Source organism: Musca domestica, unplaced genomic scaffold (genome assembly GCF_030504385.1).
Source record: "Musca domestica strain aabys unplaced genomic scaffold, Musca_domestica.polishedcontigs.V.1.1 2, whole genome shotgun sequence".
NCBI lineage: Eukaryota > Metazoa > Arthropoda > Insecta > Diptera > Muscidae > Musca > Musca domestica.
The window spans coordinates 21,165,037-21,237,125 of record NW_026712249.1 but is presented as its reverse complement, the minus strand read 5'-3'; positions in this window follow the sequence as shown (position 1 = coordinate 21,237,125).

The window sequence follows — 72,089 nt, the reverse complement described above, 5'->3', positions numbered from 1 at the left end:
AACTTGGTACATCCTAACATTATTATCAAACTTAGATCGAATTCGAAGATGGACCGACAAAATGTCAACATTTTCCATGAAAATAATTTACTGCACAGAAATAGAAAGGATAATCTGAATTTTCTACAACTTTGCATATCCTTATATTTGCATCAATGCTAGGTCAGGTGTGAAAATGGACAATATCGGTTCACTCGAAATTTTGAATAAAAATGTGAAGTAAGAATCCGATTGTCTTCAAATTTTAAACATCTCAATATGTTAAGTTAAGATGCGGCCAAAATGTTTGCGTGCCCAAGGCTTTAATACACCCTTCAGAATATTTCCGCAATAATATTCGGCATTTATTCTGATGCCACGGTCGATTGCTAGCGACCATCGGCTGTTATGGCGGCCCACACCATCACCATGGCTGGCGCTTGAGTTCTGGTGGCTAACCGAAGGTGCACATTTTCAGCAGTCCTCTTTGGCAAGTAAACACGATCATATTGTTTGTTTACAAACTGCTGGACAACGAATGTTTTCTTATCGGAGAAAATTAAATTCGGCCAAGCGAAGCAACCTTTAGATCTGTTGAGTCTATTTAATTTCTGTTGCTGTGTAGGTTCTTGCACTCAACTCAATATTTGCCGAATGGAATATTGCAATATGTTCAGCTCACGAGCCATTTTTCGGCCACTGCGACGCGGGTTTCTATCAAGTCGCTTTTTTACTTTTCAAACCATTTCTGCTGATGTTGGTGTTTTCTTCCGTCCACTTCCTTGATGTCGGGCAACACTACCACTAACTCAGTAACGAGCGATGGTACGAGACACAAAAGATTTATTCAGATTTAAATGCTGGAGTGCTCTAACGATAGCCACTTGTTGTTTTCCAGACAAATATAAAGAAATCACACTAGCTTGAAATCCATCGCGAATAACTTTTTTTCTCGAAAATTCTCACCAGAATGCTTTTGTACGCTTGTAAACAATATAATGAGCTGTCACTGGAATAATTTTAACAGCTGTCGGACGAGCCGCTTAGATATGACAACAGTCTGAAGTTGGTTGCAGTTTTTCCATCTCACCCTGTATCTCATATAAAGCACAGGAAGTTGTCGATGTAGTCCAAATCTGTATTGGCCAACAGCTTCGGAACCTCGAACCTAAAGAGTCAACATTTTGAATAATCATAAGGCAAGGCTGGGGGTATACATCTGTCGGAAAAACCGACTGATACTATTTTATTTGCTTTTTAATGAAGTTTGACACAAGACACAAAAACAGAAAAGTGGGTTTAAATGCACTTGGGAACTTCCCATGCTTGATTTTGCGCTTAAATTTAGCATTGATATCTGGTGACCTCTAGGCAAATAATTGTCTATGAAGTTTCATTTCTTTTTATGTAACAATTTTTTTTTTTTAAATTGGAATTCATGGTTTTAAATTCGTTTTTCTTGAAACCGCATTTTTTGAATTGAGTTTTGGAGCACATCAGTGATATTTTTATTCTGAAAGTACTCCTGGTCGGATATCATTGCGAATGTTTATTATATATTTTCTGCATTTCAGCTTTTTTCGAGAAGTTTTTTTACTGGCAAAATTCGGAAAAATAAAATTCGAAATAGTTTTGAGGCAGGTCTCAACAGTCTATCTATTTATGTTTTCTGTCAGTAGACCTTGAGTTAGAAAAGTTTCTGAAGATATTATTATTATTTTTTTTTTGTTAAAATTCTTATCAGAAGTAAAAAAAATCTGTTATCAAATTAACTCTTTGTGAACCTGCGAAAAGTGCAAATGGTTATAATTTACAATTTAACACCACCGACATAAAATTCGGTGTAGCTGGTTGTTTTTGATCGCTTACGAGCAAAAATACAATTTTTCATAACTTGCAATTAACAAAAACATCCAGATCTTTCTTATTGTGCCCTTTTCTAGAAATCTATAAAAAATTGTTTTTAAACTGCATTATGTTTATTTAAATAATGAATGCTTTTGAAATTTGAAACTCTCTAAAACAGTGTTTTGTTTTTGTTCCCAGCACCCCTGACCTGTCTTACAGTTTCGAACAAATCTTCTTTACTCATTTTCTTAGCAAAATGTTGACTTTAGAAATGTTCTCTCCTTTGTCTAACATCCTCCCTCGCATAATAGTACATTATGAATTTCATTAAGTCATGTTAAAATCTGGGCTTCGTAAAAGGAAAAAAAAAAAAACAGAAAAAACTACCACCACTTAACACATTTTATTATGCCGCCAATTTTCAAAGGTTCATAGCTAACTGGCAGCCGACAGCTATTACGCTGCTGTGACACAACGGAGAAGTGGATATTTTTCTTTCGTTTTCTCTGACTTGCGTGCGTGTGCGGGACTTTAATGAAATACTGCTTTTTATGTCTTAAGTTAAATTAAATTTCTGATTTTTTTATATTTTTATTGCAATGAATTTGCAATGGAAACACACGAGCTCCCACATAAATACAAAAAAAAAAAAAAAAAAACGAAACAAAGCTGAGAGTTGAGTGCGTAAGTGATTTTAAGTGTTCGCTTTCTTCAACCGGTAGCGGTTGGCGGGTGAGCTTTGTGGCTGTTTGAAAAGTTTTGTTGTTGATGTTCCACATTTTCATTTAAACATTTTGCGGTTTCAGTAGAAGAATAATAACAATAACAAAAAATGGTTTCAAACATTATTCCAATTCGATTCGATACACTTGGTAATTTTTGCCTTAATCCTCCTCCAACTCTTATGCTTGCTGAAACATACTTAAAAAAAGTTTAATTTAATTGTTTTAATTCCACTCGATTGGTTTTTCAGCTATTGATATTTTTTCTTAAGAGCGATAATGAGTAAAACAAAAGAAATCTCATTAAGTGGCAAAATAATCTGTAAAATAAATGATTTGGATTTAAAATGCGATACTGCGGTGCGTATGATAAACAGAGTTTAGGCAGTGATACTGTGGGGCGTATGATTGACAGAGTTTAGACAGTGGAACTCTGTGGCGTATGATTGAACGACGTTTATCATACGCAACATAGGTGCATTTTGATTATTTAAAGAATTACAGGTTGAGATGAAAAAACTGTAACCAACTTTGGACTGCTGTCATTTCTAAGCCACTCGTCCGACAGCTGTTGAAATTATTCCAGTGACAGCTCATTATATTGTTTACAAGCGTACAAAAGCATTTTGGTGAGAATTTTCCAGAAAAAAGTTATTCGTAGCAGAATTCAAGCGTGATAGTGTGATTTCTTTATATTTGGCTTGAAAACCACAAGTGGCTATCGTTACACACTCCAGCATTTAAATGTGAATAAATCTTTCGTGTCTCGTACCATCGCTCGTTACCGTGATACTGGTAGCGTAGCCCGACGTCAAGCACGAGGACGGAAAAAAACAGCAACACATCAATCAGCAGAAATGGTACGAAAAGTAAAGAAGCGACTTGATCGAAACCCGCGTTGCAGTGGCCGGAAAATGGCTCGTGAGCTGAACATATCGCAATATTCCATCCGCAAATATTGAAAAATAAGCTCGGGGTAAAGCCTTTGAAATTCCAAAAAATGCAAGAAAATAGACTCAAAAAAGCTAAAGAGTTACTTCGCTTGGCCGAAAGTGGTGAACTGCCGAATTTGGTTTCCAGCGATGAGAAAAAATTCGTTGTCTAGCAATTTGTAAACAAAGAAAATGATCGTGTTTCCTTTCCAGGACGTTTTCCTTTCCTTGGACGTTCAAACAGGACTCCAAGAATGGTTACAAAATGAGGGTCCTCGCTTCATTTCCAGCGTACAATGGCCACCAAAATCTCCGGATACAAATCCGTTGGGCTATTATGTCTGGAGTATTTTAGAAAGCAAGGTTGACACTAAAAAATACCAAAGTGTCGGTCACCTCAAGCAAGCGTAACGCCTAGATGGGCCAAAATATCGCAGAGCAACATTCGGGCAGCGGGTGACGGTTTGATTGGCCTTTTGAAGGCATAATTCGTTTTGAAGGTGACAAATTCGAACAAATCTAAACTTATTCTAAAATTTGATGCATTTTTTGCTTTCCTTCAAAACAAAAAAAAAAAAAAAAAAAAAAAAAAAAAGAAAAAAAAATTAAAAAAATGTAAAAATTATGGGGTTTGACTGTGTTGCAGTTTTTTTATCTCCACGGACGGACATCGCTAGGTCGACTCCAAATATTCTGAATCGGATTTGGTCTAAAGATGGGTCTAGGGTCTAAAACAGTTATTTCGTTATTTCCGTCTCTAGCTATTAGCAGAGGGTATAAAAATCCACGCCTGTAGGTCTGATGGCCCTTAAAAAAATATTTAAAAAAGGTCCACGCTTATGGTCTGATGGTCCTTAAAAATATTTAAAAAAAGTCCACGCTTATGGTCTGATGGTCCTTAAAAAAATATTTAAAAAAAAATCCACGTTTTTGGGTCACATGCTTATTTTTAAAAAATTCACGCTTATAGGTCTTATGGTCCTTAAAAAATATTTTGAAAAAAATCCACGTTTTATGGTCAGATAGTTGTTGAAAAAATATTTTTAAAAAATTCACGTTTTTTGGTCAGTTGTTGAAAAAATATTTTTAAAAAATACACGCTCATTGGTCAGTTGGTCCTTGAAAAAATATTTTTAAAAAATCCACGCTCATAGATGATCCTTGAAAAAATATTTTTAAAAAATCCACGCTCATAGATGATCCTTGAAAAAATATTTTTAAAAAATCCACGTTTTTTGGCCAGATAGTTGTTGCAAAAATATTTTTAAAAAATTCACGCTTATAGGTCTTATGGTCCTTAAAAAATATTTTTAAAAAATCCACGTTTTTTGGTTAGATAGTTGTTGAAAAAATATTTTTAAAAAATTCACGCTTATTGGTCTTATGGTCCTTAAAAATATTTTTAAAAAATCCACGTTTTTTGGTCAGATAGTTGTTGAAAAAATATTTTAAAAAAACACGCTTATAGGTCTAAGGTCCTTAAAAAATATTTTTAAAAAAATCACGTTTTTTGGTCAGATTGTTGTTGAAAAAATATTTTTTAAAAATCCACGCTCATTGGTCAGTTGGTCCTTGAAAAAATATTTGTAAAAAATCCACTCTCATTGGTCAGTTGGTCCTTGAAAAAATATTTGTAAAAAATCCACTCTCATTGGTCAGTTTGTCCTTGAAAAAATATTTTAAAAAAATCCACGCTCATAGATGATCCTTGAAAAAATATTTTTAAAAAATCCACGTTTTTTGGTCAGATAGTTGTTGAAAAAATATTTTTAAAAAATTCACGCTTATAGGTCTTATGGTCCTTAAAAAATATTTTTGAAAAATCCACGTTTTTTGGTCAGATAGTTGTTGAAAAAATATTTTAAAAAAATTCACGCTTATAGGTCTAAGGTCCTTAAAAAATATTTTTAGATAGTTGTTGCAAAAATATTTTTAAAAAATTCACGCTTATAGGTCTTATGGTCCTTAAAAAATATTTTTAAAAAATCCACGTTTTTTGGTCAGATAGTTGTTGAAAAAATATTTTTAAAAAATTCAAGCTTATTGGTCTTATGGTCCTTAAAAATATTTTTAAAAAATCCACGTTTTTTGGTCAGATAGTTGTTGAAAAAATATTTTAAAAAAACACGCTTATAGGTCTAAGGTCCTTAAAAAATATTTTTAAAAAAATCACGTTTTTTGGTCAGATAGTTGTTGAAAAAATATTTTTTAAAAATCCACGCTCATTGGTCAGTTGGTCCTTGAAAAAATATTTGTAAAAAATCCACTCTCATTGGTCAGTTGGTCCTTGAAAAAATATTTGTAAAAAATCCACTCTCATTGGTCAGTTTGTCCTTGAAAAAATATTTTTTAAAAATCCACGCTCATTGGTCAGTTGGTCCTTGAAAAAATATTTGTAAAAAATCCACTCTCATTGGTCAGTTGGTCCTTGAAAAAATATTTGTAAAAAATCCACTCTCATTGGTCAGTTTGTCCTTGAAAAAATATTTTAAAAAAATCCACGCTCATAGATGATCCTTGAAAAAATATTTTTAAAAAATCCACGTTTTTTGGTCAGATAGTTGTTGAAAAAATATTTTTAAAAAATTCACGCTTATAGGTCTTATGGTCCTTAAAAAATATTTTTGAAAAATCCAAGTTTTTTGGTCAGATAGTTGTTGAAAAAATATTTTAAAAAAATTCACGCTTATAGGTCTAAGGTCCTTAAAAAATATTTTTAAAATATCCACGTTTTTTGGTCAGATAGTTGTTGAAAAAATATTTTAAAAAAATTCACGCTTATAGGTCTAAGGTCCTTAAAAAATATTTTAAAAATATCCACGTTTTTTGGTCAGATAGTTGTTGAAAAAATATTTAAAAAAAAATCACGCTTATAGGTCTAAGGTCCTTAAAAAATATTTTTATAAAAAATCACGTTTTTTGGTCAGATAGTTGCTGAAAAAATATTTTTAAAAAATCCACGCTCATTGGTCAGTTGGTCCTTGAAAAAATATTTGTAAAAAAATCCACTCTCATTGGTCAGTTGGTCCTTGAAAAAATATTTGTAAAAAATCCACTCTCATTGGTCAGTTTGTCCTTGAAAAAATATTTTTAAAAAATCCACGCTCATAGATGATCCTTGAAAAAATATTTTTAAAAAATCCACGTTTTTTGGTCAGATAGTTGTTGAAAAAATATTTTTAAAAATCCACACTTTTAGGTCTGATGGTCCTTGAAAAAATATGTTTAAAAAATCCACGCTTATAGGTCCGGTTGCCCTTGAAAAAATATTTTTAAAAAATCCACGCTTTTAGGTCTGATGTTCCTTGAAAAAATATTTTTAAAAAATTCACGCTTTTAGGTCCGGTTGCCCTTGAAAAATATTTTTAAAAAATCCGCGCTTTTAGGTCTAGTGGTCCTTGAAAAAATATTTTTAAAAAATCCACGATCGTAGACAGTCCTTAAGGAAATTTTTTTAAATATTTAAAAAAAAATCACACTTAGGCACTCTGTGAAACATACTTACTTTGCGATCCGCCACCTCATATTGGTACTTACTTATCCTCTACTTTTCCAAGATATTCATGACAGTGAAAACAAAAGCAAACACTAGAGGATACCAAGAGGGGTGGATACATTTAAATCCATTACGCTTGACACATGATTCAGAGCAGATGTTATTAAAAGCATACAACTGATTACAAAAGGGGTGGGTTTGATGGAGGGGTGGGACGGCGGGATGGATGAACGCTTATGCCCAAGGGACAATAATTAATGTTTATGAAAATGAAATGGGAATTAAGTTTGTTGCCTTCAGGAAAAATTGTAATATTTAATATTCAATAGAATATGTACATACTTTGCCATATTCTTTAAGAAATTCATGGAATTCTTGTTTGAAAAAAAAAAAAAAAAAAAAAAATATATATATATATATATATATATATATATATATATATATATATATATATCTCTTTAATTCGAAGTGAAAATGAAGATCCCAACCCTTTTGCAATTTTTGCAGGTCTATTAAACTGCCCAATTTCTGTTGATAATTACTTGGCTGTGGATTATGACATCGCCCTATTTGAAATGTGAATGATGTCCCAGTTAATATACAAAACTATCATCAAAGAAATTGCAAAAGATAATTCCTCTGCATAAAGCACCCTGCCTAATTTTATATCCTTGAGTGAACCAAATGCCTTTTATTGCTCCTGTTTTTTGCTTAATTAATGATGCTTCTTGAACTTAGATTCCTAAGGAGGTAATGTATATATTCATAAGGGTTAATGCAGATATTCAGCAAAAAAATAAAATCAATTTGTTGCCTTCACCCATTATGAGATACAGTGGTGAACATCGCATATGGTGTGAGGACATTAAGAATATACAGGTTCGAACTATGATTCTGTACTCAATATTTCAGGAGAACATGTCTAATTAATATGTTTACAAGGTTGTTTGGCGATTACAATAGCCATGTAAACAAGTTAAAAATATCTGTCGGTTGTTCCGACAAGTGTATTCCCTCAGTCAATGTTTATTATTAAAAGATATTTGTATATATGATTATTTGAAGATGTTTGACTTCTGTTATGATTATTCAAATTGTTGTCCCTCTATGGGGTAGGTTCCGAAGGAATGGGCCAATATTATGCATTTCGTGCAGGATCTAAATCAATATGATATAAGGATTGCTACGTGGCAGGTTTGTACTATTGCTTACATCCTTCACTTTATATAAGACTAGCTATAAGACCCGGTGCCAACGTATGAACATGCCAGGGAGAGCTGACCATGAGAAAAGCCGGAACATGCCAAATTTTGTCAAGCGTAATGGATTTAAATCTTAGTATACTCTCGTGTTTGCTTTTGTTTTCGCTATCATGAATATATTGGTAAAGTAGAGGACAAGTATGTACCCATATGAGGTGGCGGATCACAAAGTAAGTATGCTAGACAGAGTGCCTTAAGAGCTAATCGATTTGTTTGGTTCAGTGACATTATCTAAAAATGAGTATTCAGAGGTGTTAGTCAAAGAATGCTAATATAATTTCGGAAAAATACAAGATTAAGAGCGATTCTGAGACGAACCGAAGGGGGTTTCTCCAAAAATATGTTTTCAAGAACAATCTTGCCTGTAAGTGTGATTTTTTTTTTTTAATATTTAAACATTTTTCCTTAAGTACCGTCTACGATCGTGGATTTTTTAAAAATATTTTTTCAAGGGCAACCGGACCTATAAGCTCGGATTTTTTAAAAATATTTTTTTCAAGGACCAATTGACCTATGAGCGTGGATTTTTTAAAAATATTTTTTCAAGGACAATGAGAATGAATTTTTTTTAATTTTTTTTTTAAGGACTGTCTAGGAGAGTGGTTTTTTTAAAAATATTTTTTCAACAACCATCTGAACTATGAGTGTGGATTTTTTAAAAACATTTTTTCAACGACCATCTGATCTATGAGTGGTTTTTTTTGAAGGACCAACTGACCAATGAGCGTGGATTTTTTAAAAATAATTTTTCGGGGACTATCCATCAGCGTGAATTTTTTAAAAATATTTTTTCAAGGACCAACTGACCAATGAGAGTGGATTTTTTAAAAATATTTTTTCGGGGACTATCCATCAGCGTGGATTTTTAAAAATATTTGTTCAAGGATATATATATATATATATATATATATATATATATATATATATATATATATATATATATATATATATATATATATATATATATATATATATATATATATATTTTTTTTTTTTTTTTTTTTTTTTTTTTTTTTTTTTTTTGTCTCTCTGTCCGAATTTCATGGAAATAGGACATAGATGACGCATTGGGTGCATCAAATATCTAACATCGAATCGAAAATATATATGGGAGCTATTTCCAAATCAGAAACGATAATTTCACAAATTTATATTCTGATCAAATCCCGTCACACATTCCAAATTTCATTGGAATCGAACACACATATCGTGTTTGGTGCATCAAATAAACGAAATCGGTCGAAAATATATATGGGAGCTATATCCAAATCTTTGCCGATTTCAATATAATTTGGCATTTCATTTATTCCAAATTCCGTTAAGCATTTCAAATTTGGAGACTGTATCGGTAATCGATCGATAGATAAGTGCATATAAGATCTAAATTTTTGGGAGGTATCTCCGATTCTGATGCTATATCACCAGTTCCAAGTGGAATTTCAAAAATGTATATAGCCTATGTTACTTTTATGTGATGTTGTAGTATATTTGGAAATTTTCAGGAAAATCTATGCAGCGGTATTTGATTCCATGAATTACAAACAAACATATCATTTTCCTCCTTTTCTCTTTATATAAGACATGTTATAATTCGTAGAAAATGTTAACTGTGGGGCAGGTACCAGTAGGAATGGTTCGATCTCTTCCATCTTTATAACTGATCTTGTGTTGCTAGAAATATTGAAATGTGCCAGGTCTGAATGGAATCGGATGTTGATTTCGCGTTTCATGAGCTTCATGGATATTCAAAACTTTGACCCTTTGTGGGGGAGGTACCAAAGGAGTGGACCGATAAATCCCATCTTCACAGCAGATCTTGTGTTAGTATATATAATGGGATGTGTGAAATTGGAAGAGAACCGAATGTTTTGTTTTTTGCATTTTATGATCTGTTTGGCTATTCAAAATTTTAAACCCCATGTGGGGGAGGTACTAGAAGAAATTTTCCGATCACTACCATATTTATTACAGCTCTTGTGTTGATAGAAATATTGAGATGTGTCAAGTCTGAGTGGAATCGGATGCTCATTTCGCGCTTTATGAGCTTCTCAGTTATTCAAAGTTTTGTCCCCATAGTGGGGGAGTAAGTCAATTTTCCCACCCGACCACCGATTACTGCATTACTTTAAACAAGATCGAATGACCTTTTCTCTTTCTATGAGGTAAATATTTTTTTTTGTTTTTGAAAAATTCGACCTTTTGGTGGGAGAGGTTTTAGAAGGAGTGGACCGATATTGCCCATCTGCGAACTCGATCTAAGTTTTAAAATAAAATTACGATGCACCAAGTTTGGATCAAATAGTATACTGCCTTCGAGAGTTATCGTGCGCACCAGCCAGACAGATGGACGGAAATCGCTAGATCGACTCCAATTGTCCTGAAACTAATTTGGTTCAAAGAGACTGGGAAAACACTTATTTCGATGAGGCAAGTTTTGGCCGTATCAAATCATACCCTCTCTATCCATATGGCTGAGGGTAGAAAAGTATTCCTTAAGTACAACTTGTGGTAATGTCCGCTGCCTCTTTCCAATTCGTATGTTATGCCGAGCATTTGTTTCATCAAGCCACGGTCTTTCTTAACATCTTCCAACTACAGCCTCGCTGTTGCATTCGGCTGACATTCTCTGATAGCAGCAGCTAGTCTAGACTTTTTTAGAACCATATCTAAAAACCGCTTATGAACACCAGGATCTGTGTCAAACAATAGATAAACTTCCTTACCTTGAGGAGGCCGTAGGAAGCATTAACTCTGTTTTTTTTAAGGCCGACAACCTCCTCCTACCCGTAAGGATAATTTTCAACGTCAGGCGGCATATGATATTACTCCACAAATGTTTCTTCTGGCCGACAGAATATCGTCCTCATCGAATCAATTTCTAATGACTCGAAGGTCTGCTCCCCACATTTTCTTATCCAAAAGATCTTTAATAAAAAGATTCGTGTTTTTACAAAACATTTTCTCTTCTATTCTAGGTAACCTCGCTATTCTCTTTTATTATAAAAACATGTTCACTTATCTTTGACTACCGACCATATATTCTCTTGGAAATTCTGCACAAATGTATATTTTTTGAGAAAATTATTTGAAAACTTATTTATTCAAAGCCATTACTTTCTTTCCAATTAAAATCCACCCCTGAACGCTTTTCCCTCGATGTGGCACAATGTTGTTATTGTTTTACTTGTTGCTTGCCACAAAGTGGGTTTCTTCTTCAATTATTTCTCTTCGACTTCACTCTTTAAAACTAAGATTTTTCTCAGAAAAAACACTGTGCATTCATTATATTATTTGGCTTGTTGCTTTTATGACAGCGCTGCTATATTCTCTTCTTCTTCACAAAAGGCGAGGGGTTAAATATAAAACTTGCCTTATTTGTTGTTGTTGGCAGCAGCGAGATAAAGGCCAAGTTAAGGATGGATATATAGCATCTAAGGGTAAACAAAAGATAAGTGGCAATACAATTCACCACACAGCTATCCGATGGTACACACACATACACACACACTCATACACAAACGGTATCTCACGCCCTTACACACTCACACGCATCTAAAGCAACACACACAGCAATTATTCATTCTCTCTCTCGCTCTCTTTGACTCTTAATTTCAGGGTCAATAAGCAACAATTTGCCAACATCGTTTGGTCGTCCAAGTGAGTGTCTGTCCCAATGCCTTAGCCGTCTGTCCTTTTGTCTGTCGGTCTGCTATGCTATACGCCCTTGTGCAAGTAAACGTGTTGATGTCTTCTCTTCCTTGGCGTGTAACATGTGTTTAAAAAAATACTCTAAAACGGAAATGAAAAGGAAACTGCGTAGCGTGTGCATGTGTCTGTGTGTTTATATCTAATACGCACCAATACAAGAAGGAAACATCACACGACGATTTTTTACTTTGGTTAATATTTAATTTCTATTGCAAACTTTTCTTGGCCCAAGTTTTCGTCTTGGTAGCTTCGTTGTTGTTTTTTATTTTGCAATCACAAAATATATCCCTCAATTTTAAAATGTATCTGCTGGGACTGCTCAAGCTATTTGTCATAAGTTTCAGTTTGTCATAAACAATTTTCTTTATTAGCCACTGTTCCGCTGTTGTATAATTTATAAACATAGTGTAAAAGATTATGTTCAAGCTTAAGGGGTTTGTTTTACCTGCTCTTATCCTTAAATAAAATGAAATTTTAATAACCAAGAAAAAGTGACTTGAAGGAGATAAGGATAACGACATTGTCGGCGAAAGAAACAAAAGGTGAAGCGATGTCTTACATATTTTATGCAATTAATTCGTTTTTATTTTATGGAACATTTTGGATATATTTAAAGACTAAAAATAACTTTAAAAATATAAAAGTCCTTGAATAAATATTTTTAAAAAATCCACGCTCATAGGTGGTCCTAGAAAAAATATTTTTAAAAAATCCACGCTCATAGGTGGTCCTTGAAAAAATATTTTTAAAAAATCCACGCTCATAGGTGGTCCTAGAAAAAATATTTTTAAAAAATCCACGCTCATAGGTGGTCCTTGAAAAAATATTTTTAAAAAATCCACGCTCATAGGTGGTCCTTGAAAAAATATTTTTAAAAAATCCGCGCTCATAGGTGGTCCTTGAAAAAATATTTTTAAAAAATCCACGCTCATAGGTGGTCCTTGAAAAGATATTTTTAAAAAATCCACGCTAACAGGTGGTCCTTGAAAAAATATTTTTAAAAAATTCACGCTCATAGGCGGCCCTTGAAAAAATATTTTTTAAAAATCCACGCTCACTGGTCTGTTGGTCCTTGAAAAAATATTTTTAAAAAATCCACGCTCATTGGTCAGTTGGTCCTTGAAAAATATTTTTAAAAATCCATGCTCATAGGTGGTCCTTGAAAAAATATTTTTAAAAAATCCACGCTCATAGACAGTCTTTGACAAAATATTTTTTAAAAATCTAAGCTCATAGACAGTCCTTGAAAAATATTTTTAAAAAATCTAAGCTCATAGACAGTCCTTGAAAAATATTTTTAAAAAAATCCAGCTCATAGATAGTCCTTGAAAAATATTTTTAAAAATAGGTGGTCCTTAAATAAATATTTTTAAAAAATCAAGGTGGTCCTTGAAAAAATATTTTTAAAAAATCCGCGCTCATAGACAGTCCTAGAAAAAATAATTCACGCTCTTAGGCAATCCTTGAAAAAATATTTTTAAAAAAATCCAGGCACATAGACCGTCCTTGAAAAAATATTTTTAAAAAAATCCAGGCACATAGACCGTCCTTGAAAAAATATTTTTAAAAAATCCAGGCTCATATACCGTCCTGGAAAAAAATATAAAATCCACGCTCATAGGTCAGTTGGTCCTTGAAAAAATATTTTTAAAAAATCCAGGCTCATATACCGTCCTGGAAAAAAATATAAAATCAACGCTCATAGGTCAGTTGGTCCTTGAAAAAATATTTTTAAAAAATCCACGCTCATAGGTGGTCCTTGAAAAAATATTTGTTAAAAAATCCACGCTTATAGATCTGGTGGTCCTTGAAAAAATATTTGTTAAAAATCCACGCTTATAGATCTGATGGTCCTTGAAAAAATATTTTTAAAAATTCAGGCTCATATACCGTCCTGGAAAAAATATTTTTAAGAAATGCACGCTCATAGGAGGTCCTTGAAAAAATATTTTTAAAAAATGCACGCTCATAGGAGGTCTTTGAAAAAATATTTTTAAAAAATGCACGCTCATAGGTGGTCCTGGAAAAAATATTTTTAAAAAATGCACGCTCATAGGAGGTCCTTGAAAACATATTTTTAAAAAATACACGCTCATAGGAGGTCTTTGAAAAAATATTTGTTAAAAATCCACGCTTATAGATCTGGTGGTCCTTGAAAAAATATTTGTTAAAAATCCACGCTTATAGATCTGGTGGTCCTTGAAAAAATATTTGTTAAAAATCCACGCTTATAGATCTGGTGGTCCTTGAAAAAATATTTGTTAAAAATCCACGCTTATAGATCTGGTGGTCCTTGAAAAAATATTTGTTAAAAATCCACGCTTATAGATCTGGTGGTCCTTGAAAAAATATTTGTTAAAAATCCACGCTTATAGATCTGGTGGTCCTTGAAAAAATATTTGTTAAAAATCCACGCTTATAGATCTGGTGGTCCTTGAAAAAATATTTTTAAAAATCCACGCTTATAGATCTGATGGTCCTTGAAAAAATATTTTTAAAAATTCAGGCTCATATACCGTCCTGGAAAAAATATTTTTAAGAAATGCACGCTCATAGGAGGTCCTTGAAAAAATATGTTTAAAAAATGCACGCTCATAGGAGGTCTTTAAAAAAATATTTTTAAAAAATCTACTCTCATAGGTGGTCCTTGAAAAGATATTTTTAAAAAATGCACGCTCATAGGAGGTCCTTGAAAAGATATTTTTAAAAAAATGCACGCTCATAGGAGGTCTTTGAAAAAATATTTTTAAAAAATCCCCGCTCATAGGTGGTCCTTGAAAAAATATTTTTAAAAAATGCACGCTCATAGGAGATCCTTGAAAAAAAATTTTTTAAAAATGCAAGCTCATAGGTGATCCTTGAAAAAAAATTAAAAAAATCCTCGCTCATAGGTGATTCTTGAAAAAATATTTTTAAAAAATCCACGCTCATAGGTCAATTGGTCCTTGAAAAAATATTTTTAAAAAATCCACGCTCATTGGTGGTCCTTGAAAAAATATTTTTAAAAAATCCACGCACATTGGTGGTCCTTGAAATAATATTTTTAAAAAATCCACGCTCATTGGTGGTCCTTGAAAAAATATTTTTAAAAAATCCAGGCTCAAAGACAGTCCTTAAAAAATATTTTTAAAAAATCCACAGTCTTAGGCAGTTCTAGAAATTTTTTTTTAAATCCACGCTCATAGGTCGGAATGATATATTCTAAGTTACATTTATTAATCTATAGATCTTATGATTCCAACATTCCATTAAACGAAATATCTCTTTAACTCAATGACAGAGAATAAAGTCAATGGCATTACCATTTAGCCAACAATTGACATACCATAAATTTATATTTGTGACGATTGGAATACTGCTGACTTTGCGTAAGCTCTCTTTTGTCTAGCCTCACCCCTCCCTCCACAAAAAAAAAGGAATTTCTATTCAAATTGGATCTTGAAATTACAACCCTCATTGTGTGGATAAGTATAAGAATGTCATTTAATTCAATATCCAATCTGTTTTGAAAAGGGCGAAAGACCGAGAAACCCCCAACATTCTATTCAAAGATATTTGAATGGAAGAGAAAGAAGAAAAAAAAAGTGGTTTAAGTTTTTTTTTGATGCGTATCCTCGACAAAGGATGGGAAGCATAGTTGTTGTCCATGCGGAGAAGGGAGACTTGAAGTTTTAAAAACTGAGGGGAAATCACTCCAACTTTATGGAAGGTTAGAAGGACTCAGAAGGGTCTTACATGGAGGAGAGGGAGAGAGTGAGAGAGGGAGACCTCAAAGACGTCTTTCATAGATGAAAGTCCTCTAACCTTTTATAGACGGAAGCCCTTTAAAAAGTCTTCTGACGTCATCTAAAAAGTGTTCTACATTTAAGAGGTCTTCTATCTGAAGAAGTCTTTTTATATGACTTCAGTCTATAGGAGGTCTTTATGAGCTATGTAACATACATAGACCATCGTTTAGAGGACTTTCATAGATGAAAGATACCTTAGAGGTATCTCTCTTTCTCTTCCATATCGCAACCTTATGGTCTTATACGAGGTCTTCCACCATAGAAAACATTAAAGAGGTCTTCTTTCCTTTTTCAATGACTTCAGTCTATAGGAGGCCTTTATAAGCTTGTATATATATGGAAGATCTATTATTTCATGTATGAAAAACAGCTTTGAGGTCTCTTTCATCCATGAAAGGCACTTTAGAGATATTCCATATCTTCTCGCAATGGCATCCTTTTAAGAGGTCCTGTTATATTTCTCCTTCAAAATTGAAATATTTCATTGGCCAAATATTTCATATACCCCCAAAGGTTCTTGTTGTGAAAAAAGAACGTCATAAATTCCATTATAGAAAATATTTTACCATATTTTCCGTCTTTCCCCCAATTCGTTTAAAGTGTCTACCATACAATACAAAGAGGCCAGAACCATGTATGAAGACAAGTCCCACAAAGCCATCATAAAACCACTTTAAATTCACCAGGGTAGTATTATCAAAGGGACCGACAAAAGCTACTGCTGCAGCATTTCGAATTGATTGAGTTTTGCTTTGCTAGCCCGTGACCCTCCCAAGTACCTTTTCGTGAGAGTGGGAGAGAGATAGAGACTCAGAAATGACTTCGCATTGCATTTATATTTCAATTGCATTTTATTTTTTTTTTTTTTTCAATACAAAATGTTATCGAAAACAAATTGAATTTAAAATCATTTCCATGATAAAGCTATTTTATGAAATCGTTAGCTAATAGAGAATTTTGATGTTGTAAAAGGACAAAGGAAGGGGTTTAAGGTGGTGTGTTTGTGTTTTGGAATATTCTAAGGTTTCAAACAAAATATAGTGCAATGTAAAGGGTAAATATCTATTTTATTAAAAGAGTAAAGGGATTGATTCACTGACTGACCCATTGTCTTTCAGGTGAAACGTCTAAATCTGAAATAATAACATTGGGCATGAGGGTTATTGGCATTTGGATTTTTTGAAATTCGTTAATACTCACCGCAAGGGACTAATTCCCACACCTATCGACTCCCAGGCGGGAGGCTAAAGCTAGGATAATAAAATAGGGCGTGAGGGTCGTTGACAGGGTCAACGGCTGACATAGGTTAGAATTTTTGGAAATTCGTACTTAAAAGGGTACAAAAAGTACAAAACGACACTAAATGATACGGCATTTTTAATAGGGACCGCAAAATGATTAATTCCTATTCCGACACCTATCAACTCCCAGGAGAAATGGCTGAACCTAAAATGTTGAAATTTTACATGAGTATCGTTAATGGCGTGAAGTATTGAGATATGGCGGGATTTTCGGAAATTCGTACTTCAAGTGTACGAAAAGTTCAACAAGGTCTGAAGTGGTACGACATTGCCAATAGCCACCAGTAAAGAGCCAACACATTAAGATTTTGTTCTTTTTATAGAAGGAGGAAAAGCGGTGGGATTTTAAGAATTTAATACCATAAGGTTACAAAAAGTACTGGAGAATACAAAATGGTACAAAATTGTTATTGATCGATCGATAAGAGCTGTTTTGCACGGGGCTCATTGTTTTCGGAATTTTCGGAAGTTCATTGTGTAAGGTCTTGAGAAGTCTAAAAGGTACGAAATAGTACGACACTACTATAGATCGACCGGTAAGAGCTAGAACTTTGAAAGTTTGAATGGGAACACTCTTTGTGTAGACCTTGTTACATGAATGGTCGATTTTATCTGCTTTTATTTTTGTATTTACCTAAGTAAAAGTTGAGTTATAAAAATAATTTTCTATTTCTTTTTTTTCAGGTAAGCCATTTCCATAGCAGCATGACAAAATTCCTCTTAATAGGTAGGTGTGAAAAAAATCCATCATTGAATCAACAAAGACACGATCCACAACATTTTGAAATGATAAGAAAATCGTTAAATTTCGCGGTATATATTTTGTCATTTCTGACGGCATCCTTCGAGAAAATCCTTTTACATAGTATAAGAAGTCTGACCAGATATTTAGATAAATATTTTGGCATTTTCTCTAGAAAATTCGTTATTCGCTTACATATCTATACTTTAGAGGACAATTTTGCGAATCGAAGTACATTGACCACGACATGACAAAATCCTCAAAAAAGGATTGGGTCGTTTTTACGTTTTTTTCATTTTTATAGCAAAGTCCAAAGTCTGGACCATGATTCATGATTTTTAAAATTTTTGACAGATTTTTGAAGTGGTATCATGGAGAAGAAAGAAGGAGAGGGAATTGTAAGAGAATTGTTCAGAAATAAGAAGTTTAAAGAAAGTCGTTGATAAATTTCATATATCACATAGAGTTTTGACTATTCAAAATATTAATCCATTGCAGACACCGCGGCATGATATAAGACAAATACAATATACTTTGCTGTTAAAAGTATGGGGTCGTGACGGCCAATGGAAATAATAAAATCCGAAATACGCATCCAGTCCTCTAAATAGTTCACACATCCCATTATTTATACAAGATCTGCTGTGAATATAGGATATATCGGAGTGGTATCTCCCCCACAAAGGGACAGAATTTGGAATAGCCAAGAAGCTCGTAAACTGCGAAATAAGTATCTGATTCTCAAATTCATATTTCAAATTCAAATTTCACACATCTCAATATTTCCACTCACATAAGATTTTCTGTAAAGATGGGATATATCGGTCCACTCCTTCTGGTACCTCCCCTCAAAGAGTCAAAATTTTAAATAACCAAAACGATTTTAAAATCCGAAATAAGCAACCGGTTCTCTTCATATTTCACACATCCCATTATTTCTACTGACACAAGATCTGCTATGAAGATGGAATGTATCGGTCCACTCTTTCTGGTACCTCCACCACAATGAGTCAAAATTTTTAATATCCATAAAGATTATAAAACGCAAAATTAACATCCGATTTCATTCAGACTTGGCACATCTCAATATTTCCATCAACACAATATCTGTTATAAAGATGGTAGAGATCGAACCATTTCTTCGGGTACCTCCCCCACAAAGAATCAACTTTTTGAATAACCAAAACGATTATAAAATCCGAAATAAGCATCAAGTTCTCTTTATATTTCACACATTCCATTATTTCTACTAACACAAGATCTCTTTTGAAGACGGGATATATCGGTCCACTCCTTCTGGCACCTTCTCCACAAAGGTTCAACATTTTGAATATCCATGAAGATCATAAAACGCGAAATTAACATCCGATTCTATTTAGACTTGGTACATCTCTATATTTCCATCCACATAAGATCTATTATAAACATGATAGAGATCGGACCATTTCTTTCGAACCCAATTTTAAATACTTGTATCTGTCATAACTTGCGAAACAAGTCAGCGATTCATTACAACTTGCTATATCTAAATATTTCTCTCAACCAGAAACCTGAGATCAATATGGAATTTATCGGAATTAATAATTTTACATAAAATTCGATAAAAAAATGTTCGATTTTCTTGCAATTTTGCCCATATCAATATATTTATCTGTATTAGATGAGATATAAAAATGGAATACTTCGGTCGACTATACCTAGTACTTCACACACATTTTAACATTAATCACATATTTAATACAAAGCGAAGGAAGTAACCAATATAGTCCGATCCTGGCACGTTGCAATATTTATATTATATTTCTTTTGGTCCGATACGAAATGGACAATATTGTCCCATTTTTTGGGAACCTACTTCATATAGGGTGCATAATTTTAATAATCATAAAAGAAGTCAAAATATATTTAAAGAATCGAATATTGACTGAGGGTATACATCTGTCGACAAAACCGACTGATATTTCTTAACTTGTTTTAAGTTTTTTTTTTTTGAAAAGATAATTTACTTCTTTACTTCCAAAAAATACCGCCTCGCACTTCCCCGCTGCGCTTTGGCATGGCGTCATAATTATGCAAAAATCTACATTTCCACGCCCACAAAAAATATCAAAAGCTAAACATTTGCCACGGGACATTAATTCTGAATGTCTTGTACGAATGTCTGAAAATTATTTCTCTATAATTTCTCGCTGGTCATGGGGCGCTGCACACCAAAGTGATTCCAAAAATGAAAATATCAAAAAAAAAAAAAAAAATCACATTCAATCCAAATGGGTGTTTGAGTGTGACATATTGTCGCAACATATTATGATCTCATATTTATGTCCGAACACACACACGCACTCGCACACATAGTCTGGCTGGTGAGACAAAACGCTTACGTCTCGTTGTCTACTCAAATTTTGATATTAAAAGTCATAAATTTTCGAGGTGAATAACGTAAATTTTAGAACGGTGCTGCTCTTGACGCACTCCGAGGCACTTTAGCGAAACACAAAAAGCGAAATGATAATATCAAATTGAAATTTATTCGATCGAGTCACAAGGAAGGAAAAATAGGTGAAAGTTAGATAGACGATTTGGTTTGGAAAATGCTTATTTTAGAATCTATATGATTTAGATATAAATTCGGGGAAGTCATGTGTTAAGATGTTAAATTAGACTTTTTTATTTTATTTCGTATATACCGATTTGTTGGGTCATCACCCCTATTAATATTTCGATTAATTATTTTTAATAATTTAAATAAATTAAAAATTTTAACAAAATCTTGAGACGTGGAAATAGTTCATATTCATATGTTGAAAGACTTAAGAAGGCCGGAAGAGTTTTTGTAAACCTTTTAACAACAAACGAGCTGCTAATCAGCCGGTTTACCCGTGAGAGTCTTCTGTTTGCAATGGACGAATTTTGAAGAATTATTATTATTTTATATTTGAAAATGTAAAAATCAGCGGAACTTCCTCAACCTATTTTGGCTTCTTCATATTTTTTTTAGGCTTCACTTCTTGCGTTTTCTGGTAGTTTTAAAAAATATATTTTTCGCACAGTGTTATATTACCCGCGACTTTGCCAGCGAAAAGTCCACCTTAAAATTTTCCAACAGTTCGTGTTAGGCCTTTATATACCCTCCACCATACAAAGTATGGAGAGTTCGTTAAGTTCGTCATTCCGTTTATAACTCATCGAAATAATCATTTTAGACGTAACAAAGTATATACAGGGTGAGATGAAAAAACTGCAACCAACTTCAGACTGCAACCATTTCTAAGCCACTCGTCCGACAGCTGTTAAAATTATTCCAGTGACAGCTCATTATATTGTTTACAAGCGTACAAAAGCATTTTGGTGAGAATTTTCCAGAAAAAAGTAATCCGCGATGGAATTCAAGCGTGATGTTGTGATTTCTTTATATTTGGCTAGAAAACCACAAGTGGCTATCGTTAGAACACTCCAGCATTTAAATGTGAATAAAACTTTTGTGTCTCGTACCATCGCTCGTTACCGTGATACCGGTAGCATAGCCCGACGTCCAGAAAGTGGACGGAAGAAAACAGCAACATCAGCAGAAATGGTTGGAAAAGTAAAGAAGCTACTTGAACGAAACTCGCGTCGCAGTGGCCGCAAAATGGCTCGTGAGCTGAACATATCGCAATATTCCATTCGGCAAATATTGAAAAATGAGCTCGGGGTAAAGCAGCCATTGAAATTCCAAAAAGTGCAAGAACTTACACCGCAACAGAAAGAAACTAGACTCAACAGAGCTATAGAGTTGCTTCGCTTGACCGAGGCCAAAGTGGTGAACTGCCGAATTTGGTTTTTTCCGCTCCGATGAGAAAACATTCGATGTCCAGCAGTTTGTAAAACAAACAAAATGTTCGTGTTTACTTGGCAAAGAGGTCAGCTGAAAATGTGCACCTTCGGTTGGCCACCAGAACTCAAGCGCCGGCCATGGTGATGATGTGAGCCCCCATAACAGCCGATGGTCGCTCTCTGCTCATATTAATCGACAGTGGCATCAGAATAAATGTCGAATGTTATCACGAAGATATTCTGGAGGGTGTATAAAAGCCTTGGTCGCGCAAACATTTTGGCCGCAGACATTGGACATTCCAACAGGACTCGGCACCATCGCACTCAGCACGCGCCACCCAAGAATGGTTACAAAATTATGTTCCTCGCTTCATTTCCGGGGCAAAATGGCCACCGAAATCTCGGGATACCAATCCATAGGACTATTGTGTCTGGAGTATTTTGGAAAGCAAGGTTGGCACTAAAAAATACCCAAGTGTAGAGCACCTCAAGCAAGAGCTTCGCCGGGAATGGGCCAAAATACCGCAGAGCAACATTGGAGCAGCGTGTGACGGTTTGATTGGCCATTTGAAGGCCATAATTCGTGCCAAAGATGACCAATTCGAAGAAATCTAAACTTATTCTAAAATTTGATGCCATTTCCGACATTTTTTGCTTTCATTCCAAAAAAAAATTAAAAGCAACTAAAAAAGCTTTAAGTTCGTCCAGGCCGAACCTTGAATACCCTCCACCATTTGGAACGAATTTGGCAATTTTCAAAAAATAAAAACCGTAAAAAATACGAAGACGTGGACCTGCATAGGCAGGTAATGTAGTTAAAATCATCAAAATACCGGATATACGGAGGTATCATTATATGGAGCCCATACCAAAACGTGGACCTGCACAATTTTCTGTCATAGGCTGTAGTATTCATGACGAACTTCAAATGCCAAATTTGAATGCTGATCATGAATATATTCGTCGGACCTATGTTTTTTTCGGTCATTTCGATGACTCTTTGGGCCCATTCCAATCGACGAGGCTTGTCCGCAGGGAACAAATGCAGATCAATGCGAATAATCCGTTGTAAAGTGGACCGAGCCATGCCCAACTGCTGAGAACGGCGTTTTTGGGATGTTCTTGGGAACCTCTCAACACTGCAGCGATATTCTCGGCCGATCACCTTGGTCGACTTTTATATGGCCTCTTCGGGTTAGAAAGAGCCTTGCCAGTCGAAAATTTTTCGTATAAACGCTTAATGGTGTTCTTAAAAGGCGCACTTCTCACATTTGTTTTCACAATTGACTTCTTCTGTTGAATGTAAATTTCAACTATTTCAGAGCGCTGGCGTGGCGTGTATTGGTTCATGGTAAAAATCTGCTTGGACTGACGCTTCAAACGCGGTATGTCATTAAGCGATGTGACATCTCTGTCAAAAGTTATGGTGTTGCCAGATGGGTCCGTCGAATATGGGCAACCCTGTATATACTTTATGGGGTCAACGACGGATATTTATGGATGTTTCAAACGGAATGACAAAGTCAATATATCCACCTTTTTAAGGTGGAGGGTATAAAAAATGTAAAAATTATGACGTTTGACTTTGTTGCAGTTTTTTTTTATCTCATCCAGTGTAGTACCATTTAGTACTTTTTGTACAAATGTGTACTATCATTTCCGAAACCAGCTCCATATGTCTAGGCTACACATGAATAGCGACCCTAATACCAAATTTTAGATTTCAAACACTTTCTGCTTACCCAGCACCAAATTGTACCAAATTTAGTACTGTATAGAACTTATCGTGCATTTGTAGTACACATTTCCAAAAATACCTCTACCGCAAATCTACCACCAACAGGGACCCCAATGCAAAATTTTAAAATACCATCTTCATCTGTTCACCCTAAACCAAACTGTTCCAATTTTCAAAAACACCTTCCTTTATATATCAAAGCCAACCTTTGATTTTCATACCAAATTTCAGTTTTTAGCTCTATCCGTTAACCTAATACCAAATGGTACTATGTAAAATTTAGTTTTATTTTGGAACTTTTCGTAACCTTAAATTTCGAATTTCCAAAAACCCTTTGGTACATATATCCTGCACTGCATCTGCGACTATCATTTCATATTCCGTTTGTCAAATACAAAGTATTCATTTTTTGTACATTTTAGTACTTTTCGTGCCATTTCGTACAAATTTCACAAAAAAAAAAAAAAAAAAAAAAATCATAGAAAAAAATCCTGGAAAGGGACAAATTTGAAGGTATCTTTTCTATTCATTTTTTGTTAACAACTTTCCCTATGCAATTTCCAGTAATTCGAATGGACGCTGTGCATGACATATCTATCTATTATTTTTCAAAATTTGTTTGCCATGAACAGCTTGTAATTTCCAAATAATAAGGCCTGCGTTTAATTGTGCGGTATAAACAAAAGCATGTTCACATTTTCGTATGCCATTTTATGTTTTTTTTCTAAAACTCATTTGTGAGAATTTGTTTTGCCATAAACAGAAATTGGTACACACGCTACGCACATACAGAGAGACTGAGAAACTCACGCTCACACACACACACACACGAACGCACGCTGTGAAAAGCGTGTTGGCTGTCATTATAATCACCACATGTTTGCTGATAGGTTAATGTGTTTGTAGCCCGGCTGCTGCTGCATGCAACAGTTTTATTAGCAGCAAGGGGGAGGGAGGTAGATGGTGGTGGTGGTGGACCGACCAAAAGCACCTCCAACACCATCACAACCACCCACTGTTGTATTATTTGTTGTCTGTTTTTATAAAAATGTTTTTTTTTTCTTTGGTCTGTTCCGTGTTTTGCGGTTAAAGTTTTTCCATGTTTTGTCGGTTTTCTGTTTCGTTTGTGGTACAGCTTGCATCTGAATGATTGTTTGTAGTTGCGGTTAATTACGGATGTCCTTACACACACATGCATGCATATCTCTGTGTATATTGTTTGTATTTGCTAAGTGAATGATGTGCCGTGGTATCCTGGAACAAATTGGTCTCATCACTTTATTGAATTGGACCTGCTGAAGATATATTTAAACAATAGGACCTATAGTATTCTGAGATAAACTAGAAGACCTTGTGGTCTCTTACTTCTAAGAAATGCAAACCGTTTTTCAATTTTTTGGAGACCCCTTGCGAGTTTTTCTTTTTAGAGGAGACCAATACAAGGGTCTTCTATTTATAGAGGATGTATTGAAGTTAAGAAACTTCGATAGACCCCTTGAGGTCTGTCTGCCATTGTAAATAGCCTCTTTGAGAGGTGCTTAACTCAGGGGAATAGAGGAAGAGATTGTGAGGAAAAGTAAGCGATGGTGAGAAAGGAGATAGGCATATGTGGTGATGATGGCGAAATTAACTTTGGAATTTGGGACAGAGTCATTGGCCTGGTTAGTATCAAAGCTATACAAATGATTAATACGCGAGAAGTCTAGACTTCGAGTACTGAACGACAATTGAGGGCAGAGGTTCCTGCAATCGCAGAGGATCACGGTGTCGATTACTACTTCAAGTAAATTATTCCAATGAGAGAAACGATAAATCAAGGAGAGCATACTCGACGACCTACGTCCGTTGGCATCTGCATTCTACAGTCTCCGCCGCTCGAAGTTGCCGAGGAGATGCCCGTGGTGTCAAACACCATTCGACACCTCAACTTCCCGAGTCCAGTTGATTACGGATCAAACTTATACAAGGGGTCTACTATAAAATAACCTTTGAAGGGTCGATCTTTAAAGAAGCCTCTTAGAAGGTTTTTATTGTTCATTGAAGGGTATAGGAGATCCGTTTTAGTGTATTATGCAAAACACCCATTTGAAAGGGTTTTCGTTTATAGACCAGTTAAAGCGTCTAAAAAGACCAGTTAAAGCGTCTCCTATTTTTTAGAAGTTCTATGTATGGTTCTTCTAACTGCTGAACTGCTATATATAGAGGATCCGCTGAAGGATCTCTTACCAACAGAGGGACACCTTGAAGGTTTTATCAACATATACAAGTCCTTCTAATGTCATATATGTGTATATGAGTGGTTAAATAAATTAACTAACTGACAATTAATACACAGACGGAACGGCTGAAGCTAGAATCTTCTAAAGCTAGAAAAGTACTAAAATGAACTAAAAATTAAATACTTTGTATTGGACAAACAAAATGCGCTATAAATCTGCAATTTGTAATGAGACTTGCTAATGGAGCGCAGGATGGATGTACCAAACGGTTTTTGGAAATTCGCACTTCTAAGCTACAAAAAATTCTAAAATGGTAGCATTTGGTATTATCACGAATGGATAGAGCTAAAAACTAGAAATTTGGTATAAAAATCAAGGTTGGAAAATAGGTTTGATACTTGAAGGTTGTTTTTGGAAATGTGCGCACTGTTGAAAATGGTACTAAATTTGGACCAGTTTAGTTTTAAGGGTGAATGGATGAAGCTGAAGTTTTGAAATGTTGTATTGGGGTCCATCTAGGTGGCAGGTTTGTGTTATAGAACTGGTTTTGGAAATGTGAAAGTTCTATATTTGGTGTGGAGGCGGTTCCGATATTTGGTATTGAGATAGGACTGAAATCCTCAAATTTGATATTGAGGCCTCTGTAAGTATATGGAATTGAGATATGGTGGCGGCTATAGGAATGTGTGCTATAATTGGACGAAAAGTACTAAATAGTACTTATTTGGCATTGAATGAATGTACAGAGCTAGGGTCCCGAAATTTGATATTGAGGTCTCTGATGTTGAGGCCTGGTGTTGAGATTAGGAGATGGTTTTCTTTTGAATCATTCTTGTTGTCTAGAATGTGGAGATGTAGATTGTTTTGAATATGCGTAAACTATTACATTGTCATAATTCTACGAGCGGAGTTGAAAATTGAATTTCGATCTCGATTTTCCTGACCATAATCCCCATTTGGTTTTAAGATATATTTCAAAGATATTGATGGAAATCGAAAGTAACCATTTTAAAACTGAGGCAGGTAAAATATATGTAAAATGAGATGTAGTTCCATGTGAAAACTTGACATTTTGCCAAATCGGGTATCTGAAAAATCCCTAAAATTTCGTCCAAAATAAATTTTGAAAATGTATACCCTCAGTTATATGGATAGAGAGGGTATATATCATTTAATACGGCCAAATGGTGCCTCATCGAAATAACGGTTTTAAACCTAGTTTTCTTTGGACCATGTCCGTTTCAGGACATTTAGAGTCGCCCTAGGGTTGCCCGTCCGTCTGGCTGGCTGGCTTGAGCGCACGATAACTCTCGAAGGGAGTATCCGATTATGTCATAACTTGGTTCAAAGTAATATTATCAAACTTAGATCGAGTACGGAGAGGTGCAATATCGATCCACTCCTTCTGGTACCTCCCCCACTAAAGGTTGAAATTAAAAAAAAAATACTGCACAAAAAGAGAAAGAATAATCCGATTTTGCTTCATCCTTGGAAATCCTACTGTTTGTATCAGTGCTAGGTCAGGTGCGAAAATGGACAATATCGGTCTACTCCTTCAAGTACCTCCATCCCCCACAAAGGGTCAAAACCTTTGAATAATTATACTACTTACAAAATGCGCTGTAACAGCTCAATAGTCCTCATATTACACATATTACAATACCTGAGTTAACTCAAGGTCTGGTGTGAAGATGGAATATATCGGTCCACGTCTTCCGGTACCTCCTCCACAAAACGGTCAAAGTTTTGAATAACCAAAACTATTATAAAATCAGAAATAAGCATCCGAATGTTTTCATATGAAGATGGAATATATCGGTCCACACCTTCTGGTACCTCTCTCACAGAGGGTCAAAATTTTGAATATCCATGAAACTCTTAAAAAAATATCTCATATTCTCCCAATATTTCTACCAACACAAGATATGTTATAAAGATGGTAGAGATCAGATCTTTCCTTTTGGTACCTCTCAAAGGGTCAAAGGTTTGAATAACAAAAACAAACATAAAATCCGAAATAAGTATCCGGATCTCTTTAATTTACAAAAATCACAATATTATTATTTTCCAAAGGTCTGGTGCGAAGATGAAATATATCGGTCCACTCCTTCTGGTACCTCAAACTCATCAAGAGCGAAGTTAACAGCCGATTCCATTCAGATTTGGCAGTATTTCTCAGTATTTCCATCAACACAAGATATTTTATAAAGATGGTAGAGATTGGATCATTACTTCTGGTACCTCCCCAACATAGGGTTCAAAATTTTGAACCACAAAACGCTCAAAGAAAGCGAAATGAGCATCCAACTCTCTTCAAATTTCACGCATCCAAATATTTTTGCTTACGCAGGATCTGTTGTGAAGATGATTATATCAGCGAACTCCTTTTGGTACTTAACCCACAAAAGGTCCAAATTTTTTTTTATTTGTTTATGTCATGCCTAGCGAAACAATTTGCTGTACCGGAATTTCTTAACCGGAAACTTTAGATGAATATGGAATTTATGAATTCCCATAAATTGGATATAAATGTTTGATTTTCTTCTAATTTTGCCCATACTGATATTTTTATCTTTATTAGATCAAGTATGAAAATGGAATACTTCGGTCGACTATATCTGGTGCCTTACGCATATTTTAACATTTGCGAAATATTATCACATATCTCAAATAACGTGAAGGAAGATCCAATATTTATATCATATTTATTTTGGTCTGACACGAAATGGACAATATTGGCCCATTCCTTCGGAACCTTAGTAGAAGATCTTTAGCCGAATGCAAAACACTAAGAAAGTGGAAATAATACCAGGCTGTCATGGAAGAATATAAGCGACAGTCAGTGACGACTGATTAAGGAGCTTCTGCTTGGCTTCTCATAAAAAGGAAATTTCATTTAAGATGCGGTGCGACAGTGGCTATGTGAACTCAATTTCTACTTCTATGAAAATGAGAAAAACAAGAACTTCTTATACCAAACAACCGGTTACTTGCAAAGCCTTTGGTTAACAAGTGGTCGATCTGTCAGATGAACCTATTGTACTTCAAATTTTCAGCTGACGTCGGAATCTCTTCAGTGGATCCGACACGCATACTAGCAATTTGTGGTTGCTACTCGAGATTTAAAATATGACTTAAACGCTTAAAATTCGCTGCAGCGACCCTCTTGAGTGACCTGGACCCTCATAAATACTCTCCCGTACCATTTGAATATTGTCAAACGTGTGGGCAGTTCGTAGTCTGCTGGAATCAGGAAGGTTCCATACCACTTGTAGAAAATTTGGAATCAGACGGATTATCGTTGGCTTGGAGGGTGCAACCCGCACATTGTTTCAACACAATGGATCGTTGATTCCAACGATTCGGGTACATTGTTCAGTTGTGTTTTTGTCCATTATAAATTGTCCGAGTCTTCATTACAAAATACTGAAAATAAAAGAAAAAAAAAAACTAATTATAATGAAAAAGTTATAATTTAATAATGCACACCACTTCGGCGTGCTCCTAAACCACCCTTTATGGTTTTTTAGGAAGAACATAATGTAGTTATTGTGGAAATTAACTGAACTGAAAATAGCTGATGTAGCATTTGAACATTTCTTCAGATATTGCTTTTTTCGGAAATTGAGTGGACTAGAAATTCTAAAAAGTCTGAGGAGATATTTTACATGTCCATATCTGGATATATGTTTTAATCTGAAATAGTCTGTTTCCTTTTATAACTCAGCCTTAAAACTTTTGCATTAGCCCCTCGTATTTATTTTTTCAAAAAAGTTAGTCACCTTCTTCAGAAAAAAAAAAACACTTTATCAGTTCACATCTCATCCATTCAATAAATGAAGGGCCACATTCTGTGGCTTTATTACCATCACGCAGCGTCAAGTAATTAAGAATGTAGAGGTGAGAGGAGAATTTTTCTTCAACTGTTCCCCACGAGGGAAATTGTGTTTTTAATGATTTTTATTAGCAATTTCGAAATTTTATGGGCTGTTGGATGTTTTTTAAAATAAATATATTTAAACGAGTACTTTTAGTGAGTTTTTTCAAACAAATGATGTCTTCTATAGTTTTCCGCAAGACCTTACAAATAAAAACACATTAAATGTCTTCCCAACAAATTTAAATTCAATTTAATTTTCGAAAAAAAAAAAATAAAAACAAATCCACGTGATATCACAATAGATTTGGAAAGAGGTGTTATTGGCACACAATGATGACCGTCCGATACTGCTTTGCTTCATATTGTAGTTGTTGTTGTTTTTGTGTGCTGCATAATTTATGGCAGCTTTGTGGTCTTGTGGCGGTGCTATTTTCCACTTTTTTTTTGCCATTTGTTGGTGTTTTTGTCAAATTTGGCATCCATACAACCCCCCAGCCAGCTAGGCGCAGACTATAATCAATTTTTAAGGTGATAAAATACGTCAATTAGAACGCAAACATAAACGACATGACATGGTCACACACACACACACTCATACATAGGTAGAGGTACATATTTATAATCACATTGATTCAGATTTTCATTGACCGTGTTTTTGGGTATTAGGATTCGATGGCGGTTCCATTAAATAATGTATTTAAATTGTGAAACAACAAGACGTGGATAAATATTTGAAATTTGGGAAATCATTTGAAATCATTTTTGGATTTTAGTTTGGTCACATCGTGTTTTTGCAGGTTTATAGAGATCGAATATAAATTTTTGGAGAAATATTTAAAATTAAATTACTTAGTGTTAAAATAGGTCATTTACTGTACGGAGAATATTTTAAGATTATTAGAGGCGACACAAAACCCGAAATTTGACAGCCTTTAAATTAGACCTGATGAAATTTGCCTTTGCCCAAGATTCCAGGATAGATAACCCATGACTTTTACAACTTTGCTCGTAGTTATGTAAAATGCAACATAGGTCCGAACCTGTGTCGTCTGCTAATAGACTTCTGTAATAGACTTCAAAAAGGTAATATTGTTGTCTTGCCTTTGAGAACCTCACATGTCATGAGTGAAAATTTTGTAGAAAATTTAAAGGTCACTCTCATCTTATAGAAAATTGAAAATTGTGACCCTTTGTGGGTGAGGTATCAGTAAGGGTTCGCAGATATATATCAGCTCCACAACCGATTTTTTGCATGTCTGAAATTCGAAGGGAGTTCGATGTTTATTTCGCTTTCTTTGATAGTTTTGTTTTTCAAAATCTTGAACCCTATATGGGGGAGGCACCAGAAGATACGGTCCGATCTCTACCATCTATATAGCAGATCTTGTGTTAGTAGAAATATTGAGATGTGCCAAGTCTGAATGGAATCGGATGTGTATTTCGTGTTTAATGAACTTCATGGATATTCAAAATTTTAACTCTTTGTGGGGGAGGTACCAGAGTGGTTGGCAGATATCTATCATTTTCACAACAGATTTTGCGTTAGAAAAAATGTTGGGATGTTTGAAATTTAAAGAGAACTGGATAGTTATTTGGGATTTTATGATAGTTTTGGTTATTCAAAACTTTGACCTTTTGTGGGGTACCTAATAGAAGGAATGGTCTGATCTTTACCGTTTTTATATCCTCATATGGTTACAGAGGGTATATACAATTTGATACGGTCAAAACGTGCCAAGTCGAAATAACGGTTTTAGACCCTAGGCGTTTTTGGACCAAATCCGTTTCAGAACATTTGGAGTCGATCTAGCGATGTCCGTCCGCGCGCGATAACTCTCGAAGGGCGTATCCAATTTGGTCCAAACTACATCGTAATATTTTTGTCAAACATAGATCGAGTTCGGAGATGGGCAATATCGGTCCACTCCTTCTAGTACCTCCCCCACAAAAGGTCGAAATTTTCCGATTTTGCTCCAACTTTTCAAATCCCAATATTTGCGTCAGTTCTAGGTCAGGTGCGAAAATCAATAACATCGCTCTACTCCATCAGAGGGTCAAAATTTTGAATAATAACAACTCTTATAATATGTTATGTAAGATTCCGATTGGCTTCAAATTTCACACATCCCAATAATTTTATTAACCCAAGGTCTGGTGTTACTCCTTCTGGTACCTCCCCCATAGAAAGTGGAAATTTTCAAAAAATTTATTTTCTGCACAGATAAAGACGATTATACGATTTTGCTCCAACTTTGCAAATCCTAATATTTACGTTAGTGTTAGGTCAGGTGAGAAAATGGACAATATCGGTGCACTCCATGGACCTCTCCCACCAAGAGTCGAAATTTTGAATAATTAAAATTCTTATAAAATGTGATGTAAGAGTCCGATTGTCTTCAAATTTCACACATCCCAATAATTTTATTAACCCAAGGTCTGGTGTTAAGATGGAATACATCGGTCCACCCCTCAGGGTACCTCCCCAAAAAAAGGTCGACATTTTCAAAGAAAAAAAAAAAAATATTTTCTGCACAGACAGAAAAGGAATAATCCGATTTGGCTCCAACTTTGCAAATCCTAGTATTTCCAGCAGTGCTAGATTATGTGCAAAATGGGACAATATCGGTCCACTCCATCAAGTACCATCCCCCCAAAGAGTCAAAATTTTGAATAATTATAAAATGTGATGTAAGAGTCCGATTGTCTTCAAATTAAATACATTACAATTTTTTTTTAACCCAAGGTCTGGTGTGAGGATGGAATATATCGGTCCACTCCTTTTGGTACCTCCCCCACAAAGGTTCCAAATTATGAATATTCATGAAGCTCATAAGACGCGAAATTAACATCCGATTCCATTAAGACTTGACAAATGTCAATATTTCGATCAACACAAGATCTATTATAAAGATGGTAGAGATCGGAAAATGTCTTCTGGTACCTCCCCCACAAAGGGTCAAAGTTTTGAATAACTAAAACGATTATAAAATCGGAAACAGACATCCTGTTCTCTTCATTTAACACACAATCCATTATTTTTACTAAAACAAGAACTGCTGTGAAGATGGGATATATCGGCCCACTCCTTCTGGAGGTACCAGTGGGCCAACATTTTCAATATCCATGAGCTTATAAGCGTGAAATTAATATCAGATTCCACTCAGACTTGGCACACCTCAATATTTCCATCAACGTAAGATCTGTTATGAAGATAGGATATCGGACCATTTCTTCTGGTAATTTGAGAAAAATAGTTTTGTCCTTCACGACATCCTTCTAAAATAATGCTTTGAGGGAGAATTTTGCAAAATTTTATATGAGGTACGGCTTTGACACTAAAATATGTTTCTTACATTTATGAATTCCTGGCGTTTAGGTATAATGAAGAGCCTTGACGTCTTCCAGGACCTATTGTAGAATTCTATGACAAATAAATTTGTAGAATTTTTATTTTGACTTGCAACGATTTCGTTTAAGGGGAGTTTTTAACCAAATTACAAAAAGCAACCTAAAAGCATTCCGTTTGTAACACTTTGATATATATACATTTTAGACCCCACAAAGTATATATATTTTTGATCAGCATAAAATTCTATGTCGATTTAGAGATGTCCGGCGGTCTATGCGTCTGTGGAAATCACTCTAGCTTCCGAACGAATTAAAGTGGATTGATAAAATTTTACTCAAATGTATATTATGTCTGCAGGAATTTTGGTATTGAAAATGGGCCATCTAGGTCCACGTTTTGGTATATCCTCCATATAACGGTACCTCCCGATATTCGGTATTTTGATGATTTTAGGGTCATTATTCACCGGAATTGTTTCAAATTTGGTATTTCAAATTCGAAATGGATACTACAGCCTAAGACAGAAAATTTTCTGTACAGGTCCACGTCTTCGTATAGCCCCCATATAACGGTACCTCCCAATATTGGGAATTTTGATGATTTTAGCGACATTATTCTCCGGAATTGTTTCAAATTTAGTATTTGATGTTCGTAGTGGATACTACAGCCTATCACAGAAAATTGTCTCTGCAGGTCCACGTCTTCGTATAGGCCCTAAATACTTCTCTATATTCTCTATATTATGTATTTTCGCAAATGGATTGAAGTTCGCAATGGATGCTACAGCCTATGACAGAGAATTGTCTATGCTGGTCCAGGTCTTCGCACAGCTCCGGAATAACGGTACCTCCCTATACACGATATTTTGATGATTTTAGATACATTATTCACCGTTTATTTTAAGTTTCGAATTTGAATACGGTAATGACTTATGACAATGTCTATGTGGTTCCACTTCGTATAGACACCAATATAACGGCTATATTCGGTATTTTTAAAATTTTAACAGATTTTGTTAAGGATTTTATTTTCAAATTCGTTCCAAATGGTGAAGGGTATTCAAAGTTCGGTCCGGCCGAACTTACGGCTTTTTAACTTGTTTTATTTTACTTTGCGATGTAAACTTTCGAAACGCCGATACACGTGTCTTCAATTTTTGTCGCTATTTTCATAATTTGCTCGATTTTCCCCGTATATTTTTTTGTCTTGCACAGCATACTGCGAATGGTGTGAATTTCAACATTTATTTCCGAATAACTAAATATAAACACCATGACATATCAAATAAAATAGACCAACATCTAAACCATGTAAGCAAAGAAAAAAATCGCATGGCACCTTAAAACCGATAACCACCATGAACTTTATTTCCGTACAGCCGTATTATCGCACGTTCGGTCCGAACGAATATTGTCATTGCGTTCTCGTTCGCTTTTAGACTTTTTCCCCCCAAAAAACACGTTACACGACCAATATTCCAACATTAGCATCGATGTTGTTGTTTCAGTTTGTATTAATCCACATTGTTGCCCCCGAACTTTTGTGTTCGATTCGCTTTCTCTTGCCCTCTCTCTCTCTCTGCCCTGCCCTTATCATTTTTTTGCGGTCATTGCATTCATGGTTGGCTGACCAATTTATTTTTGCGGTTTTAATTGCAATTGGACCCTGATGTGATGCGGTGCGGTGCTTTGAGAGACAGAAAGCGTGAGAGACTGTTTGGCCAATATTTGTATTCAATTTTATGTGTTAATTGGATCGATTGTTTTACAAAAAAAGGGACTAATTAAACAAAATAATATCGGAATATATAACAAGTAAAAAAGCTGTATGTTCGGCCGGGCCGAACTTTTAATACCCTCTACCTTTTGGTACAAATTCGGCAATTTAAAAAAAAAAAAAAAAATAAATAAATAAATAAAATAAAATAAAATCCGTTAAAAATTCTGTTAAAATCTTAAATATACGGAATGCCTATACGACGACGTGGACCTGCATAGGTAACTTTTGTCATAAGTTATTACAATATTTAAATGCGAAACTTGAAGAAAAATCTGTTTATAATGTAGCTAAAATCATCAAAATACCGAATATAGGGGGTACCGTTATATGGGGCCTATACGCAGACGTGGACCTGCACAGACAATTTTCTGGCATGGGCTGAAGTATCCATTACGAACTTCACATGGGAAATTTGAAACAATCCCGGTAAATAATGTCGCTAAAATCATCAAAATACCGAATATCGGGGGGTACGGTATATGGGGGCTATAGGAAGACGAGGACCTACGTGGCCCATTTTCTGTTTTATGCTGCAGTATCTATTACGAACTTCAAATACCAAATTTGGAACGATTCCGTTAAATAATGTCGCTAAAATCATCAAAATACCGAATATCGGGAGATACCGATATATGTGGGCTATATGAAGACGTGGACCTACATGGCTCATTTTTTGACTTAGGATGTAGTATCCATTACGAATTTCAAATACCAAATTTGAAACGATTCCGGTAAATAATGTCGCTAAAATCATCAAAATACTGAATATCGGAGGGTACGGTATGTGGGGGCTATATGAAGACGTGGGCCTACATGGCTCATTTTCCGTCTTAGGATGTAGTATCCATTACGAACTTCAAATACCAAATTTGAAACGATTCCGGGAAATAATGTCGCTAAAATCATCAAAATACCGAATATCGGTAGGTACCGTTACATGGGGACTATATGATATCTTGGACCTACATGGCCCATTTACGAACTTAACCTGCCTACTGGCAAAATATACATGTGTGCAAAATTTTAGCCTTCTATCTCAATTTCTTCGTAAGATAGCGTGATTACAACAGACAGACAGACGGACAGACGGGCATGGCTAAATCGTCTTAGAATTTTACGCTGATCAAGAATATATATACTTTGTTGGGTCTGACATTAGTATTTCGAGGAGTTACAAACGGAATGACAAAATTAATATACCCTCCATAGTATGGTGGAGGGTATAAAAACTACAGGAATAACCAACTGTGGGGAGTCAATTAAGAGTGAACAACATTAAATGTTGATTTGGATAAATTTCAATTACTTACTTTGCCATTTTGTTTTTGTTTTTTTTTTTTACTCGACCACACTAACTAATGACCATCTTTAATATTCCGAATTACGTTTTTCAGCAAAATTGTTGGCTTGAAAATGTTTAAATTTAGTTTCACAACACATCATCATCATCATCATCATCGAACCATTAATGCATTTGCTTCTCTAATCCACTTAGCATTGCATACATTTAGGGGCCATAACATCCAGTTTTAAAGTTGCCAAATGCCATGGCATAGTTTTGCCGTCTGCCTTGAAGGCACATTTGCTGTGGCATACTTTCTTCAGGCATCACCTAACTTCTCATCTGGGTTAATTTGCTAAATTGAAATTTGATTGTCATTATCTCAATCGAATTAGTTGAGAAGCTCATCGTTTTGCATAATCAATGTGTGCGCAAAATGGATGAACCTAGTCATGTGTGTGTGTGTACAAATGTTGGGTGAGAGTGTTTGTGGGAAGTTTCTAGAGCATAGATGCCCAATGTAATAGTATTGGTGAGAGCGACGAAATAACACTGGAAGAAAATATTTTTCTATTCATTTTATTTAGTCGTCAACGGGATAGCGACGAAAGCACATGTGTGGCGGGTGTCGTAATTTTTTGCTTTTTCTGGGAAATGTAAAATTAATGAATGTACAGGGATCGCCGGGTTATACTATTGCGGGACAAAGGTAATTTTTTAATAAAATTAGTGTTAAAATTAAGTTTTTCAAAAACTTGACACAACATATTTTTGACAAACGGCCCATCTGAAAATGGCCTTCCCTTTTTTATAATATATAAACTTATTAAGTTAGATAAACCCATTTTTAAATTCTCCTCCACCATATCTTCATCATTATCTCTATATTGATTTACCCATTCCTTCAACTTTTTTATAAAAAGTTTCTTATACATTTTAAATCGCTTTTCTTTTTCTTCCCCCTGCAAACAATTCATGTCTTTATGAACAGTTTCAAAATGTTTTTTTTTATTATATTTCTTATTTTTTTAAATGTCTTATAACATATAACACATTGCATATCATCAAAAGCATTTTGTAGCATAAAATGCTTTTGAAATGACATCATTGACATATCGCAATAATTTTCAGTTTATGTGTTCACTAACAGCAGTCTCGATTACGATTAAATGTAAATATTACACAGAATTTCTGCCTGTGTAGCTTGTCTCTCCCACTCATATTTCTGCTTTCCTATTGGTTGATTGGCGATCAAACAAAAGAGCGTAAGAATACGTGTGAGTTGAAATTGCTGAAATCAGCCACTACTGGGCATCTATGTTCTAGAGGTCACGTTTGTTAAATGCCAGGTAAATAGAACTTTGTAGAATAAAGAGTAGGCTAACATGTATGGCATTTAAGTTTATGCAAAGAAAGGAATTTAAGAATTGCAGCTTTGGGGGGGGGGGGGTGTATAGGGGCTATATTGTCAAAAATTTAAAATAGCTGAAGCTAAGGCATACCATCACGGAACACGTGAATGGTGATAACATTTAAGGAATATTTAATATTATTTTGATAAAATTGAAATACAAAATGGCTTCAAATCATACTAACCTCTCAATGGCTCGAAATTGGGCATAACATAGGTAGAGTCAATTTAAAAACGAATTTTTGTTCCGCAGCCCCTTTATATATTTAGCAAAATAATATTTCTTATTTCAGAACACCATTAAATATATTTTAAAACCACGATATTTCTTTTATACCCTCAGTCATACGGAGGGTATACCACTTGCCTTATTGAAATAACGGTTTTAGACCCAAGGTGACTTTAAAAAAAAATCCGTTTCAGGACATTTGAAATCGATCTAGGGATGTCCGTACGATAAATCTCGAAGAAGGGAGTATTCGATTGGTTTTAAACTTCATACATCGTCATATTTTTCTCAAACCTGGATCGAGTTCGGATATGGGCAATATTGGCCCACTCCTTTTTGTACCTCTCCCACAAATGATCAAAATTTCCAATGAAAATAATTTGACTGATAGAACATGGAAGGATCATTCAATTTTGTGCTTACTTTGCAAATCCCAATATTATTTTTTCGGACAGTGCCCTGTGGGGCCAATGACAAGTTTTTGAGGCAAAATAAAATTAAACACAGGGACTAGGTAGATCTTCCAAATTTCGTTTTTAGGTGCTGGTCGGGAAGAGAACAACATATACCAAATTGCTTTCGATTCGATAAGAATATAGATATAGCTCCCACACATAACTTTCATCCGATTTGAGAGCTATCTTATAAGCTCTATAAAACAATGACATTCGACACGTGTATCAGATACTGTGTAGAAATACTGTTGACAAGTATGGTCGAAATCGGTTAAGATTTACATATAGCTCATATATACAGGGTGAGATATACAAAAAATTGCAACAAAGTCAAACGCCATAACTTTTACATTTTTTTTTTTCAATTTTTTTTAGCAAAAATGTCGGAAATAGCATAAAATTTTAGAATAAGTTTAGATTTTTTTTCGAATTGGTCATCTTTGGCACGAATTATGGCCTTTAAACGGCCAATGAAACCGTCACATGCTGCCCGAATGTTGCTCTGCGGTATTTTGGCCCATTCCTGGCGAAGCGCTTGATTGAGGTGATCGACACTTTGGTATTTTTTGGTGTCAACCTTGCTTTCTAAAATACTCCAGACACAATGGTCGGGATTGGTATCCGGAGATTTTGGGGGAGATTGTGCGCTGAAAACGACGCGAGGAACCTCATTTTGTAACAATTCTTGGGTGGCGGGTGCTGAGAGCGATGGTGCTGAGTCCTGTTGAAATGTCCAAGGTCTGCGGGCAAAATGTTTGTGTCCCCAAGGCTTTAATACACCCTTCAGAGAATTTTCGCGATAATATTCGGCATTTATTCTGATGCCGCGGTAATACGAGCGGAGAGCGACCATCGGCTGTTATGCCGGCCCACACCATGGCCGTCGCTCATTTTGACGATCATTTTGTTTGTTTACAAACTGCTGGACAACGAATGTTTTCTCATCGGAGAAAACCAAATTAGGCAGTTCACCACTTTCGGCCAGGAACAAGCGAAGCAATTCTTTAGCTCTTTTGATTCTATTTTTTTTCTGATGCGGTGTAAGTTCTTGCACTTTTTGAAATGTCAATGGCTTTACCCCGAGCTCATTTTTCAATATTTTCCGAATGGAATATTGCGATATGTTCAGCTCACGATCCATTTTTCGGCCACTTCAACGCGGGTTTCGATCAAGTCGCTTCTTTACTTTTCGAACCATTTCTGATAATGTTGCTGATTTCTTCCGTCCACTTTCTTGACGTCGGAGTACGCTACCAGTATCACGGTAACGAGCGATGGTACGAAACACAAAAGATTTATTCACATTTAAATGCTGGAGTCCTCTAACGATAGCCACTTGTTGTTTTTCCAGCCAAATATAAAGAAATTACACTATCACGCTTGAATTCCATCACGAATAACTTATGGAAACCCCTCACCAAAATGCTTTTGTACGCTTGTAAACAATTTAATGAGCTGTCGCTTGAATAATTTTAACAGCTGTCGGACGAGTGGCTTAGAAATGACAGCAGTCTGAATTTGGTTGCAGATTTTTCTCTCACTGTAGGCTGTAGTACCCATTCGGAATTTTCAAAACGAAATTCAAACCGATTTCGTCGAATAACGTCGCTAGCATTAGGAAAATGCCGAAAAAGGGAGATATCATTATATGTAGGATATACGAAGTCGAGGATCTGCATAGACAATTTTCTGTCATAGGTTGAAGTATCAATTACGAATTTCAAATACGAAATTTGGAACAATTCCGGTGAATAAAGTTGCTAAAATGATTACAGGACGGACGACCGATATTGCCCATTTTCACGCCTGACCTAGCACTGACGGAAATGCTAGAATTTGCAAAGTTGGAGCAAAATTGGATTATCGTTTCTCTTTCTGTGCAAAAAATATTTTTTTGAAAATTTCAAAATTTTGTGGGGGAGGTACCAGAAGGAGTGGACCGGTACTGCCCATCTCCGAACTCGATCTGAGTTTGACAAAAATATTACGATGTACCAAGTTTGGATCAAATCTGATACTCCCTTCGAGAGTTATGGTGCGCACCAGCCAGCCAGACAGACGGACGGACGGACATCGCTAGATCTACTCCAAGGAGACCTAGGGTCTAAAAGCGTTATTTTGACTAGGCAAGTTTATATCAAATTGTATATACTACAGAGGGTAGCCAAATGACTGATGGTATAATAATAATCATAGATTTGAATGTGCATTTGAAGCAGAGTTTTTTTCAAATGGAGTACGGCTTTAACCCTAACACACGTTTTTAGTATTTATGAATTCCTGACACTTAGATTTAGATTTGGACTTTTGATGTAATCTGGAACCTATAGTAAAATTTTAGGACCAACAATTTTGTAGAAAATTGTGAATTGATAGGTTCACTTTCACTTTTATAGGTTCACTTTACATATGACCTGAATATGTGGTGTAAACTGACCTTTAGAATCTGCTCTGTAATTGCATTTCTTTTACAGATATTACCTTTGCTTTGAAAAGAGTTACTAAATGCCCTAAATCTTTTAATTTTCCACTTCCTCCATTAAGCCAGAATTGTCATGCATATTTATTATTGATTTTTCATATTGTCCTTCTGATGAAAATATTCCAAAAATATTTTTCATATTTTATGGGTTTTAATTGAACACTTAACGTAGCATACCTTTGGGCATTTATGATAATATTAAAAACATTTGCTAAATGTGTTGCATACCTTTGGGATTCGTGTATGTTTTTAGATAACACACCATTTAAAGTGCAACTAAATATATTTTTTTTATCAATTTGCCATTTTTTAGGAATTACCTTTAAATACTTAAATGTCCATTAATCCTAAAAAATTTAACATTTTTGGAAAAAAATGTTGACACTTATCTTAAAGTCTTTTTTTTTTGCTGTTTGCATTTCTTAAATTCTTTATTTCATGCCATTATTAATGCATGATTTTTCCACTTGTTTCACTTACACCCAGAACCCTCGAGGTGTGAGGCTGTACATATTTGTTGTTGTTGTTTTTTTCCCTCTTCGTAAAAATCCTATAAATTTCTCATGCATAATTGAAGTTCCAAACAGCAACATTCCAACCTTTTTTCGGAACAATTTTTCACACTCACATATGCTCACGCCAGCTGCCCTGGCTGGCAGGCAGGCGAGACCAGTGCGCAACGTTCAACTAAAACTGACCCTTGTTTGTGATGGCAGGCAGGCAAGCAGCAACAACAACAAATACAAATTCATGTAAAACCTTATTTCCTTTCGTTTTTGTTGGAATTTCATTTCATTTTCATGTTGCTGTATAAAATATTGCAAATTTATAGGTTTCAATGAATGTTAAATAAATATTGCACACACATACATACACTCTCACACTCCAATCGGTCCTCTTGATTTTTCGGATACATGCGATGGGGTATTTGGAAATGTGAAAAGGGAATTTTTGGTGACTGGAAGAGAAATTTTAAAATAAATTTATCTGGAGGGACATTTTAGAATAGACAAGTTAAAGAGCCCGAACTTTTAATAGCATTCGTCATTTAGAAAGAAATTGCAAAATTTAAAAAAAAAAATACCTAACGGGCCGAACTTTTTATGCACTCCAAAACGATTTTTATCAAATGTACCGTTGTATGGAGGCTGTACCAATTGGTGAGCCCTAATCGAATATCTTTCGTAAGGAGAGAACGGACCTTTCAAGAACACCAAATGTCAAGTTTCAACTGATTTGGTTGGAAATTGTGGCAGAAACCTCAAAAAATCCGAAAATCTATAGGTTCCGTTATATACAGGGGGAGGTGACAAAACTGCAACCAATTTCAGACTGCTGTTATTTCTAAGCCACTCGCCCGACACCTGTTAAAATTATTCCAGTGACAGCTCATTATATTGTTTACAAGCGTACAAAAGCATTTTGGTGAGAATTTTCCAGAAAAAAAGTTATTCGTGATGAAATTCAAGCGTGATAGTGTGATCTCTTTATATTCGGCTGGAAAACCACAACTGGCTATCGTTAGAACACTCCAGCATTTAAATGTGAATAAATCTTTTTGTGTCTCGTACCATCGCTCGTTACCGTGATGTAGGTAGCGTAGCCCGACGTCAAGGAAGTGGACGGAAGAAAACAGCAACATCAGCAGAAATGGTACGAAAAGTAAAGAAGCTACTTGATCGAAGCCCACGACGCAGTGGCCGAAAAATGGCTCATGAACTGAACATATCGCAATATTCCATTCGGCAAATCCAAAAAGTGCAAGAACTTACACCGCAACGGAAAGAAAATAGACTCAAAAGAGATAAAGAATTGCTTCGCTTGGCCGAAAGTGGTGAATTGCCGAATTTGGTTTTCTCCCCTCCGATGCAAAAACATTCGTTGTCGTTGTCCAGCAGTTTGTAAACAAACAGAATAACCGTGTTTACTTGCCAAGGTCAGCTGAAAATGTGCACCTTCGTCGCTCTCTGCTCGTATTAATCGACCGTGGAATCAGAATAAATGCCGAATATTATCACGAAAATATTCTGGAGGGCACGCAAACATTTTGGCCGCATATCTTGGACATTCCAACAGGACTCAGCACCATCGAATTCAGCACGCGCCACCCAAGAATGGTTACAAAATGAGGTTCCTCGCTTCATTTCCAGCCCGCAAAGCCACCAAAATCTCCGGATGCCAATCCATTCGACTATTGGGTCTGGAGTATTTTGGAAAGAAAAGGTTGACACTAAAAAATACCAAAGTGTCGATCACCTCAAGCAAGCGCTTCGCCGGGAATGGGCCAAAATACTGCAGAGCAACTTTCGGGCAGCGTGTGACGGTTCATTGGCCGTTTAAAGGCCATAATTCATGACAAAGGTGACCAATTGGAACAAGTCTAAAGTTATTCTAAAATTTGGTGCTATTTCCGACATTTTGTGCTTTTATTCAATAAAAATTAAAAAAAATGTTGTTGCGAAATGGCTTAATCCCTTTATTATTGTTTTGATAAAAACAACGTTTGTTTATTAGTGGAGATCGATGGTAATGTTTACCAGGGGGTAAGGCAGGAAATACCTAGGTTTCGGAAAGAGCCACCAATCCTCATCAGTTTCATTGTTTTTTGTCTGGGATATTCTTCCGAAACCTAGGTATTCCCTGCCTTACCCCCTGGTAAACATTACCATCGTTCTCCACTAATAAACAAACGTTGTTTTTATAAAAACAACAATAAAGGGATTAAGCCTGAACAAAATACTATGGTATCCCAAACAAAAAAAGCACTGTTCTTTAAAAAAAATTGGCGTTTGACTTTGTTGTAGTTTTTTTATCTCATCCTGTATAAACCCTGTTTTCTGAGTCTGGTACAATTTAAATTTCTAGAGAAATATATCTTCGGATATATAGATTGTTTTCTAAGGCCAAATTTTCTTCAGAAACGATAGAAACGTTTGGTTGTCGATAGAAACGATCGACCTAAAGTTCCTTCAGGTTTTTTTTTGCCTACAAAATATATCCCCTATTTTCCGAAATTGATATGACGACCCCCATACCCATACAATGATATGCCAACTGTCTATATTGGCGAAAATCTTTAGATTGCATAGAAATGGAAGGTCAGTTCTCCGACCTTAAAAATCGAGTCTCCTGAGAACTGGAACATTAGGTTTCTGAAGATATATAGATTGTTTTCTATTGACAAAATTTCCTAAAATTTCTGAGGATTTCTATAGAAATAGTCAATGTTTCCTAGGGTCTGAATTCCCCTGATTTCCAAGGTGGTATTTCGCTTTTCCGTAAATTTAATGATCACTAAATTGTCTTGAATATACAGACAGATCTTCTATACAAAGAAGTCCTGCTGACCTAATTATGTCTCTGGACCAAAATCAGCAGCCGTTTGGGTTAGATTGTGGACCCTTCACTTCTAATATTGTGGTGATATTAAAAATCCTTAGGCCACCAAAATTTTGAACCTCAGGTTTCTAACTTTTCAAATTTACATTTTCTTGGTAATTGATTGGAAAAATATCTTCAGATTCCTTAGAACTTATGCATCAGTTTCATTGGTTGCCATAGCCTCATACTTCCTCTCTCCATTTTAGCCTCATACTTCCTCTCTCTCTAAAAAATGTAACGACCCTCGTATCATATGCCATAAATAACCTAAAATTCCAACTGTTTATATTGGCAACATTGTGAGTAGAAAAATTGCAATAAATTTTAAATTTACCCCCCATCGTTGTTGTTGTTTTATGTTATGGGCAAAAAAAAAAACAACTCAAATATTTTTGATATTTTTGCTATGCGAAAATATTCATATTTTATTTCTCTTTCGTTTTTATGCTGACAAAATATATACAACACGCCAAATAAATATAAAACTGAAAGCAAATGCAAAAAATATGTTTATCGGAGACAAATAAAAATGTAAAATGCAAGGATGGAGTATTGGAAGTGGGTGGACGTTAGATGGGAAAGTGAGGGGAGCTTGAGAAAAATTTTCCACTCGGGTTTTTCAGGGAGAGATAATAATTGGGAACACAATTATTAACTACGCTGGGCACCACAAAAAAAAGAAAACTGAGTAGAGACTAACCAAGTAAAAAAGTATCCGTCGGTTTTGTCGACAGATGTATACCCTCAGCCAATGTTCGATTATTTAAATATATTTTGACTTCTGTTATGATTATGATTGATTGTTATGATAGGTATCGAAGGAATACAGGGTGGCCCATATTCGACGGACCCATCTGGCAACGCCATAACTTTTGACAGAGATGTCACATCGCTTAATGACATACCGCGTTTGAAGCGTCAGTCCAAGCAGATTTTCACCATGAACCAATACACGCCACGCAAGCGCTCTGAAATATTTGAAATTTAGATTCAGCAGAAGAAGTCAAAAATGTGAGCAGTGCGCCTTCTAAGAACACCATTAAGCGTTTATACGAAACATTTTCGACGGGTAAGACTCTTTCTAATCCGAAGAGGCCATATAAAAGTCGACCAAGGCGATCGGCCGAGAATATCGCTGCCGTACGAGCCAGTGTTGAGAGGTCCCCAAGAACATCCCAAAAACGACGTTCTCAGCAGTTGGGCATGGCTCGGTCCACTTTACAACGGATTATTCGCATTGATTTGCATTTGTTCCTGTACAAAATTCAATTGACGCAAAGAATGTTGCCTGCGGACAAGCCTCGTCGATTGGAATGGGCCCAAAGGTCCGTCGGATATGGGCAACCATGTAGAACAATATTGTCCATTCCGTATCGGACCTTTATAAAGACAAGAACAACAGTATCAGTTGGTTTTGTCGAAAGATGTATACCCCCAGCCTTGAGTTATGATTATTTAAACTGTTGGCCTTTTGTGGGGGAGGTTCCGAAGCAGTTGGAAAATATTGACCAATTCGAATCTTACCTAAGATTGATAAAACTATTACAAGGTGCCAGATTTAGATCAAGTAGTGGAGATATGTGCAAATTTTTGGAAACTGTGGAGATATGCCTGAGGAAACAGATATAGCTGACCGACGTCTTCCATTTTTATACTTTATATAATACAGATAAAAATATTGGTATGGCAAAATTACAAGAAAATCGAACATTTATATCCGATTTTATGCGAAATCATAAATTCCACATTCATCTCAGGTTTCTGGTTGAGAGAAATATTTGACTGTAGTAAGTTGTAAAGAATTGCTGACTTGTTTCGCAAGTTATGACAGATAAAAGTATTGAAAATGGTGATTCTTGTGGGTAAGGTCCCAGAAGGGGTTCACAGATATATATCATCTTCACAACAGATCTGCTGTTAGCAAAAATGTTTGTGTGTCTGAAATTTGAAGAGAGTTGGATGGTTATTTCGCTTTCTTTGAGCGTTTGGTTTTTCAAAAACCTTAACTCTATGTGGCGGATGTAGCAGGAGGTATGGCCCGATGATTGATGAAAACATTGACGTGTACCAAGTCTGAATGGAATCGTATGTTAATTGGACGTTTTATGAGCTTCATGGATTTTCAAAATTGTGACTCTCTGTGTGGGAAGGACTGGAAGGAATGGTCCGATCTCCACCATCTTTAAAACAGATCTTGTGTTAATGGAAATAATGAGATGTGCCAAATCTGAATGGAATCGGATGTTAATTTCGCATTTTATGAGCTTCATGGATATTCAAAATGTTCACACTTTGTGAGGGAGGCACCAGAAGGAGATGGCCGATATGCCCCATTTTCACACCAGACCTTGGGTTAATAGAAATATTGTGATGTGTGAAATATAAAGAGAACCTGATGCTTATTTCGGATTTTATAAACGTTTGGTTCTTTAAAACTTTGCCCTTTGTGGGGGAAGTATCAGAAGAAATGGTCCGATCTCTTTGTAACAGATCCTCTGTTGATAGAAATATTCAGATGCGCCAAGTGTAAATGGAATCGGATATTAATTTCGCGTTTTATGTGCTTAATGGATATTCAGAATTTCGACATTTTTTGGAGGCCGATATATTCCGTTTTAATGCCAGAAATTGGGTTTATAAAAATATATGGATGTGTGAAATTTGAAGACAATCGGACTCTAACATCATATTTTAGAAGAGTTATCATTATTTAACATTTTGACCCTTTCTGGGGGAGGCACTTGATGGAGGAGAACGATATTGTCTATTTTCGCACTTGGCCTAGCACTGATGGAAATAATAGGACTTGCAAAGTTGGAGCAAAATCGGATTATCATTTCTTTCTCCGTGCAGTAAAATAGTTTTTGAAAATTTCGATCTTGTGTGGGGGAGGTACCAGAAGGAGTGGACTGATGTATTCCGTCTTCACACCAGAAAAAAATATTGGGATGTGTGTAATTTGATGAAAATCGGAAACTTACATCACATTTTATAAGAGTTATAATTATTTAAAATGTTGACCCTTTGTGGGGGAGGTAATTGATGTAGTAGACCGATATTGTCCATATTCGCATCTGACCTAGCACTGACGCAAATATTAGGATTTGCCTTTTGACCTTTTGAGTGGAGGTACAAGAAGGAGTTGACCGATATATCCCACCCTTACACCTGATCGTGAGTTAATAAAATTATTGGTCTGGGTGATATTTGAATATAATCGAACCCCTGAATCACATTTTACAAGAGTTGTAATTATTCAAAATTTTGACCCTCTGTGGGGAAGTACTTGATGGAGTGTACCAATATTGTCCATATTCGCACCTGACCTAGAACTGACGCAAATATAAGGATTTGCAAAGTTGGAGCAAAATCGGATTTTCGTTTCGCTTTCTGTGCAGAAAATATATTTTTTGAACATGTCCATCTTTTGTGGGGGAGTTACCAGAAGAAGTGGACCGATATTGCCCATCTCCGAACTCGATCTAAGTTTGATAATAATATTACGCTGTACCAAGATTGGACCAAATTTGATACTCCCAGCGAGAGTTATCGTGCGCACCAGCCTGCTAGACAGACGGATGGACGAACGGACGGACATCGCTATAGCGAATCCAAATGCCCTGAAATGGTTTTGGTCAAAAGAGACCTAGGGTCTAAAATCATTATTTTGATGAGGCGCGTTTTGGCGTATCGAATGATATGTACCCTCTCTAGTCATATCCCTGAGGGTATAATAAAAACATGCTCAAGTTGCACTTCATCTGGGTTTATCTAAAATAATTCCATAAAACTTTATTTTGTGGGGATGGTCTCAAAGCCAAATTAGCTAGAGCTTTCAGATGTCCTGTGCTTTTATAATTTTTTCTGTTTTTCCTGTAATTTAAAAAATTTTGCAATTTGTCTCGCAGTTTTATAAGCGAGCTAAGCTTACATCTAGAGCTGAGATTAATAGATTCTGTTGAACATTTTTTAATTTTAAAATATAATTTGAGTTCATTATTTTTTGTTATATCATGACATAGATATTTTTGGAATTTGGAGAATCGCAACCCCTGGCTACAACAAACCGAACCCCGTCAAAAAATTTCATTTCACTTTCAGACACCTTTTCTCATGAAAAACGCCAGACAAATGAACCTGGGGCCCGATACCCTCTCTAATGATTTATATTCTGACATTGTTTTGTACATTTTACATAAAACATTAATTTTTTCCTTTAGGCTCGTCGGATGATTTCGAAATGCATTTTAACAACTTTGATCGACCCTTTGAAAAAAAGCCCACACGTCTTGAATGCCATTGATTTCTATTTTCGAAATTACTACCTTCCGCTGCCAACGTGTTAATTGTTCCTCCATACAAAAAATGTCAATACCACGTCGTTCCACTTCATTCCACCTAAAAAGGTCAAATGTTTAGTTAACACCAGCCTTAGCTAACTGTTCGCTAAATGGCGGCCCATTGATGGCAGCTACTTAAACAAAAGTTAACACCAGCCTCGGCAAAGACATGCCACCACCGTCGTCGTTGTAAATGTGAAGGTGTGCTCGCTAAATTGATGTTGCGGCTTTTTAATTAATTTTCATTTCGCTGCTTAAAAGAAACCTTTGCCTAAGTTCAATGCTTGTAAAATAGGAATTAAGTGAAGGAAAAGAAAACAACAGAGGAAAAAAAATAAATTGGGCATATGACATGGGCGGAAGTAGATAAAAAGGAAATAAAAAATAAGACCCAAGAAACGACCTAAATAGATAAACCGTGGTAAAAAGGAAGAGTTTGGGAGAGTAGAAAATAATGTTTAAATTCAAATAGTATACTAATCATATGGTGTTCTTAGGTCTATGCCTTTCAGGGGACCTACAGTATGTTTAGGGTACTCCGAAGGCCTTCGGAAAGTCATAGACAAAATTTGGACATCCCCAAGATATCTGAGTACAAAATCCTCCTAAAGGTCCTGCATTAGCAGAAGATGTCTTATTGTCTTCTTCATATATATTTGACATATTTTTTCTAATTAACGGAAAATTAGACATATTTTAGAGTACTACGAATCTGTCGTTATTATTTTTAATTAATCATATTTGTATTAATTAGATGTTTATGTAGGAGCTAACAAAAACGCTAACGATTATAAGCATATTTTAAGCCTAATTCAAAACAAATTTTAGTTTTGAAATATGTGGATCTACCCCACGTATGTGGAACATCCTAAACCACAAACCGAACAATCATACGCAACATCAATCTATAATAATAAACGAGTAAAGTAATTGACTGACTGACTTAATTCTCCAGACGAAACGGATGAAGCTAGAATCTTGAAATTTTGGGTGAAAGTCACTCTTGGGCCGAAGATATCAGATAAGCCTGATTTTTATACCCTACACCACAAGGTGGTCATTGTATTATGTCTTTGTGCATTTGTTTGTAACAGGCAAAAGGAAACGAGATAGACCCATAGTTCCTTTTGATGATCTGCAAAGAATCACATTCTGAGTCGATTTATGTTTGTCCGTCCGTTGTCTGTCCATGTAAGTACAGTTCGCATTTATTGCCCTATCCAGATGAAATTTTGCACAAATCATTTGTTTGGCCCAAGGACGAACCCTATTGAAATTGGAGATAATCGGTCAATATTTAGATATAGCTCCCATATATATCTTCGTCCGATTTGGCTTTTATTGTGCACTAAACGTGTAATATCAGCCCGAATAGCCTTTTATTATGCACCAAACGTGTAATATCAGTCCGAATAGTATGGAATTTTGCACGTACGATCAGATTGGATTGAAAATAAGTATGCCAAATTTGATCGAAATCGGTTCAGATATAGCTATAGCTCCCATATATATTGTTCATTCGATTTGTTATTTTTGTCCTCTGCAGCCGTAATATGCACTCTGTAACAACAATATTTGGGGAAATATATCAAATACATCTCAGAAATACATTTGCTAAATTTTATCGAGATCGGTTCAGATTTGGATATAGCTCCCATATATAACTTCGTCCGATTTACCTTTTAGTGTACACCAAACTTCTAATATTTGCCCAAATTGGATGAAATTCGGCACTTACGACCGAATTGAGTCTAGAAGCTAGTATGTCAAATTTGGTGGAGATCGGTTCAGATATAGCTATAGCTCCCATATATACTGTTCATCCGATTTGTCATATTTGTTACCCACAGCCGTAATATGCACTCCGTAACAACGATATTCAAGGAAATATATCAAATACAGCTCAGAAATATCTTGTGCACCACATGGGTAATACAAGTCCGAATTTATTATTATTTTCGGCATATTTAGTCCTTTGAACTTTAAATTATAATTATAATCATAGCGTGTATGATTGAATTCTTCCATAAAAACTTTTAATTGTTATGCGGAGCTCTACTAAATTAGCAAAGTGGTGTGGGGTATCATAAAGTCGGCCCGGACCGACTTTAAGACTTTCTTTACTATTTTTTTTTTTTGAATTCGTACTAGAACGATACGAATAGTATTAAATTGTACTAAATATGATACCCTTTGTATTTGACGAATCAGTAAAGCTAGAGTTCTTAAATTTGAAATAAAGGTCGCTAATGGGGTAAGTGATGGATGTGTCAAAGGAATTTTGCAAATTCGTACTATTAGTGAACGAAAAGTACTAAAATGTACTACATTTGGTACGATTTCGTATTATGTGCACGGTTAGAACTAAAAACTTGAAATTTGGAATGGGAATGAAGGTTGAGGGGTAGGGTCGATGTAAGGTGGTTGTTTTGAAAGTGTGTACTCATTAATATGAAGAGTACTTAACGGTACTATATTTGGTAAAATTCGAATTTGGAGGAACGTTTGGAGCTGGAGTCCTTAAATTGGAAATTAACATTACTGACGGAGTGTAGGATTGGGACATGAAGGTAATTTTTAAAAGTTTGGGCATATGTGCAGGAACGGTACTAAATTTTGGTAAAATTTGGATTTGGGTGAAGGGATAGAGCTGGAATCCTTAAATTTTTGAAATAAGATTACTTGGCATTGTAGGAATGGGCATGTAGGTAGTTTGGTGCAATTTACATTTTGGGCGAACCGATAGCATAGGATTCCTGAAATTCGGAAATAAGATTACTTTTGCAGTGGAAGTTCCAACTTATGTGTACTAAATGGTACTTAATTTGGTACAAAATAAATTTTAAGTGATCCCATTGAAATTTTAAAATAAGATTTTTATTGGTCTGTATGATGTTTGTAATTATGAAAACTTGTACTTAAGTTTACTAAATGGTACTAAGTTAAATTTGAATTTGGGTGAGTCAATAGAGCTGGTACCCAGAAAATTTAAAATAAGATAATTGTGGGAGTCCTATACTCCCAGATATGACATATGAAGGTAGTTTTGGAAAAACTGAAAACTGCAAAAAAGTCAAACGCCATATTTTTTACAATTTTTTAAAATTTAATGAATGAAAGCAAAAAAATGTCGGAAATAGCATCAAATTTTAGAATAAGTTTAGATTTGTTCGAATTGGTCACCTTTGTCAGGATTATGGCCTTCATATGGCCAATGAAACCGTCAAACGCTGCCTGAATGTTGCGCTGTGGTATTTTGGCCCATTCCCGGCTAAGCGCTTGCTTGAGGTGATCGACACTTTAGAATTTTTTAGTGCAAACCTTGCTTTTCAAAATACTCCAGACACAATAGCCCAACGGATTGTTATCGGAAGATTGTGGTCGCCATTGTGCGCTGGAAATGAAGCGAGGAAACGCACTTTGTAACCATTCTTGGGTAGAGCGTGCTGAGTGTGATGGTGTTGAGTCCTGTTGGAATGTCTAAGGTCTGCGGCCAAATACACCCTCCAGAATATGTTCGCGATAATATTCGGCATTTATTCTGATGCCACGGCCGATTAATACAAGCAGAGAGCGACCATGGGCTGTTATGACGTCCCACACCATCACCATGGCCGGCGCTTGAGTTCTGGTGGCCAACCGAAGGTGCTCATTCACAGCTGACATCTTTGGCAAGTAAACACGTTCATTTTGTTTGTTTACAAACAGCTGGACATCGGATTTCCTCATCAGAGAAAACCAAATTCCACAGTTCACAACTTTCGGCCAAGCGAAGCAACTCTTTAGCTCTTCTGCGTATATTTTCCTTTTGTTGCGGTGTAAGTTCTTGTACTTTTTGGAATTTCAGTGGCTGCTTTACCCCAAGCTCATTTTTCAATATTTGCCGAATGGAATATTGCGATATGTTCAGCTCACCAGCTATTTTTCGGCCACTGCGACGCGGGTTTTGATCAAGTCGCTTCTTTACTTTTCGAATCATTTCTGCTGATGTTGCTGTTTTCTTCCGTCCACTTCCTTGACGCCAGGCTTCGCTAACAGGATGGTACGAGACACAAAATAATTATTCAGATTGAAATGCTGGAGTGCCCTAACGATAGCCACTTGTGGTTTTCCAGCCAAATATAAAGAAATCGCCCTATACCGCTTGAATTCCATCACGAATAACTTTTGTTCTGGGAAATTCTCACCAAAATGCTTGTGTACGCTTGTAAACAATATAATGAGCTGCCAGTGGAATAATTTTAACAGCTGTCGGATGAGTGGATTAGAAATGACAGCAGTCTGAAGTTGGTTGCAGTTTTTTCATCTCACCCTGTATATCTCTTTTAATTTGCGAAACAAGTCAGCGATTCTTTCAAACTTAATATCCTGACATCTGATGTGAACTTACAAGTCATGGGCTCACTCCATCTGGTACCTCCCCTACAAAAAGTTTAAATTGTGATTATTTATTTGCATAAACTAAGAAATAAATGTTAGATGCCAACCTACATCCAACATCTTTTTCAGTTTTTGATGAAATGTAATACTTTGTTTCACAATATCTGGTACCTCACGCACTTCAGACTTAGGTCAGGCATGAAATGGACAAAATTAATCTACCCATTGACCCTCTAAAATTTGTATGTAATATTCCTGAATTCATGGCATTTATGTAAGTTTTAGACTTTGGATGTCTTTCGAGACTAATAGTACAATTTTATGACAAGTAAGTTTGTAGAATATTCTGACTGGTTAAGGGAGGTTTTTGTCTTATTTTGAAAAAGATACCAAAATCCCAATTTGTTGACTTGGTCAGCAGTTGAAAATTTCGACCAAAATAATGAATTTATTCTGAGCAATAATATTGCTGAAACTATAATGAAAGAATTTTCACGAACCTGAATCCTACAGTTTTGAAATAATATTCAAAATGGGTGAACTCGCCACCCCCTTCTTGACACTCGAATTCTAGCTCTTCTTTCACGATCTGCTGGATTTTTCGTGGACATAGAAGACCTTTCATAATTCTCTAATACATGGAAGACTTTTGAGTGGTATACAACGTGGATGATATAAAATATCCTGAATATTTTTGGGTATAGAAAATCTTCTTGAGGTCTTCTAAGCAAAAAAAGAACTCTGGAAGAGTATTTTTGTATATAAAATATCCTGAATTCATTCAAAATAGAGATATTCTTTGATCTGAAGGCCTCTGAGTGGAGAAAAATAAATAAAATACCTCCTTTAATTTTTCTGCTTATAGACGATATCTTGAAAGTATTCTGCCCCACCTGTCAATATCTTTAGTGTTGAGTGGGCGGAAAAACAGCCGAAGGCATTTTGTAGTTTTGGGAGGTATTGCATCCAAAATTTTATGCTCTCCCATATGTAGAAGGAGTTATATGTAACAGACTTTCTATAGTTCATTAATTTGAAGAAGACTTCTTGAAGACATCCTCTATTTCTGCCTTTTGCATTTTTTGGGTAAAAAAAAAAAAACTTTCATAGGGCCTTCTTTTTTAAACAGGACTCCTGGAGTCATGCACTTCTGCGTCTTTATTCTATATTCAGAATTGTCTCCCTTAGTACCACTGTGTACCACTGACGTGTTATTAAAACTAAAGAATACGACAAGTCATGCAATCTAAACCCAATAAAAATTCATTAATTTCTTATAAAACGTGAATGGCAAGAAATAGCCCGAGTGCTAGGGCAAGGAAGTGAAATGCCAAAAATAGAATTGGAATGGAAACACAATAAAGTCCAACATTGCATGTTAAATATGCAGCAGCAGGGGGGAGGGGTTAACCACATTAATTGCTTTCAATGGAACACCTAGGAGGAACATCATTGGAATATGTTGTAGTTGTGAAATCAAATAGAAATACACCTTGGTATGCCTAGAATATAACCCAGCAAAGAGATTTGAGGATGGTAGTTCAATTTGTGAAAAAAGAGGAAACAAGTTCTCTCTCTCTCTCTCTTTCAAACTTATGAAATTTAGATTCCTTGGAATTCCTTCATTTTAGGTAAATAGTGCCTCCGGTAATATTGCAGTTAACAATATGAGGATTATCTTTCAATGAACGTGTCTTCTACCATTTTTGTTCACTGGGTACTTTTACATCTGTGTGCGCTTTCCGAGCACGCACTCACTTAAAAAATACAATATTTGCTAAAACCATGATATTCACCTTTTTTTTATTGTTTACTTTGGTCAACCATCCAACCGACTAACCCAGTGCTTAGCCGTCATCATGAGCGTTTATCACCTCTACACCTCTGTGTGTGACCAGCCAGCTAGCCGGACAGCCAACCAACTATAACCACGCATTGGTAGAATGGCAATGAAGGCAACGATATGATTAAACAGAGGTGTGGCACATTTTATTTAGCCAAGTCAGTGATTCAGTGTTCGCCGTTGTTATTTTCTATTTTCAATTCCGTTTTCTTTTTCCTTTGTCCGCGATGGAGGTCATTGCGAGGGGGAAGTTCAATTTTTCTTTTAAATGCTAAGAATATTGGCGAAAATAATAAAAAAAAATTACAGGTATTTTAAATATTCAAATACCAGGAAGAGGGATATACGCATAAAACCCCCGTGAAGGTCAGCAATTTCGTATAATGACTTGGGTGTTTTGGTGATCCAATCAAAATTGACCTGAGAATTATCTGAAATGTGTTATTTAAAATTCGTGATGGGTATCTATTTTTCATAAAAAAGAACTAAATTGGGCATTCGACGGTAAAAGTGGATACAAGAACCTCTTAAAGAAAATTGCTTATAAAGGTTTACGTTTTAGATAGACCCCATATTACGGTGCCCTCGATGTTAGTATTTTTTGGTGGTTTCAGCCACCTCAACGGAATTGCCTGGCATCTGGTATATGAAGTTCATTGTAGAACTTTGCGAACTATTGAATCAGATCCTATAGGTGTTATTCATTGTAGTCAAACTTTTAGAACTTATTACTACAGAGGTTATTAATGGAGAAATTAATAGGGAAATGATAACAAAGAAGAAAAGTGGAAACCAGATTTATTCTCACAATCATTAAAGGTCGCCATAAGCATGGGATTGGGACACAATGATATTTGGATGAAATTCATAGCAGGACATTTGAAATGGATCTAGCCGTGCATATTCATATCTTGGTAGTGAGTACGATTAGTCTCGAGCGAAGTGTCCGATTTGACACGAACTTTTCAATTTTCAAAATCCTTTAAATGGAGGGGGAAAGTTTCTCCCTCTTCCATATGTTGTTTATATTGTCCTCGGCAAAATTACTGAATGTTTTAGTCATAAATTTTAATCCTCAAGCGAGTCAACAAAGGGTTCTGTTTGGTCATTTTGATCGCGTTAACTTGCCAAAGAGTTCAGCTGAAAATGTGCACCTTCGGTTGGCCACTAGAACTCAAGCGCCGGCCATAGTGATGGTGTGGGCCGTCCTAACAGCCGATGGTCGCTCTCCGCTCGTATTAATCGACCGTGGCATCGGAATTAATGCCAAATATTATCGCGAAAATATTCTGGAGGCTGTATTAAAGCCTTGGACACGCAAACATTTTGGCCGCAGACCTTGGACATTCAAGCAGGTACTATCGCACTCAGCACGCGCCACACAAAAAAAAATTTCATTCTACTTCCGACATTTTTGCTTTCATTCAATAAAATTAAAAAAAAAATGTAAAAATTATGGCGTTTGACTTTGTTCTGGTTTTTTATCTCACCCTGTATTTTCAATGAAATCTATGAATGTGTGAAGGAATTTATCTCATAAAAGAAGATAGGCTAATTTTTGTATGAGTGTTAGGTCAGGTACGAAAATTTACTTTTTCGACCCTCTCCTTCCTTCCAGTGCTTCTTCCACAAAGGGTTTAAAATTTTGAATAATAATAACACTCTTGTAAAATGTGAGTCCTAATGTCTTCAAATCTCGCACATCGCAATTATTCAACACAAGATCTTGTTTGGGTATAGTCGAACTTCCTTTTTGTACCTTCCCCACAAGGGTCAAAATTTTGAATAACCATATCCCTTATAACATGCGAATGGAACAAGTGATTCTCTTTGAATATTTCTCTAAATAGGATATCTCATATGAATATGGGATTTATTGGCCACAATTCCCTCAAAAAGGTTTCAAAATTTAGATTTATAAAAAGCTTTGAATAAAAAAATTCTCATATCATGAAAATATCAGAAAATTTCTTGAAAAATATTTCTATCATTGATCTTATGTATATATGGAATATGTCGTACCACTCCTGGCACCTCCCCCCACAATAATTCACATAATATCGAAAGTACGAGTCCGGCTTTTTTTTAAACTTTGCAACTATCCCAATATTTTTATTAGTATGAGATGAGATATTAGACTACATTGGCGTACTCTTCTTAGTACCTTCTCTAGAAAAATTCGAAATTCCAAAAAAAAAAAAAAATAAATAAATAAATAAATAAAAACAAGTCAAAAAGCAGTTAAGTTTGGCCGGGCCGAACCATTTGGAAGGAACTTGATAAATTTCAAAAAACTTCCGGAAACTACCACTTAAATGAAAACTTTTGTATGAAGACTGCACGAAGACCTGCTTGCGAAATTTTTTGTCATAGGCTGTAGCACCATTACGAACTTCAAATACGAAATTTGAAGTAATTCCGGTAAATAATGTCGTTAAAATCGTGAAAATGACGAATATCGGGAGGTACCGTTATATGGGGGACATTCGAAAACGTGAACCTGCCTGCATACGAATTTTTTTGTCATGGGCTGCAGTACCCATAAAATCATAAAAATACCGAGTATGGGGAGGTACCGTCATTTGGGGGTTATACTAAGACGTGGCATACACAAATTTTTGTCGTAGACTGTAGTACCCATTATGAACTTCAAATACGAAATTCGAAGGAATTCCGGTAAATAATGTCGCAAAAATCATGAAAATACCGAATATCGGGAGGTACCGAAATTTTTTGTCATAGGTTGTAGAAACCATTAAGATCTCTCAATACGAAACTTGAAACGATTCCGGTGAATAATGTTGCTGAAATCATGAAACTACCGAATATCGGATACTGTTATATGGGGGATATACGAAGTCGTGGACCTACATACAAAAATGTTTGTTATAGGCTGTAGTACCCATTACGAACTTTGAACATGAAGTTTGAAATAATTCCGGTAAATACCGTCGCTAGATCATAAAAATACCGAATATTGGGAGGTACCGTAATATGGGGGCTATACGAAAACGTGGACCGAGATGGTCCATTTATGAACTTAACCTGTCTACTGGTAAACTAGGCGTGTATGCAAAATTTTAGCCTTCTATCTCAATTCCTTCGAAAGAAAGCGTGATTACAACAGACGGACATCGCTAGATCGTCTTAGAAGTTTACGCTGATCCAGAATGGATATACTTTGCAGGGTCTATTATGAATATTTCGAGAAGTTACAAACGGAATGACAAAGTTAATATACCCCCATAGCATGGTGGAGGGTATGAAAAAGATAATTCTCTCATATAAAGGGGAGGAAGTAGACAATAGTCCAATGCTGGCAGGTCGTAAGAAATCTGTAACGAAGTGGCCATTATCTGTCCATTCTCCCAGTTCCTCCTCCATAAAGGGCTAAGATTTTGAACAAACATAACGAAATTCAATATCTATTTTAATAAGCTGATTTAGGCTATCGACAAAACTGACTGACTCTTGTCTCGGATCCTAATGAATTACCTTGGCCATATGTTCCATATGATCCGAATATTTTGAGATATATTTCGCAACATTTGAATTAGAAATTAAAAAATATATAAAATAGAAATAGAAATTTATAAAGGACTTTAGATTAACTCAAGAATCGTGGATTAAAAAAAATGGATCATAACAGTTCACTTTTTGTTATAGTTCCGATAGAAATGTAAATCCTGAGTCCAAGATGTTTTTATGTCTTTGTCAGATTTTCAATTTTATTTCGCAACATTTTGGTATTTTGAATTTTTTATGAAGAGTGCTACTTGAAAAAAATTATCAATAATGGTCCACCTTTTGCTACAATTCGATATATCCCCTTATTTCCAATGCCCTAACGATTGTAAGAATATAGGATTTGTTTGGAGAAAACTCGGTTTCATTTAACCTAAGATTTTGAGTCCCATACGTTTTGGGTAGACCCTGTTATGTCATAGAATTTGTCTCTAGATATTACGCAGTGTAACACTCAAAAGAGTTTCCATTTGGGACCAAAGTGTTCCCATCGAGATATACCTACCCTTATTGTGCTACAGCAGAATGGGATCCAATATGGCTGGGCTCTTATTGAATCAAAACTCGACCTACGATTTTTTATGGCCCATTTGGGGTGCTTTGAAATTCCCGGTTACATTTTTGATTCTACAATTTGATATGTTGAAACCTTAATATTAAGAACAGAACCTGTTTTTAAAATGACCCTCCTCCAACTTAACCTACTATTATTCGATTTTCGAAATTGTGACTAGGACAATTTTCGAAAAAATGAATAGTAAGTAAAAAAGTATCGGTCGGTTTTGTCGACAGATGTATACCCTCAGCCATGTTCGACTATTAAAAATATTTTGGCTTCTTTTATGATTATTCAAACGTTTAATCCCTTATCCAGTAGCTTCCGAAGGAAATGGGCCAATATTGGCCATTTCGTATCAGACCTAAATAAATACCATATAAATATTGGGACGTGCCAGGTTTGGAAAATCGAACATTTATATCCAGTTTATGGAAAATCATAAATTTCATATTCATCTCAGGTTTCTGGAAAAGAGAGATATATTTAGATATAGCAAGTTGTGAAGATTCGCTGGACTGATGTTTTTCCTCTTAATACCAGATCTTGGGTTTATAAAAATATTGGGATGTGTGAAATTGATGTGACAATCGGATTCTTACATCACATTTTTTAAGAGTTTTAATTATTCAAAATTTGTACCCTGTGTGGGGGAGGTGGAGTGGATCGATATTATTCATTTTTGCACCTGACCTAGAACTGACGCAGATATTAGGATTTGCAAAGACGGAATAAAATCGGATTATAGTTTCTCTTCCTGTGCAGAATATATATATGAAAAATTTTTTATAATTATATTTGGAAAATTTTGACCTTTTTTGAGGAGTTAACAGGGGGAGTTGACCGATGTATTCCATCTTGGGACCATTCATAAAATTATTGGGATGTGCGAAATTTGAAGATAATCGGACTCTTACGTCGCATTTTCACACCAGACCTTGGGCTAATAAGATTATTGGGATGTGTGAAATTTAAAGGCAAACGAACACTTACATCACATTTCATAAGAGTTATAATTATTCAAAATGTTGACCCTTTGTGTAGAAGTTATTTGAGGGAGTGAATCGACATTATCCATTTTCGCACCTGACTTAGCATTGATACAAATATTGGGATTTGCCAAGTTGGAGCACAATCGAGTCATCCTTTCTGTGCAGTAAAATATTTTTTGAAAATGTGGCGGTTTTCGTCCAGAAAGACCTAGGTTTTTAAACCAATATTTCGATGATGAACCTTTTTGCCGTATCAAATGATATATACCCTCTGTAGCTATATGGCTGAGGGTATAAAAAATGGTATAATCGACAAGTTTAGCACTTTCCTAGAACTAGCTTTAAATTTTCTTATATTTTCACTGAATATTACCTAGTCTGGGTTGGGGAAAACTCCAATTAGATTTGATACCATTCCGCTTGTGGATAAAAGCTTCAAAAAAGTTTCAGGTTCTTACGCCAAATTCAGTTCAGGGTCCAGTTAGGATTCTGGAATTTTTACAGCCTTGACCATATGCAAAGAGAGCCCTCGGCATAATAAGATATATTTTGCAACATTTAGCATAGAAATTCGATAATTTACAGAGTGCTTTTGAGTAGCTCAAGAATCATGTATTTAAAATTATCCACAATGGTCCACACGGGCCAAATGTTAGACCTCTGGTATAATTCTTACATAAGCGTAAACACCGATTTTAAGATTTTTTACATCTTAGTCATATTTTACTTTAAATTTTTCCAAATGTTTGTCTCCAATAAAAAATTGTCTATATACCTTCAATTGTAATATCCAAACGCTTGTATCATCAGTATCATGTTTATTTTGTCAAAAATCCAGATCGCATATCTGTTTGACCGAAATTCATCTGTTTTTTCTTGATCTAGTCATGTCATACAATTTTTCTTCCTCTAGATATTACGAAGTCTAATTCTCGATAGAGTTTCAAAAATCAAAACTCCATCTACCATTTTGGTTACATCTTCCAGACGTTTAATTCTATTATTTGATATACTTAAAACTTAATATTGAATGACCTTCCTTTAACGTTACCTCCTAATCATTCGATTTCTTTAAGGTCCTGTCACATTTTTCGGCAAAATGGATAGTAAAAAGGTAGTAAGATATTTGTCGAAAATAAGCAGTATTTCAGGTATTTGTACACCGATCATGTAACGTTATCCCCAAACTTTAGGGATTCTAAGATATATAAGGTCGGACCATAATTTATATTTTTAGGTGGCGTTACAAATTTTTACTTTTTTGAGATTATCTTTTTTTTGCGCTAATGAGAAGTGCCATTAGTAACTAAGAAGCGTTTTATTTTTACACAATTCTTTCACACACGACATACAAATATTTGCCATGGGAAAGAAAAATAAAAAGGATATTCCGTTTGCCGCCTACGGCCAAAATTTCTATTTTCCTGGAGCCACCTCACTCCTCCAAGTTTTTTTTTTTTTGTAATTTCAAGTGCATGTCTCCATCCTATCTCTTATTGCCACAAGTTGTTAAGGTACGTGAGAGTGGTGCCTGATGTTTTTTCTTTTCCTTTTTTGTTATTTGGAAAGAGAAACGAACATGTTATTCTAATGGGAAATAGTTGTAGATAAAAATGTATGAATGTATGTATATAAATCCTGCTACAATGTAAAGGATTTATTTGTTCTTAGCCGGAGAACATTACTAAGAACTTCATTAGATTTGAACTGAACATGAAGAGAAGGGCAAAAACAAATCAGTAGATGGAATCATTTTGCGTTTGGGATTCGAAAGCAAACACTTGAGTGCTATTTTAAAATTCCATTTTTGGGAATTAACAAAACGAAATTAGTTTTATTTTTTTTTTGTTTTTGCATTGTTTTAATTTTGTATTCTTCTTTGTTGCAAAGACAAGAGATGCGTCCCCCGGGCAAGTTTTAAATGAGTTAGTTAGTAAAATAGAAGGAAGGGAGGAAAGAGAAAGGGTTTGATAACTCAAATCGAAATAATGTAGCAAGTTACCCTCGGGAGGTCTTATTTGTAGTAAAAAACAAGTAAAAAAGTATCGGTCGGTGTTTTCGACAGATGTATACCCTCAGCCAATGTTCGATTATTTAAATATATTTTGACTTCTGTTATGAATATTCAAACTCTTGACCCTCAATGGAATGAGTCTTGAAAGAATGGGAAAATATTGTTCACTTCGAATCGGACCTAAATATACAAGATATAAATGTCGACGTGCCAGGTTTGGATTATATTGGGTACTTCCTTCACTTTATGTGAGATATATGATCATTATTAGAAAATGTTAAAATGTACGTGAGGCACCACGTATAGTCGACCGAAGTATTCCATTTTCAAACTTCATCTAATACAGATAAAAATATTGGTATGGCCAAAATTATAAGAAAATCGAGCACTTATATCCATTTCACGGGAAATTATAAATTCCATATTCATCTCAGGATCTTGGTTAAGAGATATATACTTAGAAATGATGTATTCTATACTATACGTGGTGCCTCATGAACATTGGCAAGTTGTATCTGAGTTGTTTCGCAATTTATGACAGATAAAAGTGTTGAAAACTGTGACTCTTTGTGGGTGAGGTACCAGAAGGGGTTCGCAGATATATAGCATCTTCACAAATGTTGTGTTAGGAAAAATGTTTATATGTGTGAAATATAAAGATAACCGCATGATTATTTCGGATTTTATGAACGTTTTGGTCATTCAAAACTTTGACTCTTTCTGGGGGAGGTACCGAAAGGAAGGGTCCAATCTCTACCGTCTTTATAACAGATCCTGTGTTGATGTACAAAGTCTGGAGTGGAATCGGATGTTAATTTCGCTTTTTATGAGCTTCATGGATAATCAAAATTTTGAGCCTCTGTGGGGGAGGCACCAGATGGAGTGGACCGATATATCCCATCTTTACAAGAGATCTTGTATATAAAGAGAACCTGATGCTTATTTCGCGTTTTATGACCTTCATGGATATTCACAATTTCGACACATTGTAGCGGAGGGACCATATAGAATGGTCCGATCCCTACCGTTTTTATAGCAAATCCTGTGTTGATAGAAATATTCAGATGTGCCAAGTCTAAATGGAATCGGATGTTAATTTCCTTCTGGTACCTCCCCCACAAAATGTCAAAATTTTCAAAAAATATATTTTTTCACAGAAAGGGAAAGGATAATCCGATATTGCTCCAACTTTGCAAAACCTAATATTTTCGTCAGTGTTAGGCCAGGTGCGAAAATGGACAATATCGGTCCACTCCATCTGGTACCTCCCCCATAAAGGGTCAACATTTGGAATTTACGAGCTTAATGGATATTCAAAAGTTTGACCTTTGGTGGGGGAGGTACCAGAAGGAGTGGACCCCTATTTTCCATCTTACCACCGGAGCTTGGGCCAATATAAATATTAGAATGAGTGAAATTTGAAGACAATCGGACTCTTACATCACATTTTACAAAAGTTGTAATTATTCCAAATGTTGACCCTTTATGGGGGAGGTACCAGATGGAGTGGACCGATATTGTCCATTTTCGCACCTGGCCTAACACTGACGAAAATATTAGGTTTTGCAAAGTTGGAGCAATATCGGATTATCCTTTCCCTTTCTGTGCAAAAATATATTTTTTGAAAATTTTGACATTTTGTGGGGGAGGTACCAGAAGGAGTGGACCGATATATTCCATCTTAACACCAAACCTTGGGGCAATATAAATATTGGTGTGTGAAATTTGAAGACAATCGGACTCTAACATCACATTTTATAAGAGTTGTAATTATTCAAATTGTTGACCCTTTGTGGGGGAGGTACTTGATGGAGTGGACCGACATTTTCCTTTTTTGCACCTGACCTAGAACTGACGCAAATATTCAAAGCTGGAGCAAAATAGAATAATCCTTTCTCTTTCTGAGCAAAAAATATATATTTTTTTTAAAATCTCGACCCTTTGCGGGGGAGACACTTGGTGGAGTGGACCGATATTGTCCATTTTCGCACCTGACCTAGCGCTGACGCTAAAAATTAGGATTTGCAAAGTTGGAGCATAATCGGAAAATGCTGACCCTTTGTGGGGGTGTTACCAGAAGGAGTGGACTGATATATTTCATCTTCACACCAGACGGACGGTCGAACATCGCTAGATCGACTCCAAATGTCCTGAAACGGATTTGGTCCAAAGAGTCCTAGGGTCTAAAACCGTTATTTCGACTAGGTACATTTTGACCGTATTAAATGATATATACCCTCTGTAGCCATATGGCTGAGGGTATAATGAAAACGTCTCCTACTGACAAATATTGATTCAGTTTTGAAAATCTACGAATAGAGGGGGCCTGAAAACTGCCAAAAGTATGAAATAGGGGGGGGGGGGTGGGAATATCCCACACTTTTCGAATTCAGACCCCTTTATTCAGGTTATTTTTCGTCGTAGACATTCAAAAATTCACGTATCGTCTCTTGTTAGCTCTATTTTCATAATGTATTCGGCACATCCGGCCCCATAATTTTTGAAAAAATTTAAATTTTTTCCCACAGTGAACCTTTTCTACTTATGTTTACAATTCAGGACATGTTCATGTCCATTATTAGATCCAACTGACAATATCTAAATTTCACAAGTCTTTTTGCAACGGCAGCAACATTTGGCCATTCATTTGTTTCTTTTTTTTCAAATTTAAACTATTTTTTCGATCAAATTTCCATTTCATGAGATAATAATCTGATCATAAATATTCCATTAACAAGAACACGTCGTCGGCACGTTCATGCATGTTTTAAAAATTCCATTTGCAATTTTTTCGTTTAAATTTTTTGTTTCTATTTTTTTTTTTTTTTTGGGTTGTGGGTTTCCTAAACATTAAACAGTTTATGGCAATTAAACCCCACAAGAATGTAATTTTAAGCGCCTTTCACATGCACCGGCAACGAGAACAACCACAGCGACGACGATAAACGGCAGACTATAATTTTCAGTCCATACACCCTCCCACCCCCTCACATTGTGGTTGGCTGCCCACACCGTTCAATTGGCTACAATGCAAAAACGTGTGAAACACGATATTTTGTCTACTTCGAAAAACCAGTCTATAGTCTGGCTATGTGTGTGTGTGAGAGAGTGCTCTTGCTGCTGCTGCCAAAGTGCCATGGAAAATTGCACCCCAAGGAAACGGAAACTTTAAATATCACGCTCTATAAATTGTTGCTGTCTTTTGGTTTCATTGTTAGTTAGTAGATGGCAGAACCAAAAACAAAGCAAAAAAGACTACAAAAATTGTTATAGTTAATTTAACATGGTGTCCAACAGACATCAGATTTTTATATTGGAAGAATGTTTGCTTTTAGACATTTGCAAAGTTGGATGGCATTTTTTCGTGAAATGTGGTTAGGAGTAATGGAATTTTGAGGGGGGAGAGGGGTAAGGTATTGGGTTGGGAATAGAGAACAAACAAGGATCCTACATTAATGACTGTGTGCAAATGAAAACTGTAATGAAAGGACAAGAATAATAGGTCAGTAAGGCTGTGAGAGCCTAAAATATCAAATCGGATGGAACATATCTATGGGAGCTATAGCTGAATATCTGAAACGATTTTCACCAAATTTGGTTAAGTTGTTTATAGACTTCCTTCGAATGTGCCAAAATCTCATTCTATTTGGTACACAATAAACTTGAAATCGGACGAATATATATGGAAATCTGGCCTGATTATCACTAATTTCAATTGTGTTCGTCCTGGGACCAAACAAATGTTCTGTGCAAAATTTCATCTCAATCAAAAAAAAAAAAAAAACAGTAAAAACCCTGTAAGTTTGGCCGGGCCGAACTTTGAATACCCTCCATCATTTTGTACAAATTTGGCAATTTTCAAAAAAATAAATAAAAAATAAAATCCGTTAAAAATTCTGTTAAAATATTAAAAATACCGAATGTAGCTGTTATATTAGAAAAAAAAAGTGAATAATGTAGCTAAAGTCATCAAAATACCGAATATCGGGAGGTACTGTTATATGGGGGCTATACAAAGTCCTGGGCCTGCACAGACTATTTTCTGTCTTAGGCTGGAGTATACACTATGAACATCAATTGCCAAACTTGAAACATATCCGGTGAATAATATCGCTAAAATCATAAAAATACCGAATATCGGGAGGTACCGTTATATGGGGGCTAAACGAAGACGTAGACCTGCACAGACAATTTTCTGTCTTAGGCTGTGGTATCTATTACGAATTTCAAATATCAAAATTGTATAATGTCGCTAAAATCATCAAAATACCGATTATCGGGAGGTACCGTTACACGGAGGCTATACGAAGACGTGAACCTGCACAGACAATTTTCTGTCATAGGTTGTAGCCTCCATTACGAACATCAAATACCAAACATGAAACATTGCCGGTGAATAATGTCGCTAAAATCATCAAAAAAACCGAATATAGGGAGACTATACGAAGACTTGGACCTGCACAGAAAATTTTCTGTCATAGGCTGTAGTATCCATTACGAACTTCAAATACCAAATTTGAAACAATTCCGGTGAATGATACCGCTAAAATCATCAAAATACCGAATATCGGGAGGTACCGTTACATGTGGGCTATACCAAACTATGGACATACATGGCCCATTTTCAATACCAAAAGTCCGGCAGACATAATATACATGTGAGTAAAATTTTATTAATCTACTTCAATTCGTTCGGAAGCTAGAGTGAGTGACTACAGACGGACGGACAGATGGGCGGTCAACGCTAAATCGACATAGAAGAGTTATAAATTGAAGACACGAGCATCAGATTTCTAAAGATTACATAGCAAAGTAATCCTAATAGAGGAGGCAAGTTCCTCTCTCCATGTGTATACAGTGGGTATATACAGGGTGAGATAAAAAAACTGCAACAAAGTGAAACGCCATAATTTTTTGTTTAATTTTATTGAATAAAAGCAAAAAATGACGGAAATAGAATCAAATTTTAGAAAAAGTTTAGATTTGTTCTAATTGGTCACCTTTGGCACGAATTAGGACCTTCAAAAGGCCAATGAAACCGTCACACGCCGCCTAAATGTTACTCTGCTGTTCTTCTTCTGATGCCACGGTCGATTAATAGGAGCGGAGAGCGACCATCGGCTGTTATGGCGGCCCACACCATCTCCATGGACGGCACTTGAGTTCTGGTGGCCAACCGAAGGTGCACGTTTTCAGTTAACCTCTTACACTTCAGCTGGTAGCGTAGCCCGATGCCTAGGAAATGGACGGAAGAAAACAGCAACATCAGAAGAAATGGTTCGAAAAGTAAAGAAGCGGCTTGATCGAAATCAGCGTCGTGACCTGAACATATTCCAATTTTCCAGTCGGCAAATATTGAAAAATGAGCTCGGGGTAATGCCACTGAAATTTCAAAAAGTGCAAGATCTTACACCGCAACAGAAAGAAAATAGACTCAAAAGAGCTAAAGAGTTGCTTCGCTTGGCCGAAAGTGGTGAACTGCCGAATTTGGTTTTCTCCGACGAGGAAACATTCGTTGTCCAGCAGTTTGTAAACAAACAAAATGTTCGCGTTTACTTGCCAAAGAGGTCAGATGAAAATGTTTACCTTCGATTGGCCACCAGAACTCAAACGCCGGCCATAGTGATGGTGTGGGCCGTCATAACAGCCGAAGGCAGCTATCCCCTCGTATTAATCGACCGTGGCATCAGAATTAATGCCGAATATTATCGCGAAAATATTCTGGAGGGTGTATTAAAGCCTTGGGCACGCAAAAATTTAGCCGCAGACCTTTGACATTCCAAAAGGACTCAGCACCGTCTGTGGAAATCACTCCAGCTTCCGAACGAATTGAAGTAAATTGATAAAATTTAACTCAAATATATGCTATGTCTGCAGGACTTTTGGTATTAAAAATGGGCCATATAGGTCCACATTTTGGCATAGCACCCATATAACGGTACCTCCCGATATTCGGTATTTTGATGATTTTAACGACATTATTCACCGGAATTGTTTCAAATTTGGCATTTGAAGATCGTAATGGATACTACAGCCTATGACAGAAAATTGTCTGTGCAGGTTCACGTCTTCCTATACCCCCCTATATAAGGGTACCTCCTGATATTCCATATTTTAATGATTTTAGCGACTTTTTTCACCGGAATTGTTTCAAATTTGGCATTGGATACCACAGCCTAAGACAGAAAATTTTCTGTGCAGAAGACGTGGGTCTTCATATAGCTCCCGATATTCGCTATTTTTATGATTTTATATACATTATTACCGATTTTTTTTTAAGTTTCGCATTTGAATATTGTAATGGCTTATGACAAATTTTACCTATGTAGGTCCATGTCGTTGTATAGGCCCTAATATGACAGCTAAATTCGGTATTTTTAAGGTTTTAACATTTAATTGCCGAACTTACAATTTTTTTAATTGTTTAAATTATTTTTTATAGCTGGAATATATAATGTATTTCTCTAACCCATCTTTTTTTGTTCTATTACAGGTACATTTTTGGAACATCCATCACGTAAGCCCAAATTTTGTGTCAATTTTGATATTTTGAGTCGGAATACCCTGTATGACAATTTATGAAGGCTGAAACTGATGCTGACTACATTTTTCTCTACTTAATATTCCTGCCTAATGTAATCCAATATCATTGATTTTTACGGGTTTACGGTATGCAAATCAAACATACAGGTAGATTCCGACTGGAACTCCTTACAAACCTGATAAAACATATTCATCTTTTGAAAAAGTTAAATTTCCCTCAAAGCAAATTAAATTTGGATTTTTTTTGGCCTTCCAAATCAATTATGCCGACTTGGCTTAATTTGCCGGAATTTTGGTATCATTTTTTTTCCTCATATGTCCAATATCGTATCAATTTCAGATATCTCTAATGGACCGGGTTGTTGTTGATTTGGTAAACATGTTTGCCATTAAAATTCAATTAAATGTGATTTGTATCAGATTTGTGTATCATCGACTACCCCCCGAACCCCCACAATCCCCCTTCTAAATTTTAAATCAAACAATTTATTCGTTACTGAAATGCCAACAGATTTCAACGAAATGTTGTGACCACCACGATATTGATAGAGAAAATTGTTGGCTTAGCTGTATCCGGCCATGGCATGGCGTATTTTGAATGAATAAACAAAAAATTGTTGGTCAGCAGATGCTAAATGCAACACCAGCAACAGCAGCAGCAACAACAACACAAACAACAATAATTTCAGCAATGCCAAAAAAAAAAGACTACATGGGCCCAGATGTGGCTGCAGTTCGTCGAGTATTACCTAAGGCTGAAACATCCACAATTGTTAAATGAAAGTAGAAGAAGAAAAAAAAAAAAAAACGAAAAAAAGGATTGCAATCCAAAAAATGGACAGAAAGACAGCTAACCCACCAGCTAACCATCCAGCTAACCAACCAACAACCGACAGGGCTTTCATTTCGTTTGCTTTAAGCCAAATGATAAATTGTCCTCAACTCAATGGCTATGAAAACAAAACAATATGTGTGTTCGACGGACGACATTGTGAACCATCCAGGGGCAGCAAACGAAACAAGGTAGTGTCTCTGAACTTTCTTTTCCTCTCCACCTTTCACTTCCATCTCCAAGTTCTGGACAAAAGAATGATTCCGAAAACGAAAGCGACATTTGGTGGTCTTGTGTAAATAAACTACCTGTCATGGGTTAAGAATTAATGCGGTTGGCTACGAAAACACCTGCGTGTGAACTGGCCGGGTTTTTACTTTCTTCTTCCATTCCGCAGTTTTTTTTTTTGCCATTTTATCATTCCTTCGTCCATCTTCTCTCTCGCAGTGGACATGAACGAGTGTGTGATTCATGGCAAATGATAAACAATTGTGATAAATTACCATTTACTTTCGAAACCATTTGTTGTTCGGTCGTCATTTGGCATTCGTTGGCTGACTGGCTGGTTGTCTTATCTGAATTATTTAAAAATGGTTGTAAACATATGGAGATTTTTTTTTTGGAATGAGGGTAACAGCTAAAATGTAGGGGGTCAAAAGAGTATATCTTAAAAAGATAAAGGTACCTCAGGAACCCACTTGCATAACCTAGTTTTTTTATCAATTACGAAAACATAAACCTACTCTAACTTGGCTACCCTTGGGCTGAGAATAATAATTTAGAACTATCCTGAGAAATTCTAACCTCAATGGGTCTTGAACAGCCATTCCAAGTGAAATCAGAATTAACAAAAATTCAATCTACAGATATGAAAGAGTAGTCAAATAACTGACTGACTGATCTTGAAACGGCAAGAGCTAGAATCTTAAAATTTTACACCAGAGCCAGTCTTGGTGTGAAGACGTATGATATGACTGGGGTTATGGGAAGTTCGTACTAAAATGGTACGAAAAGTACTAAAATGTACGAAAAAATGAATACTTTGTATTGGACAAACGGAATGAGCTAGAACTCTCAAGATTGAAATGAGAGTCACTGATGGAGTGCAGGATAGGTGTTCCGATTCGAACTTTAAGGTTCTAAAATGATACTGAACTTAAAGTTAAAAAATTTTAATTTCGTATGATAATACAATTTGGAAAGTGTTTTTGAAATACAAAAGTGGTTTTGGAAATGTGGGATACAAGTGTCCGAAATTTTCTAAATAATACTAAAATTATTACAATTTGGTATTGGGTGAACAGATAGTGGTTGAAATCTGAAATTTGTTGTTAGGTTGTACTAAAATTTTGTCAATGTGCGGACTAAAATTGTACGAAACTACAAAATTTTACTTAATTCGGTATTGGGTGAAGGGTTTAGGTTAAAATTCTGAAACTTGTTGCTTCCGAAGGAGTGGGCAAATATTTTCTATTTCGTATGTGACCCAAGTCTGATATACAGGGTGAGTTAAAGAACTGCAACAAAGTCAAATGTCATAATTTTTATTTTTTTTTTCTAAATTTTATTGAATGAAAACAAAAAATGTCGGAAATAGCATCAAATTTTAGAATAAGTTTAGATTTGTTCGAATTGGTCACCTATGGCCCGAATTATGGCCTTCAAACGGCCAATGAAATTGTCACATGCTGCCCGAATGGTGCTCTGCGGTATTTTGATCCATTCCCGGCGAAGCGCTTGCTTGGGTGATCGACACTTATTCTATGTCGATTTTCTAATTCGATTTAACGACCTCCGTCTGTCTGTTGAAATCACGATACAGCCCCTATTACCTGACGTATAGCGTCAACATTTAGCAGAACAATTTGTATTGTATCTAGGGTGGTTGGTATTGAAAATGGGGTATATCGTTTTGGTATAGTCCCCATATAACGGTACCTCCCGATATTCGGTATTTTGATGATTTTTGCCACATTTTTTTCACGGATTTGTCTGAAAATTGGTATTTGTAGGTCATGATGGGTCCTACTTCGTGTGGCGAAACATTGTGTGTATAGGTCCACGCTTTGGTATAGCCTTAATATAACGGAACCTCCCGATATTCGGTATTTTGATGATTTTTACCACATTTTTCACTGATTTGTCTGAAAATTGACATTTTTACGTCATAAAGAGCCCTAGTTCGTGTGGCGAAACATTGTATGTATAGGTACACGTTTTGGTATAACTCCCATATAACGGTACCTCCCGATATTCGGTATTTATGTTTCCTTTACCCGAAGGTGGTGGGTATTAAAAGTTCGGCCCAACTGAACTTAATACTTTTTTACTTGTGTTTATTGACACTCTCTGCCAACTATCCCATGTCAATATCCTTTGTTCTCTAAACATAAAAATCCGAATGGACATGCATTAAGACACTTGTCAATATCGATGTTCTATCAAGTATTTAAAGAATATTAAGTAGGTATTTAAAAAAAATCAAAGAATCAATATCTGACATTCTTTATTGTTCGCTTGAAAGAGGACTTCCATTAGTAGTTAAGTATCCAGGTTTATGTATCAGCATGCCTACTACATGTAGGGAATAACTAATCTGATTTTACAACAATATATTTGTTGTTGTTTTATTTTGTTGTTGTTGTTGTTGACGAACATTGTCTTCTAATGCCTCTTCGTCTTCTAATACTGCCTCCTGCCAAGAACATCGATAACATGGGTTAGGCTTAAATGTAAGACATCTTTGCCAGTAGTAGATTTTGGCTGTTGACTCAGTGGCCAAGTTTAAGCTAACATGTGTTGTTGTTTGTTTGTTTTTCTTTGCGAATTATATATCAGATATGTGATATGTATGCGGTCCTTTTGGGTTAGGGAAATTTAATTAAAACACTTTTTGCGACGAACTTTTTTGTTGTTTGTTTTCATGTTTGTCTTAGGACGACATTGAAATGTTTGCCAAATGGTCGAGTGGGAACTTTTCATTTCTTAATTAAAACACAGATAAAAGGTTAATGACAAGGATGTATTCATTAGATGAGAATACCTCATGATATCTAGATTATGTGTAACCTGTGAAAATGGGGTAGAGTGTTCTATTCTTAGTTTCCGTTTTGGAAATTTCATCAATTAATCTAATTTATTAAAGTCAGCTAAGAATAGGTGGTTGAGGTACCTAGAATCTGTAGGATTTTTTATTAAAATTACCAAATGGGTAAAGTACAAGTTAAAAAGTATCAGTCGGTTTTTCCGACAGATGAATACCCTCAGC